Source organism: Tachyglossus aculeatus, chromosome X1, assembly GCF_015852505.1.
Source record: "Tachyglossus aculeatus isolate mTacAcu1 chromosome X1, mTacAcu1.pri, whole genome shotgun sequence".
Classification (NCBI taxonomy): Eukaryota; Metazoa; Chordata; class Mammalia; order Monotremata; family Tachyglossidae; genus Tachyglossus; species Tachyglossus aculeatus.
The window spans coordinates 2,104,298-2,176,386 of NC_052101.1; the positions used below are offsets into that span (position 1 = coordinate 2,104,298).

A 72,089-nucleotide genomic window follows, 5' to 3' on the forward strand; every position below is an offset into this window, starting at 1 on the left:
TTGATGCAGAGGTGGATGGCCAACCACTTGAGGAATGGGGAGACATGGGCTGAATGTTTCTGTAGAAAAATAATCCTGGCATTCATTCAATCATATTTATTGAGCACTTATTGAGCACTGGCAGCAAAGTGAAGTGACTGAGGGAGGTGTAGACAACTCCCTCAAAGTGTTCGGATAGGAAAATAGTACGAAGGCGATGGGTAGATAACTGGAAGGTGCTGTGGGGCCATGGGATGATTTTTTTTTAAGATAGAGGCTATTTGGGAATTTCTGAAAGCAGCCGGGAAGCAGCCATTGGAAAGCTTGCAGTTGAAGATGGCGGTCAAGAAGGGGACAATTGTTTCAATAAGATGTTAAGGGATGGGGTAGGAGGCCCAGCTGGAGGGGAGTGGATTTAAAGAGGAGGTGAGAAATGTCTAGAGCTAGGTGGACAGGTGGAGAGGAGAATTTACGGAGCTTGGGCCTGATGGTTTCGATTGTATCAAGAAAGTAGGTGGCAAAGGTCAATAGAGGCAAGGGATGGTTTTGTACAAAAAAGTTCAAGACATGTCACCCCACTCCTTAAGCAACTCCAGTGGTTGTCCATCCACCTCCACATCAAACATAAACTCCTCAATATTGGCTTTAAAGCATCCAATCCCCTTGTCCCCTCCTACCTCAACTAGCTACTCTCCAACTACAACCCAGCCCACACACTTTAGTCCTCTGTTGCTAGCCCTCTCAATGTACCACGATCGTGCCCGTCTCTCCACCAACCTCTCGTCCATGTCCCACCTCTGGCCTGGAACACCCTCCCTCCTCATATCCGACAGATAATTACTTTCCCCTGCTAAAAAGCCTTATCAAAGGAAAATCTCCTCCAAGAAACCTTCTCTAAGCCCTCCTTTCCTCTTCTCCCACTCTCTTCTGCATCATCCTGACTTGCTCCCTTTATTCATTGCCGCACACAGCTGTACAGCACTTATGTGCATATATGTAACATACAGAGAAGCAGTGTGGCTCAATGGAAAGAGCATGGGCTTGGGAGTCAAAGGTCACGGGTTCTAATCCCGGTTCTGTCACTTGTCAGCTGTGTGACTTTAGGCAAGTCACCTAACTTCTCTGTGCCTCAGTTACCTGGTCTGTAAAATGGGGACTAAGACTGTGAGCCCCACGTGGGACAACCTGATTAGCTTGTATCTACCCCAACGCTTAGAACAGTGCTTGGTGCATAGTAAGTACTTAACAAATACTATCATTATTATTATTATTATTTATATTAATGTCTTTCCATCTAGACTGTACTTTCACTGTGGGCAGGGAACGTATCGGTTTATTGCTGTATTGTACTCTCCCAAGCGCTTAGTCCAGTGCTCTGCACACAGCAAGTGTTCAATAAATTTAATTAACTGACTGGAGGTTTGCGGGGCGGGGTGATAGGGGTTTAAATAGAAAGTTAAATGTCTGAAACAGTTAGTGTGAGCACTGGGCATGGGTGTCAATGAGGCTAGATTGTGAGCCTACCTTCTAGACTGTGAGCCCACTGTTGGGTAGGGATCGTCTCTATATGTTGCCAACTTGTACTTCCCAAGCGCTTAGTACAGTGCTCTGCACACAGTAAGCACTCAATAAATACGATTGATTGATTGATTGATTGATTGGTGGAGAAGTATTGTTGGTGGGTAGAGGAGAGGGCCTCCTTCTCAGGGTCGCACCTGAAGAATTTCCAGTATGAGACCAGTCTTGGCTACAGGAGGGTCAAGCAGAGGCCTACCCATTCCATTCCTAGCTTGGGCAGTGGCTAGCAAGTGGAAGGCAATCTGCTACAAGTCAAAACTCACCTGTACTGGGCAGCAGCGGCCCAGGAGAGAGTCGAGAATGGAGACTCAAGTTTACTGCGCGGAAGGAGGCAATGGTAAACGACTTCTGGATTTTTACCAAGAAAACTCTCTGGATCCACTACCAGAACGATTGCACTTGGAGAGCGGGGCGTTCGGGGAGAGATGTGTCCGTGGTGTCGCTATGGGTTGGAAACGACTCGACAGCATAAGACAAGACAAGAGGAGAGGATGGAGTTATAGCAGGGTAGAATGAGCAAGGCCAGCCTGATGTCTGGAATTCCTCCAGCCGCGCTCCACGTGTGAGCATGAGAACAGAAGAAGCTACTGAGGGTATGACCCAGATCAGACCTAATCCTTGTCCCACATGGCTCATGGTCCAAGAGGGAGGGATAAACAGGTATTTTATTGCCACTTGACAGATGAGAATACTGAGGCCCAGAGAGGATAAGTGATTTGTCCAAGGTCACAAAGAAGGCGCATGGCAGAGTGTGGTGCCTTAGGTTTATTGCCAAGGGAGAGCAGCATTTTGTTGTTGTGGTGGTGGTTTTGTTTTTTATGACATTTGTGAAGTGCTTACTATGTGTAAAGCACAGTTCTTAGTACTGGGGTAGACATTCATTCATTCATTCATTCAATCGTATTTATTGAGCTCTTTCTGTGTGCAGAGCACTGTACTAAGTGCTTGGGAAGTACATGTTTTCAACATATAGAGACGGTCCCTACCCAATAGCGGGCTCACAGTCTAGAAGGGGGAGACAGACAACAAAATAAAACATATTAACAAAATAAAATAAATAGAATACAATAAATATGTACAAATACAATAAATAAATAAATAGAGTAATAAATACGTACAAACGAATATGTATATATACAGGTGCTGTGGGGAGGGGAAGGAGGCAAGGCCAGGCACAAGTTTATCAGGTTAGACACAGTCTCTGTCCAACACAGGGCTCACAGTCTAAGTTGGAGTGAGTAGGATTTAATTCCCATTTTACAGTTGAGGAAACTGAAGCACAGAAAAGGGAAGTGAGTTTCTCAAGGTCTCACAGCAAGCAATGGAAGAGGAGGAATTAGAAGCCAGGTCCTCTGTGGCTTTTTCCACTAGACCACACTGCTTCTGGGTTGTGACATACTTGCCCAACACAAGGCCGAGTTTTGCCAATTCCATTCCTATTTCTGGGGCACAATATAAAAACTCCTCTAGGTGACATGTTGCTCTTTCTGTTAACAAAATATTTGGCTGAAAATATGAGCCCCCGTGATTTGGCAAATGATGAGTTTCCTTCCCTTTTCGTGTTTTCCCAAAACAAAACTGGTGCCTTTCTCTGAAACAGAAACTGAAACTGAATTCTGGCTTCATTAAAGGGAAGTGAAACTCCCTATGAAAACAGTGTGTCAACCCTCTGGTCACGGAGGAATTACTCACTGGCCAAAGATCTCAGGGATTAGCTCACCTTAATGGTATTGTAGAAAAATGATCTGGGCAGCAGAGTGGCATGTGAACTGGAGTGGGGAGAGATAGGATGCAGGAAGGTCAGCAAGGAAGCTGATACTGTAATCAAGGCGGGATAGGATTAATGCTTGGATCAATTTGGTAGCAGCTTAGATGGAGAGAAAAGGGCAGATTTTAACGATGTTCATTCATTCAATCGTATTTATTGAGCACTTACTGTGTGCAGAGCACTGTACTAAGTGCTTGGGAAGTACAAGTTTGCAACATATAGAAACGGTCCCTACCCAACAGCAGGCTCACAGCCTAGACAGGGGAGACAGACAACAAAACAAAACATATTAACAAAATAATATAAATAGAATACAATAAATATGTACAAATAAAATAAATAAATAGAGTAATAAATACGTACAAACAAATATACATATATACAGGTGCTGTGGGGAGGGGAAGGAGGCAAAGTGGGGGGATGGGGATGTGAAGGTTGAACCCACAGAATTTAATGATAGATTGAATATGTGCGTTCAATGAGAGATGAGTCGAGGAAAATGCCAAGGTTCCGGGCTTGTGAGACAGGGTGGTCGGTGGTGCTGTCTACAGTGATGGGAGTTGTAGTTGTACGAAATTGACAAATGGATAGGGGAGCGAGTGCTTTGAGTTCAGTAGAGAGGATGGTGTTGAGGGCACCAATTTGGTCGTCAAGGGAAGGAAGTTTGGGTAGGGAGACTAAATGTGGCATGATAACTAGAGGAGCAGCATGGCTCAGTGGAAAGAACACGGGCTTTGGAGTCAGTGATCATGGGTTCAAATTCCGGCTCCGCCAATTGTCCGCTGTGTGACTTTGTGCAAGTCACTTAATTTCTCTGTGCCTCAGTTACCTCATCTGTAAAATGGGGATTGACTGTGAGCCAACCTGATCACCTTGTAACCTCCCCAGTGCTTAGAACAGTGCTTTGCACATAGTAAACGCTTAATAAATGCCATCATCATCATTGAGGAACTTGGCGGGGGTCAAAAGATTAGAGGTCTCTGTAGGGGGACAGGACAGATTTGTGGGGAAGAGGTGTGTGGGAGAGAAGGCAGGTGAGTGGGAATTCAGAGTTGGTGAGAGCAGTGATTTTACAGTGACTAGAGTTGATGAGATTAAATGTGTGTCTAAGTCAGTGAGTGGACAAGGTAGGTGGAGCAGGAGGTCAGTGAAGTTGCAGAGTGCTAGAAGGCTGGCAGCGGCAGGGTCATCAGGAACATTCATCTGGATATTGAAGTCCCCAAGGATCGATGTAGGGCTGGAAAATGAGAGAAGGAATGTGAAAAAGGGATCAAAATGGTTCAAAAAGTCAGAGGTGAGGCCTGGCAGGTGGAAGATGACCATGGTTAGTCTCTGGGTGGGGGTGACTGGTTTAAAAGTGATAGTCAGTGAGGTATTTATGAGTGGAAATATGACTCAATGCACAATATGTTCAGTTTCATTTTCGAGTTAAAGTGACATTGCCCGAACTTTCATGCAGCAATTTTCATTAAGCCAAATGGTTTTCAACTGTTATTTCTTTACCAGTAAATACAACCTCTTCAACCCTCTCCCCCGACCCCATTTTGTTTTTTGTCTAGCAAGATAGATTTCATCACGAGCAAGTGATTTACTTCTTTTTCCATTTCAAAACTGATATTTCCCCTCTCTAAAAAGGGGCCACTTTGCTCAGCCATCTCTCACGTGGCTTCAGCTATCACCTTTATGCAGACGACGCCCAAATCTCTCTCCCTCTAGCTCACGTCTCTCATCGCCCTTTCAACCTTGCATCTCCTCTTGCCTCCAGAACATCTGCACTTGGATCAATCACTGGAAAATATTGAGCACTTACTCTGTGCAGAGCACTGTACTCAGCACTAGGCAGAGTACAATACAGTAGAGTTGGTAAACACGATCCACCTCTAACTCATCTTGCCTACCCCAAAACTCTTCATCTTTCCCCTTAAAGCAACTCCTCCCAGGGGCTTTCCTACCTCAGGAAATGATACCCCATGCTCTCCATCGCAGAAACCCGGTATTCTTGGGGACATCCTTGATTTTGCTCTATCGCTCACCTCTCACATCCAGTCCACTGCCAAATTCTACCAGTCTCTCCTGGATCCAGCCCTTCCATTCTGACCCAAACTGCTACCTCCGTGGAAGAGACACAGGCCTTACCTTGACTACACTGACTATTGCATCAAACCTCCTCACTTTCCCTGCCTCCACTCTCGCCCTGCTAGGACAGCGCTCTGCTCACAGTAGCGCTCAATAAATACGAATGAATGAGTGAATCAAGCAATCAAACAATGGTATTCATTGAGTATTTACTATATGCAGAGCACTGTACTAAGTACTTCGGAGAGTAAGGTGCAACAGAATTAGCAGACACATTCCCTGCCCATAACGGGTTTACAGCCTACCTACATCTTCCTAAAGGAGCATGCCGCCCACATCCCTCCTCATTTCAAAACTCTCCACTGGCTCCCTATGTCTCTGCATCAAAAGAAAAAAACAAACAGAGAAACAAAAAAACCTCCTCATAATCAGCTTTACTCACCCACTCTTCCCCAACTTGCTGTATTTGGTTTTTCCAATTCAAACTTTAAGCCTTACTCCGCTTTGCACTCTCCAGCCTCTAACCCTTAGATGAAGCTGTTTCTCTGGCCTGGGACTCCATTCTCCACCCCCCCTCCCCTTTTTAAATGATATTCATTCAGCACTTACTATGTGGTACTTGTCTGCTTACTTTGTGGCATTTATTCAACACCTACTGTGTGCTCGGCACTGTTCAAAATGCTGAGGTAGATGCAAGCTAATCAGGTTAGACAGAGTCCAGGACCCACACAGGGCTCAAGGTCTTAATCCCCATTTTACAGATAAGGGAACAGAGGCACAGGGAAGTTAAGTGAAGTGTCCAAGGTCATACAGCAAACAAGTGGCAGTGCCTGAATCGGAACCCAGGTCCTTCTGACTCCCAGGTCTATCAATCAATCAATCAATCGTATTTATTTAGCGCTTACTGTGTGCAGAGCACTGTACTAAGTGCTTGGGAAGTACAAGTTGGCAACATATAGAGACGGTCCCTACCCAACAGTGGGCATGTCTGTACTCCATCTATTATACCACACTGCTTCTCACATCAGAAAGGCCTCCATTCTCCCCACATTCAGATCTCTCCTAAAACCCTACCTCTTTCAACAAGCCACCTTGGGTTCATTTCCCAGCTCCCTGACACATATCATCCCTTCAGCCAACCATATCTCATGAATTTATTTACACCCTCCTTTATCACTCAAGCACACTGCTCAGTGTATTTTGAATTCTCTAGTTTCATTTTTGTTAGTCTCCCCAAGTTGAGCATAAGCTCCTTGAGAGCAGAGACTGTGCCATGTCTTTATTCTGTCCTTCCCAAGTGCCTAGTACTGTTACACCACCCCAAGTGTTTGATAAATACTACTACTACAACTGGCTGCCACATCTGTCTTTAATTGGAGGCGCTTCTCCCACCCCCTATTCCCTGGGCTCTCTTGGGGGAGACTGATGGCAGGGACAGGGACTCTTGTTGTGGGGGAGGTGGGCGGAGGGGGGAAAAGAGAGAGGAAAAGAGAGAGAGGAGGGGGAGCCAGGAACAGGGACTGGGGCTGTTGGGGGGGGAGAAAGGGGGGAAAAGAGAGGAAGAGAGAGAGGAGGGAGAGCCAGGAAGAGAGAGGGGGGAGAGAGAAGAAGAAAGTGGAGGGGGAAGGAAGAGAGAGGAAGACAGAGGAAGAGAGAGGGGGAGATGGGTAGAGAAGGGGGGGAGAGAGAAGAAGAAAGGGGGGAGAGGAAGAGAGACAGGAAGAGAGGGTGAGAGGGGTAGAGAAGGGGAGAGAGGGAAAGAGAGGGAGAGGAAGAGAGGGGGGAGAGAGGAAGAAGGGGGAGAGAGAGGAAGAGGGGGAGGAGGAAGGGGGGGAGAGAGGAAGGGGGAGAGAGGAAGGGGGGAGAGAGAGGGAGAGGAAGGGGAAGATAGTGGGAGAGAGGAAGAGAAAGGGGCAGAGGGGGAGAGAGGAAGAGAAAGGGGGAGAGGAGAGGAAGAGAGGAGGGAGGGAGAGGAAGGAAGGGGGAGATGGGGGAGAAAGGAAGAGTGGGGGAAGAAAGGAAGGGGGGGGAGAGGAAGAGAAGGGGGAGAGAGGAAGAGAAGGGGGAGAGAGGAAGAGAAGGGGGAGAAAGGAAGAGAAGGGGGGAGAGAGAGGAAGAGAAGGGGGAGAGAGGAAGAGAAGGGGGGAGAGAGGAAAACAAGGGGGGAGAGAGGAAGACAAGGGGGGAGAGAGGAAGAGAGAGGAGGGAGAGAGGAAGAGAGAGGGAGAGAGGGAGAGAAGGGGGAGAGAGGAAGACAAGGGGGGAGAGAGGAAGAGAGAGGAGGGAGAGACGGAAGAGGAGGGGCAGAAAGGAAGAGAAGGGAGAGAGAGAAGGGGAGAAGGGGAGGGAGTGGGGGGGGAGCAGGGGCTTGGGGTCACGGGGGCCGAGGGACGGCAGCCCGAGGAGCCCTTTGGACGGACGGCCACAGGCACACACAGGCACACACACACACACACACACACACACACACACCCCGCACCGGGCGGGGCGGCAGGGGAAAGGGGCGGGGCTTGGCAGGGCCGGGCAGGGCCGGACCGGGGGGTGGGCCGCAGGCGGGCAGGGACAGGGGGACAGGGGGGCAGGGGGACGGAGAGCCAGAGGGCCGGGGGGCCCCGACCCCCCATGCTAAGGAGGCCCCCGGCCGCGGGCACCGAGCCGGCGGCGGGCACCGCCACCCAGCCGCCGGGCACCGCCACCCAGCCGGCGCACTTGGGCCCGGGCCGCGGCCGAGGGGAGGAGGAGGAGGAGGAGGAGGAGCGGGAGCCGGAGGAGGAGGAGGAGCGGGAGGCCAACGGGGAGGCCGAGGTGGCGGCCCTGCTGGGCACCGCCGTGTTCCCCAGCCGCCGGGCCGCCCAGCGAGGCCTGCGCCAGGTGCCGAGCGGCCCCGGAGCATCCCCCGCCGCTCGTCTCCGGGGCAACCCGCATCCCGCCGGAAGAAGGCATCCCGCCGCAACCGACCGGTCCCCCGTCCCCCCCCCCCCCCTTCTCGGGCCCGCGCTGCCCGCCTCTCTCTCTCTCTAATGGGCATTAAAATCGGGAGCCCGACATCGTCAGAATGATAATGATGATGATGGTGGTATTTGTTAAGCGCTTACTATGTGCCGAGCACTGTTCTAAGCCCCGGGGTAGATACAGAGTAATAATAATAATGATAATAATGGTGTTTGTAGATACAGAGTAATAATGATAATAATGGCATTTGTTAAGCATTTACTATGTGCCGAGCACTGTTCTAAGCCCTGGGGTAGATACAGAGTAATAATAATAATGGTGTCTGTTAAGCGTTTACTATGTGCCGAGCACTGTTCTAAGCCCTGGGGTAGATACAGAGTAATAATAATAATGGTGTCTGTTAAGCGTTTACTATGTGCCAAGCACTGTTCTAAGCCCCGGGGTAGATACAGAGTAATAATAATAATGGTGTCTGTTAAGCGTTTACTATGTGCCGAGCACTGTTCTAAGCCCCGGGGTAGATACAGAGTAATAATAATAATGGTGTCTGTTAAGCGTTTACTATGTGCCGAGCACTGTTCTAAGCCCCGGGGTAGATACAGAGTAATAATAATAATGTTGTCTGTTAAGCGTTTACTATGTGCCGAGCACTGTTCTAAGCCCCGGGGTAGATACAGAGTAATAATAATAATGGTGTCTGTTAAGCGTTTACTATGTGCCGAGCACTGTTCTAAGCCCCGGGGTAGATACAGAGTAATAATAATAATAATGGTGTCTGTTAAGCGCTTACTATGTGCCAAACACTTTTCTAAGCCCTGGGGTATATGCAGGGTAGTGGTATTGATAATATTGATTATTACAATTGATTAATGTTAATAATATTGCCATAATAATAATAATGGTATTTGTTAAGCGCTAACTGTGGGCCAAGCACTGTTCTAAACCCTGGGGTAGATACAGGATAGTTATGTCAATTTTCATTATCATTAATTAATTAATTTTAATAATGCCATATTAATAATGATAATGGTATTTGTTAAGCGCTTACTATGTGCCAAGCACGGTTCTAAGCCCTGGGGTAGATATAGAGTAATGATAATGATCGTAATGGTATTTGTTAAGCACATACTATGTGCCTAGCAGTGTTCTAAACCCTGGGGTAGATACAGAGTAATGATAATAATAATAAAAATAATAATGGTATTTGTTAAGGGCTTACTATGTGCCAAGCACTTTTCTAAGCCCTGGGGTAGATACAGGGTAGTAATAGTAATCAATCAATCAATCAATTGTATTTATTGAGCACTTACTGTGTGCAGAGCACTGTACTGAGTGCTTGGGAAGTACAAGTTGGCAACATATAGAGACAGTCCCTACCCAACAGTGGGCTCACATATGGTATTTGATATCTTATCAAGCCACTTTGCTTGCAATAATGATAATGGTATTGGTGAAGCGCATACCAACCCAATTGTCTTGCAGTAATTATAATAATGATCATATTTGTTAAGCGCTTACCAACCCTCTTCTAGACTGTCTTCTAGACTGTCTTCTAGACTGTGAGCCCGCTGTTGGGTAGGGACCGTCTCTATATGTTGCCAACTTGTACTTCCCAAGCGCTTAGGACAGTGCTCTGCACACAGTAAGCGCTCAATAAATACGATTGAATGAACCCAATTTGCTTACAATAATAATAATAGCGGTATTTTTTCAGCGCTGTGTGCCAGGCACTGTACTAAGCACCGGGGTGGATACAAGCAAATCAGGTTGGACACAGTCCCCGTCCCATGTGGGGCTCACGGTCTCCATCCCCGTTTTATAGATGAGGTAACTGAGGCACGGAGAAGTGAAGCAACCTGCCCAAGGTGTCTCAGCAGATGCTTGGCGGAGCTGGGGTTAGAGCCCGTGACCTTCTGATTCCCAGGCCCGAGCTATACCCACTGTGCCATGCTACCTCTCCCCAGATCATTTGAAACTCCCCCTTCTCAATGTTTCTCAGGCTGCTCCTCTCTGCAACCTCCCTGGGCCTCATCCTTCTCCCCTGCTCAGTGGGATTGGCATCCTTAGAGGGTAGCGAGATCAGGCATCGGCCACCCCATCTCCATGAGCACGGTTGTGGCTTTCACCCAGGTTCAGAAAAATTTGGATCCGAACCTCAAAATCCTGAGCCTGAAATCCCCTTACACACTCACACCTGGCAGCTAGCAATTCTTTTAAAAAAGTAATAGGCAACAAGATGATATTCTTGAGCCCCTTGAGCGTTGTTTGAGAAGAATCATTTCAGTTGTTTTGTCTGATTTTTCTTGGCAATCATCTGGTTTTTTTTTCCCGCAGTGGATTCTTCATTATCAGTTATTCGGTGTCTTATTTCTTGCATCAAAATAACAACCTTTCAAATCCAGAAATAAATGGTCTGCAAGAGAATGATTTTCAGAATGGCTGTGCCAGTTCAGAGAGATTGCTAATTCCTAAAACTCAGCTCTCCTCCATCCCTTTGCTTCTCCCATACTTATTTTATTTTGTTAGTATGTTTGGTTTTGTTCTCTGTCTCCCCCATTTAGACTGTGAGCCCACTGTTGGGTAGGGACTGTCTCTATATGTTGCCAGCTTGTACTTCCCAAGCGCTTAGTACAGTGCTTTGCACACAATAAGCGCTCAATAAATACAATTGATTCATTGGAGTCCTCCTCTCCTGTCCTTTGCCAAAACGCATCCCTTTCCGACTTCCAAACCGTGCTACCGTATCCCTCCAGGAGGATTCCCTGATTAATCCCAGACCTTCCCATCATTCTGTCCCATCATCTGTGTCGAAACACAGAGATCTGCTTTTTATAAATTATCTCAATTTACTTACGCAATTTTAATGGCATCCGTTAAGAGCTTCTTATAGGTTCATGATAATCAGATCACATCAGACCCAATCTATTTCTAGGCTCCTAGTCCAAGTTGGAGAGAGGGCAGGAAATTTACCTCAGCTTTATTTTACAGTTCAGATTGAATCCCAGAGAAGTTAAATGACTTGCCCAAGGCCACACAGGAGGCCAGGAGCAGAGTTGGGACCAAGACCCGGAGTTGTTGGCTCCCATACCGGTCCTCTTTCTCCTAAGCCTCATTGAACTTGGGCTTATCATTTACACTTATTCTTTCACTTCATTTAGGACTCTTGCCCTCCGACATTGTATTGTAAATTTCTAAAGGGTAGAGATGGAAATCATTTACTTTTAAAGTATATATTCCCTACTTATCTAGTGCGTGTTTTCACCCAGAAGGTGCTGAATAATTACTCTTGATGTTGATGGTGAAACAAGAGTGAGTTGAATCAGTCAATCGGTGGTATTTATTGAGCGCTTAGTAGAGTGCAATCTAAGAGAGTTGGTAGACAGGACACCTGCCCTCAAAGAGCTAACAATCTAGTGGAGTTAACGTTTCGTAGCACACTGATTCATCAATGATCGTCATGTGCTTAATAGAGAGAAGCAGAGTGGCTCAGTGGAAAGAGCACGGGCTTTGGAGTCAGGTCATGGGTTTGAATCCCGGCTCCACCACATGTCTGCTGTGTGACCTTGGGCAAGTCAGTTAACTTCTCTGAGCCTCAGTTACCTCATCTGTAAATGGGGATTAAGACTGTGAGCCCCACATGGGACAACCTGATCACCTTATATCCCCCCCAGCACTTAGAACAGTGCTTTACACATAGTAAGTGCTTAACAAATGCCATTATTATTATTACTATTAATTAGTGAACACAAAGAAGACGTGCTTCAGCTCGACTGTTGTAATTGTTTTGTTCTCCCGTCTTCCTTCGGTCGTTGGCACCGTCAATGTTTGTGTGTAGTCGTCATGTGCCTAAAGCGTACATTACGGCTAAGGGAAATGCTGAGCATGAGTCATTTGCTGATAGTGGGACTTTGTCATTGCAGTGCCTGCCATTAATCCCAGAAGCCGAGGCCGTCCTGGACCTGGTGGACCGCTGCCCGGAGGCTGGCCAGAAGGGCCGTTTTCCTGTCATAGTTATCGAAGGACTGGATGCCACAGGTAAAATCATTATTTGTAAATCATCAACCCTGAGGATTTTACGTTCACAAGCTGGGGAGATGAAAAGGTTATGTGAGAGGAGCAGCGTGGCCTGACAAGTCAGAGGACCTGTGTTCCGATTCCGGCTCCGCCACTTGTCTGCTGTGTGACATGGGGCAGGTCACGTAACTTCTGTGTGCCTCAGTTTCTTCATCTGCAAAAGGGGGCTTGAGACTGTGAACCCCTGTAATACTCTCCTACTCCTACCCAGCCTGCACACTTTGTTCCTCTAATGCTCACCTTCTCACTGTACCTCGATCCCTTCTATCTCACCACTGACCTCTCACCCACATCCTACCTCTGGCCTGGAACACCCTCCCTTCTCATATCAGACAGATAGTTGCTCTCCCCCATTTAAAAGCCTTATTGAAGGCCCATCTCCTCCAAGAAGCCTTCCCTGACTAAACCTTCCTCTCCTCTTCTCCCACTCCCTTCTGCGTCATCCCTTCATTCATCCTCCCTCCAAGCCCCGTAGCACTTATGTATATATCTGTTATTTATTCATTTATTTATGTATGTTACTGTCTGTCCCCCTGCCACCCTCCCCACCCCGGACTGTGAGCTCATTGTGGGCAGGGAATGTGGTTGTACTGAACTCTCCCAACTCCCAAGTGCTTTAGTCAACTGTTTTGCACACAGTAAGCACTCAGTAAGTATGATTGAATGAATGAATAACGAATGCATGTGGGACATGGACTGTTTCCAAACTCTCATTAGCTTGTATCTACCCCAGTTATTAGTACAGTGCCTGCCCCCCCCCCACCCCCATCAAAAAGTGACAGTAAAGAAATCCAAATATTACCTACCTCAAGATGAATACTTTGCCCTCTGTGAATTCCTTATTCACATGTTGCACTTTTTGTGACCTGGGACGGTCTACTTCAGGTGCTGCATCTCTGCAGAAGTCTCCATGCCTTGAAACGTGAACCCGAAGAGATCCCTGGAAATTCAGGGTGATCCTGTCTCCTCTCAAGCCTTAAAGTCCTGGCCCCGAGAGAGGAGAAACTTTCCTTATCTTTTCTGTAGGAAGCCTTACCTCTTCTTGGCTTTTCTCTTCTAGGCTTTCACTGCCAATTGCTAGTGGCATTCTACTAGAAACATCTACTATCACCCCATCTCCCTCCTGCTACTCATTTCCAAACTCTTCCAATCAGTTGTTTACACCTGCATCCTCTCTAATTCTCCTCCAATTCCCTCTTTGACCCCCTGCCATCTGGTTTCTGTCCCATTTCACTTCTTGCCCTCTCTGTGGTCATCCATGATTTCTTTGGCAAAGCAAACAGCCTCTATTCTATCCTAATCCTTCAGAGATGGGCTTAGTAGAGAGAGGACCTTTCCCTGAGCCAGAATAAGCCCAGTAACTTAAGTCACCCATGAGCGTGAAGGAGGAGTTAGGGCAGACTGAAGCATGCAAGTGCCCTGTTCTGTGTGACTGGCCTTCTACGAATAAACAGGTCTCGTGGTTTGTCCCATGTGGCTGTTTCTGAGTGAGCCTCAGGGGTAAACCTGGACAGAACAAGATTACCACAATCCCATTTAAAAACCATAAAGCGGTGGGTCATTGAGTGGAGAGTCCCATTAGAAGGAAAAGGACACAATCTTCCATTCATTCATTTAATTGTATTTATTGAGCGCTTACTGTGTGCAGAGCACTGAATGAAGCGCTTGGGAGAGTACAATACAACAATAAACAGACACAGTCCCTGCCCACAATGAGTTTACAATCTAGGGGGGATAATGGTAGTACATATTAAGTGCTTACTATGTACCAAGCCCTGTTCTAAGTAGGTACAATTTAATCAGGTTGGACGCAGTCCCCGTCCCACATAGGGCACATCTTCTTAATCCCCATTTTACAGGTGAGGTAACTGAAGCCCAGAGAAGTGAAGTGACTTGCCCAGGGTCACACAGCAGACATGTGGCAGAACAGGGATTAGAACCCAGGTCCTTCTGACTCCTAGGCCCGTGCTCTATCCACTAAGCCACGCTGCTTCTCAACACACAGCTGCAGTCTGGACGCCTGGAGTGCCTCAGACCCAGAAAATGGGGCTCCTTCTCCCTCCTTGCTTCCTTTGCCAGCCTCCCTCCTCCAAGAGAGCCTGGGAAGTGGACTGGAAGCTTGGCTTTCCAGTGAGAGACATTCTCTTCTGAAGTGTTCTTTGACACGGGGTTCTTGGCTTCTTGAGGTGTTTTAAGTTACTTCATCTGTAAAATGGGCATTAAGACCGTGAGCCCCACGTAGGGCAATATGATTACCTTGTATCTACCCCAGCTCTTAAAACAGTGCTTGGCATAGGATAAGGGCTTTAAAAATGCCATAAAAATAATAATAATTATTATTATTATGTTAAAGGGGGTGGAAATCAGTTTCTCTCATACTTGAATTTAGGGAATTCACTTGGAAAGTACCCTCATTTTGTCCTTCCCAGTACAGTGGTCCCCATCGCCAGAGGTTTCCAGACCCTGGTCTGCGCCTTGGGCTCTCCCCCTCCCTGGCAATACATACCTCTACTCCTCTCTTCCCCCACCACTTCCCGATATCTCCCTTTCTCCCTTTCTTAGAGAAGCAGCGTGGCTCAGTGGAAAGAGCACAGGCTTGGGAGTCAGAGGTCATGGGTTCTAATCCCAGTTCCGCCACGTGTCTGCTCTGTGACCTCGGGCAAGTCTCCTAATTTCTCTGAGCCTCAGTTACCTCATCTCTAAAATAGGGATGAAGACTGTGAGCCCCACGTGGGACAACCTGATCACCTTGTTTCCTCCCCAAAGCTTAGAACAGTGCTTTGTAGATAGTAAGCGCTTAACAGATGCTCTCATTATTATTATCTAGGGTCTATTTTTGTAACTTTTATTGAATTTTCTCTCTTTGCTACTGTCCCAAAGCAGTGGGTCTCGCTTCCTCTGCCTCCAGGTGGGGAGGAGGAGGGCTGCCAGGATGAGTTGGAGGAGGAGACGGCTCCCCCTTTTAGACTGTGATCCCACTGTTGGGTAGGGACTGTCTCTATATGTTGCCAACTTGTACTTCCCAAGCGCTTAGTACAGTGCTCTGCACACAGTAAGCGCTCAATAAATACGATTGATGATGATGATCCCCGCGGGGGTTCTCCCCCAGCCCCTTCTCCCCAGTTCTGATCTCCACCTTCTGACTTTGTGGCCCTGTGTGGGTGTGGGGAGGTCTGGGGCAGGACGGCCTGTATGTGGAGGCGTGACTTTGGAGGTTCCTGTGATGGCCAGAGTCAATCCCCTCCTGGGTAACTTTTTGAGTGACTTAGGATGAAAACATGTCTCATAAGTCAAAAATAGCTGAAACCTTTTCTCATCTTAACTGTAGCAATTTAGTCTAAAAATAACTTAGTAGGTTCATAACGAGGCTACTATCTGGGGATTAGGAAACTATTTCGCCTCATCGTGAGCATATTTCCATGTGTAGAGTTTGAAATGTTTGCTTCTCCATCAATATTGGAGAATATTTTAGGACACAACACAATGCTTTGGGACAAGAGCGTTCCATTTATTATGCTATTGAGAACTAAAATTCCAACTTGGATGTTACAGGTGTGACCTTGGCCCTTCCATCATCATCATCAATCGTATTTATTGAGCGCTTACTATGTGCAGAGCACTGTGCTAAGCGCTTGGGAAGTACAAATTGGCAACATATAGAGACAGTCCCTACCCAACAGTGGGCTCACAGTCTAAAAGGGGGAGACAGAGAACGAAACCAAACATACTAACAAAATAAATCTGATTAGGTCTCTATTTCTTCGTTAAATCGATGACTGATTGGGTGCAGTTTTACTTCATCAGCAGTTTACTGCAGCCGATAAACTAATTGAGAAGGCCCTGTAGCTCATAATGAAAGATGTAAATTAGTAATAATAATTGGGGTATTTGTTAAGTTTTTATTATGCGCCAAGCGCTCTACTAAACTCTGGGGTAGCTACACTGCAATCGGATTAGACTGGATCCCTGTCCTACCATCCAAAGTGAAGGGAAAACAGGTGTTTCATCCCGATTTTACAGTCAAGGAAACTAAGGCACAGGGAAATGAAGCGACTTTGCCCCCCGTCACACAGCAAACACGTGGCAGAGCTGAGATTAAAACCCAGGTTCTCTGACTCCCAGAGATTAAATAATTGGCTGTTATAAAAATTATCCCTAACTATCCCCCAAACCCACTATCTACAGATGAGGGTGTGGTGTTTTTCCTAAATTCATCAGAGGAACACGTCCAGCCCTGAAAATAAGGAATGAAATGTTATAGAGTTGTCACCAATTTTAGCCATAGGAACTTGCTTCATATTTTTAGCGAGTTAAATATTGAATTACTATTTTATCAATCTCATAGTCACACTTCCTGGCATACATTTTTCAGTCCACTCGTGCCGGAAGAAGACTGTGCCATCCAGCACCTGAGTCCAGACCCTCTCACCATGTCAGAACACCCCTGCTTCACACTTAGATTGAGTTTATTGCTACCTAGTCTGTAATTTACTTTAATGTGATTTTTCCACTGATAGATTGTCTAATCGTGTCTGCTCCCTCTATTATAGTCTCCAAGGTGCTTCGTATGGTGCTCTGCACACAGTAGTTGCTCAATAAATGCTGTTCATTGATTGAGAAGCAGCGTGGTTCAGTGGATAGATCACGGGCCTGGGTTTTAATCTTGGCTCCGCCACTTGTCTGCTGTGTGACCTTGGGCAAGTCACTTACCTTTACTGTGCCTCAGTTCCCTCATCTGTAAAACGGGGATTCATTGCCAGTTCTCTCTTGAACTTAGACTGTGAGACCCGTGTGGGACAGTGGGGCTGACATGATTATCTTGTATTTACTCCAGCTCTCAGAGCAGTACTTAGCTCGTAATAAGCACTCAATAAATAGTATTATAAATAGTATAAATAATAAATATAAATAAATTAGTAGTACTTTTTCCCCTTTCTCACATTTTCTTATTTAGTAGTAGACATTTCCTGATCATCTAAGTTTATGAAATGGCAGAAAGGAGATCGATGGGATTATCCAACATCGTAGCCAGAGAAAATGTCTTGGGACAGGTATTCCTTTTGAACAAAGTCTTGTACTGCCATAGGGCGGGAAAGTGGAGGTCTTCCTGCTGGAGGACATGTGATTTCATCAAGAAAGAGTTTCAGATAACTCTACCGAAATATCTGCTGCGGATTAAAGCGTGAAGATGTGTCTTTGCTATTACCTTTTGAAGGACTAACTCGCATTTGTCCTTTGTCTTAGCCATAAGAATCAAACATTCTCCATTTGATGTGTGACCTGCAGGCAAAACAACAGTCACTCAGTCTGTTTCGGAGGCACTGAACGCAGTTCTCTTGAAGACACCGCCGCCTTGTATGGACAAGTGGAGGAAGGTCTTCGACAAGGAACCGACGATCATCAAAAGAGCGTTTTATTCTCTGGGCAACTATATTGTGGCTTCCGAAATAGCTAGAGCTTCCACACACTCTCCTGTGATTATAGACAGGTGAGTAACGAGGCGTCTTGGATTCTAGGTGTTATTCTAGTGCATCCGGCGCTTAGAACAGTGCTTTGCACATAGTAAGCACTTAATAAATGCCGTCATTATTATTATCAAATGCCAGCGGGTGTTGCCGGAAAGGAGTGGGGCTGGGAGCCTGAAGACCTGGATGCTGGTGGCTCAATCTTTCATCAACTGGAAAGTGGGGATAAATCATCATCAGTTGTATTTATTGAGCGCTTACTATGTGCAGAGCACTGTACTAAGCGCTTGGGAAGTACAAATTGGCAACATATAGAGACAGTCCCTACCCAACAGTGGGCTCACAGTCTAAAAGGAATAAATACCTGCCTGCCTCTTCCTCTTAAAGTGTGAGCCCCGTGTGGGTCAGGGACCGTGTGCGCTTTGATTATCCCATATCTAACACTGTGCTTGATATATAGTGAGCGCTTAATAAACGTCGTCGTTATTATCATCAGTAGGTGGTCCCCAAACTGGAGGTCTCTTGCTGGCCAATGGCCTCAGGAGCCAGAACCCAGGAAAAATCCGGGAAGCGTCCTGAGCTGTCGTGGGGTTTGGGGAACCTGAGAGCACAGTAGGGGTTCCAGCATGGTGCGAGGGGCACCAGACCCCTTCCTGGGCATGGCTGGGACTCCACACGTGCCCAGGTCAGGTGTAGAGGGGCTGGAGTGAACAGCGGAAGAACCTGCGGGAAATGTTGATGTCCACGGAAAGGTCACATTGGTACCTCACAATTGGTCAGCAGTATTGGCTGAGCACCCACTGTGTGCAGAACACTGTACTAAGCGCTTGGAAGAGAGCAATTGAGCTTGTGTACCATTCCCTACTCTGACCTGTATCTTGTCTGCTTTGTTTGTTCACTCTAATTGTGAATATTTTGATGTTTGTCTCCCCCATTAGAGTGTAAGCACCTTGTGGACAGAGAACATCTTAGTTGTTCTGTACTTCTCCAACATCAATCAATCAATCAATTGGATTTATTGAGCACTTACTGTGTGCAGAGCACTGTACTAAGCGCTTGGGAAGTACAAGTTGGCAACATATGCAGTCCCTATCTAGATCATTGCTCTGCAACAAGAAAGTGCTCCATAAATGGTAGTAGTGATGGTGGTGCTATTACTGCTACTACTACTAGCAGGAGAAGCAGCGTGGCTCAGTGGAAAGAGCCCAGGCTTTGGAGTCAGAGGTTATGGGTTCAAATCGCGGCTCCGCCAACTGTCAGCTGTGTGACTTTGGGCAAGTCACTTCACTTCTCTGTGCTTCAGTTCCCTCATCTGTAAAATGGGGATTAAGACTGAGAGCCCCGAGTGGGACAACCTGATCACCTTGTAACCTCCCCAGCGCTTGGAACAGTGCTTTGCACATAGTAAGCGCTTAATAAATGCCATCATTGTTATTATTATTACTACATCAACAGTAGTGGATGTTTGTTATCATCAGTCTTACTTTTTGAGCACTTACTGTTTTCAGGGCACTGTGCTAAGCACCTGGGAGAGTACAGTAAAACAGAATTGGGAGACAAGTTCACTGCCCACAGGGAACTGACAGTCTGACGGCTTCGTGGATAGAACACGGGCCGGGAGTCTGAAGGATCTGAGTTCTAATCCTGCCACCACCACATTTTAGACTGTGAGCCCGTTGTTGGGTAGAGTTTGTCTTTACCTCTTGCCGAACTGTACTTTCCAACCGCTTAGTACAGTGCTTTGCACACAATAAATACGATTCACTCAATATATACGATTGAGTGAATGAATTTGTATCGTATGACTTTGGGCAAGTCACTTCATTTACTAGACCTCAATTCCCTGACCTGTAAAATGGAGATTAAATGGAGTTTGATCCCCATGTGGGACAGGGACTGTCCAACCTGAGTGGCTTGTATCTACCCCAGTGTTTAGACCAGTGCTCGACGCATAGTAAGCACTTAAGTACCATTATCATTATTACTACTGTTAGTCTAGATGGGGAGAGAGACATTAAAATAAATTACGGATGTTGTACCGAGGACAGGGTGAATAGCAAGTGCTTAAAAGGTACAAGTCCAAGTGAAAGGGCAACACAGAAAGGAGACAGAGTAGGGGAAATAAGGGCTTAGTCCTGGAAAGGTCTCTTGGAGGAGATGTAATATGTCTGCTGTGTGACCTTGGGCAAGTCATTTAACTTCTCTGTACTTCAGTTACCTCATCTGTAAAATGGGGATTAAGACTCTGAGCCTCACGTGGGACAGCCTGATTACCTTGTATCTACCCCAGTGCTTAGAACAGTGCTTGGCAAATAGTAAGTGCCTAACAATTATAATTATATTATATTATTATATTAATATAATTATAATTACCAGTGCTTAGACCAGTGCTTTGCACATAGTAAGCACTTAACAAATGTCATTATTAGTATTATTGTTATTAATAAGGCTATGAAGGTGGGGAGAGTTGTGTTCCGCCATACATTAAGGGGAGAGAGTTCCAGCCAGAGGCATGCAATATATTTCCCTTCCTCACTGGTTCCAAATGATAATTTTCCCTTTGACCAGTGTTAAAAGGCAAATGTTAAGAATCCTGATTTAAAAAATGGCATGTATTGAGAGCTGTATTATGTGTTAAGTGCCAAAGTAGGTACAGGATAATCAGAACAGTGATAATAATGATAATAATTGTGGTATTTGTTAAGCGCTTTCTACGTGCCAGGTACCGTACCATGTGCAGGGGTGGATACGAGCAAATTGGGTTAGGCACAGTCCCTGTCCTACTTGGGGCTCCAAGTCTCCATTCCCATTTTGCAGATGAGGTAACTGAAAGCGCAGAGAAGTGAAGTGACTTGCCCATGGCAAGAAGCAGCATGGCTCCGAAGCAGTGTGGCTCAGTGGAAAGAGCACGGGCTTGAGAGTCAGAGGTCATGGGTTCTAATCCTCGCTCCGCTGCTTGACAGCTGTGTGGCTCTGGGCATGTCACTTCACTTCCCTATGCCTCAGTTACCTCATCTGTAAAATGAGGATGAAGACTGTAAGCCCCACGTGGGACAACCTGATTACTTTGTATCCCCTCAGTGCTTAGAACAGTGCTCTGCACATAGCAAGCACTTAACAAATACCATCGTTATTATTATCATTATTATTATTATTAAGGCCACACAGCAGACAAGTGGTGCAACCAGGATTAGCACCCATGACCTTGTGACTCCCAGGGCCGTGCTCTGTCTACTAGACCGTGCTGCTTCCCAGATGCCTGCGCTGCCCACAGGGACTCTCCATTTTAACAGGCCCTTGAATTTAGGAGCATAAAGCTTCATGTTTGGATTTTTACAAATATCACGATTAAACTAGCACACAGACAGTTATCTCAATCTGGGCAGTTGCTCGAATGGGAAGGAAATCAGAAAGTACTGTACCCAGTGAAAAAACTGGGTTTTCTTGGCCCCCCAGTCCTTCTAGGTGCTTCTTTCCTCTGTGAGTTTTCCATCCGGCCCCTCAGTCGGTGTCTTTGTGGAGGCAGGTACTGGCACAGCACAGCTGCGTTCGCCATAGCCACCGAGGTCAGCGGAGGACTCCAGAACCTTCCCCCGGCTCACCATGACGTGTACCAGTGGCCGCGGGACTTGCTGAAGCCCGATCTCGTGCTGTTGCTTACGTTGACTCCCGAGGAGAGGGTTCGGCGAATCCAGGGGCGAGGAATAGAAAAGACAGAGGAAGAAATGGAGCTGGAGGCCAACGCCTTGTTCCGCCAAAAGTAGGCCTTCCGGCGGGTCACTTGGTGGGGCTGTCTCTCCCTCTTTTCCTGTTTGCTTTCAAACACCTGATGCTGTTTTCTGCACGCATTATGGATCTTCTACAGTGCTCTGCCCACAATATGCATCCAGCACAGTGCTATGTCCACAGTGTGGATCCAGCAGAGTGCTCTATACATAATAAATGCCCAGTACAGTGCCCTGCACACAGCAAATGCAAGTGATGCCGTGACCCTTCCTCCTCCTTACCCCAGCATCTCTTCCTTCCCCTCACACCGCCCTACCAAACTCCCCTCTGCCTGAAAAGCCCTGCCTTCTTGCCAGATCCAATGGCTCCTACTCCATCCTACTCCTCCTCGACCTCTCAGTTGCCTTGGACACTGTGGACCATCCCCTTCTCCTCAACACATGATCCAACCTTGACTTCACTGACTCTGTCCTCTCCTGGTTCTCCTCTTATCTCTCTGGCCGTTCGTACTCAGTCTTCTTTGCGGGCTCCTCCTCCCCCTCCCTTCCCCTAACTGTAGGGGTTTCTCAAGGGTCAGTTCTTGGCCCCCTTCCATTCTCCCTTAGAGAACTCATTTGCTCCCATGGCTTCAACTGTCATCTCTATGCGGACGACGCCCAAATCTGTATCTCCTCCCCTGTTCTCTCTCTCCCTCCCTCTAGGCTTGCATCTCCTCCTTGGATGTCCTCCCGCCACCTCAAACTCAACATGCCCAAGACTGAGCTCCTTATCTTCCCTCCCAAATCCTGTCCCCTTCCTGACTTTTCCTTCACTGTGGACGGCACAACCATCCTTCCTGTCTCACAGGCCTGCAACCTTGGTGTCATCCTTGACTCTGTCATCTGTCACCAAAGCCTGCCGGTCTCACCTTCACAACATCACCAAGATCCGCCCTTTCCTCTCCATCCAAACCGCTACCACGTTAGTGCAATAACTCCTCCTATCCCTACTGGATTACTGCAACAGCCTCCTTTCTGACCCCAACCTCCTGTCTCTTCCCACTTCGGTCCATACTTCACTCTCCGGCCTAGATTATCTTTCTACAGAAATTTTCTGGGCACGTCACCCCTCTCCTCAAAAATCGCCAGTGGTTGCCTGTCGACCTCCGTATCAAACAAAAACTCCTCACTGTTGGCTTCAAAGCTCTCCATCACCTTGCCTCTTCTTACCTCACCTCCCTTCTCTCCTTCTACATCCCAGCCCGCACACTCCACTCCTCTGGTGCCACTATCCTTCTCACTGTGCCTTGTTCTCTCCTGTCTCACCAACAACAACTGGCCCATGTCCTATATCTGGCCCGGAATGCCCTCCCTCCTCAAATCCGCCAAATAATCACTCTTCCCCCCTTCAAAGCCCTACTGAAGGCACACCTCCTCCAAGAGGCCTTCCCTTTTCCTCAGCTCCCCCTCCCTTCCTTCGCATCACCTTGACTCGCTCCCTTTGCTCTTCCCCTGGTGCTCCCCAGCCCCACAGCACTTTTGTATATATGTATATATCTATAATTCTATTTATTTATATTGATGCCTGTTTACTTGTTTTGATGTCTGTCTCCCTCCCTTCTAGACTGTAAGCCCATTGTGGTCAGGGATTATCTCTATTGCTGTATTGTACTTTCCAAGCGCTTAGTACAGTGCTCTGCACACAGTAAGTGCTCAATAAATATGATTGAATGAATGAATGAAAGAAGGACCTATGAGCATGATGGACTGTGCCTTTGAGACTACCGGAGTGATGATTCAGCTTGAATGTTTTGGAAAAGGGCTAACACCCCTGAACTCTGCCAGTGACCCCAAAGAGAGAGCAGAATCCCTGACAGCCTTGTTGTAAATTTAAAACAAAAACCCAGTAATTTCTAGGGAAAGAGCAAACACTAGGGCTAACTGCAGCAATCCGCCCAAATTCCCCAGTGTGCATTTTCTTAGTCCTGGTCGTCGTCTGAGCATCTGTTTTCTGGTAATGAGCACCGCACTGGGAAAGAATTTCTCTTTTGTGGGAATATAAACACTGATTAAAAATAGCCAAATCTACTATAAAACAAAGTGAGTCATTTTTTTTTACTCCTAAACTAAGCTAATTTCCTCTGTAAGAAGCTGCGAGTTGAGAACATTATATGACTGCTGTCTGCTGAGGTGATTAATTTATCTTTTCATTTGTTTTTAATTGGCAAATTTTCTCCAGCTGCAGTTGATTCCACTGCTAAGGATTTGAACGTCTCATATGTGTTCACATTCGCTTAAGGGAACTTGTAGACATGGTTAAGTTTAAACTATAATTAAATAGAAATAGAAATAAAGGCTGTTGAAGTTCAGATAATGCACAGTTAATTTTCGTAGTGGAACATATTCTGTTCAATAATTACCAAAATGGTAATCAAATCAGTGCATAATAACTCAGTTGGCTGTGGGGCCATCTTTCTCAGGCTGACGGTTGGAATTTTGTTGCCCCATAAAAATATGAAGGTAATTATTTCCAAAAGCAGCCTTCCTTATTAGAAACTAACCTTGGGGAAGAAGCATCTTAATGATTAGCTTGGAATCCAGAGTGTTCTTGGTAAATTGCCGAAATGGCCAGAAACCACCATTCACAAGCTTTTTAGTGGGAATGCAGGCTGATATGCTTAAGGATAGAGTGGCCAGTTGCCCCATGTCATCCTACACCTTCAAACGTTTCCTCTGCCTTCCTGCCTTTTGTCTTCCCAATTTCAACTGTACAACACCTGTTTTCGTCTGTTGCTCATTCTCATCACATGCCAAAATTAAAAAGAAAAAAAAAAACAATTGGTGTAGGAAAGAGTGAGAAGTGAGCTGGGATTTAGATTAGTCAAAATGGCAGTCATGGATGGCTCCATGGAGAGCCAGTCAAGTGGTCGATCCAGATGAAGGGATTGAGGACGTTCTAATCAAATTTACTGAAATACAGATTGGGCAAGGTGGTGAACACTTAGTAATGGAAGACTAAGGAACAGTACATGTTCTTGCTTGACTAAGCTAGGAAGTACTCATGATTAATCACGATTAAAACAAGAACGTCCAAGAGATCATATTTATGAGCAATATCCACTTGGTTACCTCACCTGCATTGGTGTAGGGTTTGGCATTGATCTGAGAGAATCGGTGTCGTTTCTTTGCTTTCAGAAATATAATAATAATAATGATGGTATTAAGCACTTACTATGTGCCGAGCACTGTTCTAAGCGCTGGGATAGATCCAGGGTGATCAGGTTGCCCCACATGGGACTCACAGTCTTCATCCCCATTTGACAGATGAGGTAACTGAGGCCTGGAGAAGTTAAGTGACTTGCCCAAAGTCTAGAAATAGCCATGTCTAGATTTATTCTGAAATTATTTTCTAAAGCTGCATTCAGTTGAATGCCCTCCTAAGGTTGGTGAGATGAAAATGTATGAGAATAACAGCCGTGGACGCGCAGCGAGTATGTTTCACGAGCACTGACTTTCAACGGGAAGAGGGAAGAAGCAGATTCCTTGTGAATCAGCAAACACAATGAGAAGTGGATAGTGGATAGCCCAGTCCAGTTTTCTTGGAAAGCACCTGAAGATCCCTGAAACATCTGTTGTATCTTGGCTCTAGTTGGTATTTTAAGCCTCCACCATTTTCTCTTTTTTCTTTATTATAGGGTGGAAATGTCTTACCAGAGGATGGAACACCCTGGATGCCAGATAGTCGATGCCAGCCCCTCCAGGGAAAAAGTTCTGGAAAACGTTCTACACTTAATTAAGGGCCACTATGAGTCAATGTAGTGTTCTTGGCATGTCCCCAGTTGGAATGGATTTGCTTCGTGCTGATAATTAGTCTGGCCAGACTGCTTTTCTACGTTGGTTTGTTGGGCATTAATTGCAGCAGAAAATGAATAAAAGAAAGCACTTTTTGTAATCATTCCCACTACAGAGGTCATTATGTTTTGTTAATAATATCTACTAGAGTGTACTGTTTCGGATTGTATAATCCTATCTTTCTGTCCCAGAGGAAGGAACTATTTGTACATCAATCAATCAATCAATCAATCGTATTTATTGAGCGCTTACTGTGTGCAGAGCACTGTACTAAGCGCTTGGGAAGTACAATCTGGCAACATATAGAGACAGTCCCTACCCAACAGTGGGCTCACAGTCTAGAAGGGGGAGACAGAGAACAAAACCAAACATGCTAACAAAATAAAATAAATAGAATAGATAGGTACAAGTAAAATAAATAAATAGAGTAATAAATATGTACAAACATATATACATATATACAGGTGTGGTGGGGAAGGGAAGGAGGTAAGATGTGGGGGATGGAGAGGGGGATGAGGGGGAGAGGAAGGAAGGGGCTCAGTCTGGGAAGGTCTCCTGGAGGAGGTGAGCTCTCAGTAGGGCCTTGAAGGGAAGTAGGGCCTTGAAGGGACATGAACTTATTACCTTTAAACCCCACTGAGATTGTCGACTCCTTGAAGGCAGAAATTGGGCCTACTCAGTCTGTGGTACCTTCCCAAGCTCTTGACACAGTAGGTGCTCAATAAATACAATTATCTGATGACTGTAAAGAAGAAATGTGTGCTACATTTGGGGTTCCTTTCAGGATTGGTCCGGAAGCTCGATTTTTCTCTACTCGACATCCTTATGTCTGCCTACCGGGCGATCTGAGGCCCGGCCAGTAGCTGACCAGCATGCCCGGAGCTCAGCTGACTAAAAATCCCTTACTCTCCCAGTGACCTCCATGTTTTCCAGGGGGGGCTGAAGACCAAGGCCACCTCGAGGCTACGATCAGTGTCCTGGGGCTCTTTTGGTTTGGATGCTTAGTACCCGGAAGGATCCGGACCTCTTGGAGGACATATGTTGGAGAATTTGGTTCATGATATTAGGCCCTTTGTCATTACTATTCTACTGGGTCTTGACCCAATGGAGAAAAATGAAACAGGACTCTTTTCTTCTTACCTTTGTTGAATTCAACAGCTTTTCCGATGACCCCACTTTAGAGAGAGAACACCATGCAATGAGAAACAAACTAACCCTTTTCAAAGCTTACTTGGATTTGTGTTTTTAGTCTAACCCCATTCCTGGCTTTTCTTCTGAATACCTAGAATGGAAGGCAAGGGCATTCCATCCTGCTGGACGTTTGGCAGTGCTCAGTTTAGTTGCTTCAGCATTGTATCTGTTCTGCTGTTTCTGTGTTTTCCTCCCCATAGTGGCTGTGCCTCCCACATTAAAAGTCCAGACAGGAAGCTAAACAAAATCCTGGTAGGGTACTTCTGTTGCATAAACTTTATTTAATAATAATTACGGGGTTTGTTAAGCACTTACTACGTTTCAAGCACTGTTTTTAGCGCTGGGTAGATACAAGCTAATCAGGTTGGAAACCATCCCTGTCCCAGATTCATTCATTCATTCATTCAATCATGTTTATTGAGTGCTTACTGTTTGCAGAGCGCTATACTAAGCACTTGGGAAGTACAAGTCAGCAACATATAGAGACAGTCCCTACCCAATAATGGGCTCACAGTCTAGAAGGCGGAGACAGACAACAAAACAAAACATGTAGACAGGCTCATGATCTGAATCCCCATTTCACAGATGAGGTAACTGAGGCACACAGAAGGTAAGTGACATACCCAAGGTCACACAGCAGACATATGTCAGAGTCAGGATTAGAACCCATGTCCTTCTCACTCCCAGGCCTGTGCTTTATCCACTAGGCCACGCCACTTCTCATCTGTCTAAATGTGCTTTGGTTTTGAGAGTGTGATGTGTATCAGTGGCTCTTCTAATGACTGAGAATGGTGTAATTATACCTCACATAATTAGTCACATCACCCTCCTTCAGCACTGAATGCCTCACAGATGGAAGGAAAAAATAAAATAGTCTCCCTTCCGTCGACCTCTTCGACAAACAATATTTCCAGAAGGCACGGTCAAATTAAATAACCAACTGAACTGTAACCCAAACAAAAGCCTTACTCATGAGGATGAGTAGGTAATGCCAACAGAGATGGGGCATCTTCAGCTCCCTCACAAGAGTGATCAAAAACTGATTCTTTTGTAGAAATCCTGCAAAGCAGGTGACTTAGGGCAGGAGATTGTTTTTCAAGGCCTAGGAAGTCATACTGTATTTTGATTTTGTTTCCTGTCCTTAAGCATTTTGAAAAACTTCAGAAATGATTCTGTCAGAATTATTCAGCATGTATGCTGATTTGCATATTCATATCAAGTGAGTTATTGTGCACATTTCCTAACTTTGTAGTGGTTTTCTTGCAAGGGGCTATTTCAGTCCAGGCTGTTGTTAAACCAGCTATAGGCTCGACCAGGTAAGACTCTCTCTAAAATCCAGTGACAATATTGGGGTGCGATGAGCATAATGGGTTCCTGCTGAAAGTCAGGGGTGATCGTGGAGAAAAGGAGATTTTAGGAGCAGCATCATTTCAGAAAACCCCAGAATCTTAGAGTCAAGAAGACAGCTGAGCACCTACAATCTCAGTAGCCTATTCTCTGATTTGAAACATAATTTTCGACAATATTGCCTGTGTGCCAGCTTGAAAATTTTGGTACCTTTGTCCAATAGTGTCCTATTTGCCAGCAGTTTGTGAAAATAAAATCCACCTCTCTGTGCCTCTCTGTCATCTAGACTTTTCCCTTAAAATGTTCTTAATGGTCGTGTGTCGGTTTTGGAAGCTGAAAGATGAATAAGATTAAAAGGACCGTTTTCATTCTTGCCCCTCTGCCTTCACTGTTCTGCTCTCACCACCATCACCCCAGAACTTCCCCGCCTGCCCCCTCCCCCAAACCCATTCCTTGAAATGTCAGAGTGTGGGAAAGAACTCACAGAACTCGGACAGTCCCCCCAAAATAGGACACCCAAGTCGTCTTTGATCATTCGAAGTACTAGTTCTCCTGGGATTCTGTGGCATGTGGAATTTGGTCCACTTTCCCTAAGCCAAGTATGTCAAGTACAGGGGGATCTTTTTACAAATCTGCCATGGTGGTGGCCTTCTCAACATTGTAACCATTGAGCAGGCCTCATTCTGCCATCATTTGAGTCCTTCCCAGGCTAGAACAGGGACTCCTGGGAATCACGGTAAAGTGGGAAAAGAAGAGCTTCTCGTCTAAATGGTTAGGGCTCAGAGGAAACACTTCAGGTTCAGGGAGAAGTGGAGGGCTCGCACTGTTGTCCCTGGTTTTGAGCAGTGTCCGATGAAAGTCTCAGAAGTAAGGGAGTGGGATCCAGGGGAGAGGTAAGGGACGCGACCCTTGCTATCGCCATGTCAAACAAAGCATTATCCCTCAGCTGTAATCATGGATCCCCATTTTTAATAAGCAAATAAGAATAAGCAAATAAGAATTTATTGCAATCAATGGAGAGTCTCATCAGTGTCCAGATGGCCAGCTAACTGAGGATTTAACTGGAGTCTCAACAGGAGTCCGTTCTGAACTGGAGAAGGCATCGAAGCTTGGGGACGGAGGAAGAGAGAGAGGAATTGGGGAGTTCCCATCCCTGGAATCAGTTTTATCCACATCCCGTCTCCCATCTGCTGAACCCACTCCCCTTCTCCCATCCCATCTGCTTCCATCCTGACTGTCTGAGTGACTCCTGGCTTTCTCCAAGCCCTGAGTGACAAAGAACGGTTCAGAGCCAGAAGTGTTCTGCACACCATAAACAATAAATGCCATTGATTAATGGATTAAAATGCAAAAAAAGTTATTATTCAGATAGACTTGCTTCCTGCCTGAAAATCACTCCTAGCTTAAAAAAATAACAAAAACAAAATTAATGTTAGGGTGGATTCAGAGGAAGGATACTACTCGTTCTAGTAGCAGTCATAGTATTATTTATTGGGCACTCCAGGGTGGCAGTGCTCTGGACAATGGGATTTGGAGAGACAAAAGAAACCAATGACATTCCCTGCCCACAAGGAGTTAACACTCTAAAGAAATGTGAAACGATAAAACCCACAAAAAGACAACACAGAAAGGTAAGGACAATAATGAAGATCACTCAAGACAGAAGGCTGAGCTAAGGACCCATTGATTGGACACACATGCTATTTTTTATGTTCTTAAATTCTTAAATCCGAACGATACCTTCGATTTCATTCAGAGATCACATCATTGTTTAAATCTACGTAGATGTCTTCCTTGAAAAGGGGACTGTCCTGACTAGCCCTCATTTCCCCACTCTATTCGCCATCCCCTGGATGTCACCAAACTCTTGGGTCCATATCCCTTAAACAGTTTAATAGTTACCCTACTCCTACCCCACAACACTAATGTATGTATCCTAATACTCATTTCACCTTTCTTTAACTCATTTTAATGTCTGTCTCCCCTTCTAGATTATAAACTACTCGCTGACAGGGATGGTATCTCCCAACTCTATTGTATTGTACTCTCCCAAGTGCTTAACAGTCTTCTGCACCCTGTAAGTGCCCAATAAACGTCATCGATCGATTAATTAACTGATTTCACATTAACCTTGACTCTTTTAAAATAAAACGTCAGACTTTATTTTTGAAGAAATCTGCAATAACTTGTATTTAACTGGACCTTTGAAAATTGGTTTAGCTGGGGGCTTTTTGTTTGTTTTGTTTTTGTTTTTTCAAAATGCATTATCGATTCAAAGAAGGAAATAGCACCACTAGGGTGCATAAAAGTGTTACAATTTTGCATGACGAAGGCGTGGATCTTTAAGAAAAAGAATGCGTCCCTAGCATGCATGCATTCATTCATTCATTCATTCATATTTATTGAGCACTTACTGTGTGCAGAACACTGTACTAAGCGCTTGGGAAGTAGCATTGACCTTACATTCAACCAAAGAATATTGAGAGATGAGAGAGAGATGAGAGAGTGATGAGAAGCAGCGTGGCTCAGTGGAAAGAGCACGGGCTTTGGAGTCAGAGGTCATGGGTTCAAATTCCGACCGCCAATTGTCAGCTGTGTGACTTTGGGCAAGTCACTTCAATTCTCTGGGCCTCAGTTACCTCATCTGTAAAATGGGGATTAAGACTGTAAGCCCCCGTGGGACAACCTGATCACCTTGTAACCTTCCCAGTGCTTAGAACAGTGCATTGCACATAGTAAGTGCTTAATAAATGCCATTCTTATTATTATTATTATTATTATTAGATATGACAACAGTTTTATGTTTAATCATCAAAACACCTAATTGCTTCATTCAACTCAACACTTGTTAAGGACCATTTTCTTGTCTCCTTTGTTAATATGTATGTAGTACTAGGAAACCAGTTCCTTATTCATTTGCTTTCAAAAGAAGGAAAAATCCCCAAATGAAAAATATAATAATAATAATAGCATTTATTAAGCACTTACTATGTGCAAAGCACTGTTGTAAGCGCTGGGGAGGTTACCTGGTGATCAGGTTGTTCCACATGGGGCTCGCAGTCTTAATTCCCATTTTACAGATGAGGGAACTGAGGCACAGAGAAGTTAAGTGACTTGACCAAAGTCACACAGCTGACAATTGGTGGAGCTGGGATTTGAACCCATGACCTGTGACTCCAAAGCCCATGCTCTTTCCACTGAGCCACGCTGTAGCTTTATCTAGCACGACTGATACGTAACTCCAGATAATGGGAAACTGAGAGTCGGAATTCCTGTGATCACTGACAATATAAAAATTCCAAAGTGGGGAAATAAAATCACAAATGTCTAAGGATTTTAGCAACATGCTGTAACTTAATAGCTGGGTTCTTTCTTATGTAATTCAGGGTGCGTCAAGTTTTCCCCTAATCACACTGTGTTGTAGGAAACTATCAAGTTTCACTTCTGGCTGAACCTGACATGCATTCAATCTCATTAAAACTCATCCTAATGCATTGTGGCTTTATGCTGAGGGATGCAAGATTCCCTTCGCTAAATTTGACTTGTACTCATCGATTCAAAAATTAACATTTCTTGGAGTCTCTCGCTGATAGCATTTCTTTCACCTAGTCTGTGGTATGTGGCCAAATGCAGCCTGATTAGTTTGACCATTTGACATATTTGAGCTTGATTCCGCTCTCCGGGGAGAAAGCGATCGCTAGTCCACATCCAGCAAGAAGCCCTCAGCCTCCCTTACCTCCCAGATTTTTCCAAAAAGAGATTCCATTTGGTTTTTCTAGGACCTAAAGAACCAAAGCAGGAGGGGGGGGTCAGATAGTGAACTTTTGAAATTCAACCATTCAAAATTACCCTTATTTTTAGCCTCATCTTTAATGCTTAAAGAAGGCAGTGGAATTCCACCCTATGAGTGCTCGTGGGACTGGTAGATAAGTTGTGACTGCATGATCCACAGACTGAATTAACTGGCCGTGAGAACAGAGAAAATCATGCATGTAGGGGATCATAGACCATTTTTACAATAATTGCTCATATGATCAAGTACAGCTTCTTCAGAAGAAGGGTCTCTGCTCTGTTTTGGGATAAGAAATTTGCTACATAGCCCATTTCAGACATTCGGAATGGCCAAGTCAAGTTGCAGTTAGCTTGATTAAAGGAACATTGAAGGATATTTGGAGGATATTAGAAGGATATTTGGAGGAAAAGCAATCGTGTGAAAGTGCACTATGAGAAACAGTTGATGTAATGTGGCATACCCTACCAATCTTCTTTTTTTAAAACAGCATTTGTTAAGTGTTCGCTATGTGCCAGGCACTGTACTGAATGCTGGGGTAGAGGCAAGATAATCTGGTTGGGCACAGTCTCTGTCCCAGAGAGGGCTCACAGTCTAACCCTGTGTTTTGCAGGGGAGGTAACTGAGACACAGAGAAGTTGTGACTTACCCAAGTTCACCCAGCAGATGAGTGGCGGAGCTAGGATTAGAACCCGGGTCCTCTGGTTCCCAGGCCCATGCTCTTTCCACGGGGCTAAGCTGCTTTCCTCAGTGTTATGCAAGGCATGTGTTCAGAGAATATTCAAAGAATGAATTTATTCTGCGCTCATGCCTGTTTACCAACAGTTTGATGATATCTAGCACACTTTCTTCTTCCGTCAGACTGAAGCCCTCCAGAAGCCTATAATGGGAAGCTAAGAAACACGCGTGAGGGGTTGCATGGCTCAGTGGAAACAGCCCGGGCTTTGGAGTCAGAGGTCATGGATTCAAATCCTGTTCCGCCAATTGTCAGCTGTGTGACTATGGCCGAGTCACTTAACTTCTCTGTGCTTCAGTTACCCCATCTGGAAAATGGGGATGAAGACTGTGAGCCTCCCGTGGGGCAACCTGATCACCTTGTAACCGCCTCAGTGCTTAGAACAGTGCTTTGCACATAGTAAGTGCCTAATAAATGCCATCATTATTATTAAGCACTTAGTACAGTGCTCTGCACACAGTAAGCACTCAATAAATACGATTGAATGAATAAATGAATGAGTTGGAGAGACCCAGGGTTTTACTGTAAAACATCGAACTAATTACTTTAACTCATTACCGAAGAATCTCTCTGACCCACATCTACAGACCTGGGCTTATCCAGGTAAGTGTAAAGGCACCAGGGCATCAGCCAACCTCAGCCAACTTCAAGGATTGGGTCCCTTCCAATCATCATAAAACCTGTGGTATTTGTTAATCAATCAATCAATTATTGGGCGCTTACTGTGTGCAAAGCACTGTACTTAGCACTTGGGAAGTACAAGTTGGCAACATATAGAGACAGTCCCTACCCAACAGTGGGCTCACAGTCTAAAAGCGCTTGTTAAGCGCTTACCAAGTGCTGGGGTAGGTACAAAATAATCTGGTGGGAGACAGGCCCTGTCCCACATGGGACTCACATCTAAGAGGAGCTGAGACCAATTATTTTATCCCTATTTTACAGATGAGGAAACTGAGGCAGAGAGAAGTCAAGTGTCTTGTCCCAGGTCACACAGCAAGCAGATAATAATAATACTTCTAACTATGGTATTTGTTAAATCCTTACTATGTGCCAAGCACCATTCTAAGCTCTGGGGTACATACACGTTGTCCCACATGGGGCTCATAGTCTTACTCTCCATTTTACTGATGAGGTAACTGAGGCACGGAGAAGTTAAGTGGCTTGCTCAAGGTCACACAGCAAACAAGTGGCGGAGCTGGGATTAGAACCCACATCCTCCGACTCCGAAGTCCATGATCTTTCCACTAAGCCACGATGCTTCTCTAATGGTAGAGCCAAGATTAGTATCCTCTTAACCTCAGTAACAAAGCCATTTCTTGGGGCATTATAAGGATGTTTTCTTACAATGCCTGTTGCAGAGTGGCCCATGTTGACATGTCTGCATCTTGAACCATGAGTGGGGTGACATAATAATGATAACTGTAGTATTTGTTTAGTGCTTAATATGTGCCAGGCACTGTAGTAAACTCTGGGGTCGATACAAACAAATCGGTTTGGTCACAGTCCCAGGCCCACATGAGGCTCACACTCTGAATCCCCATCTTTAGGATGAAGTAACTGAGGCCCAGAGAAATGAGGTGATATGCCCAAGGTCACACAGCAGACAAATGGCAGTCAGGATTAAAATCCAGGGCCTCCGACTCTCAGGCCCGGGTTCTATTCACTGGGCCGCACTCCTTCTCACTGAAACCTCCTCTAGACTGTAAGCTCGTTGTGGGCAAGGATTGTGTCTGTTTTGTTATATTGTACTCTCCCAAGCACTTAGTACAGTGCTCTGCACACAGTAAATCCTCAATAGATACAACTGAATGAATGAAAGTGAATTTATATTCCTAGAATCAGACATAAAATCCCCCTCCAGTGAGCAGCAGCTCCAGTGAGGCTGAGGAAGCATGATCAGTGGGTGTATGTGTCGTCAGACAGCCAGGTGGGAATATGGTCATTGATAGTACAGTGCTAAGCGCTTAGTACAGTGCTCTGCACAGAGTAAGTGCTCAATAAATACGATTGATTGAGTCATCCACCTTTCATTCCTGGATTTAGTCAATGCCCCTTTCTGGGCCGACAATGACATGGTAGCTATACTGGTGGATGGGTGGTTAGCCGGGTTGGAAGGAGATAAGAGGAAAGCAGTCAACCAGGCCTCCCTACAGGCAGTTTGGATAACAGAAACACCTCATTTGCCTTGGCTCTCTCAGCTCATCACCTTGCCCGAGAACATCCCCTGACCTATTGAGTCCATTGAAATAATTCCTCTACCAAACTGTGTTCTATAATCTCTAGTCCCTAGGGACCCCCTCTCTCTTTAACACATCAACTATCTCTCTATGCTCGATTTAAACTTCTTCAGCTCCTCCTGTGTCTGATGAGGTAAGACTTAGTAAGGCGATATTTTGGCTCCTATCCCAGGGTTGTAGATTTAGGCACTTCCCGATGATAATTTGCTCCTAATTTCTTTTAATGAATGTATGGCCATTAGAGGATGTTTCCCATACCAAAATGTACCCTACCAAATGGACCATGCTCTTCACTCAATCTAAATGTAAATGCCGCCAAAGGGGGAAGCTGGATGAGGAAGGGAGGAAGCTCCCAGATGCCCAATCGGACCAATGGTCATCAAGTTGAAAATTCTGCATTTCCCCTCACGTGCTGGGGGAAACAGTGGGAGAATCTCCCAGGACTCCCATGCAATGAAATTGCTTGTGGGGCTCCCTCCACATTGAGGTTGATGCCCCTTCTAAATTGGCAGTCCCTCCCAGCATGAGGCAAAAAGGGGGAGAAAGAAAATGAAAAAAAAAACCAACCCACAAATCAAGGGGCCGTTCCCCAGATGATCATCATAGCCACATCACAGGAGCCAGTCCGCCTGAAGCAGAGACAATGGAGAGGATTATAACACCAGGCATCTGTGCTGGGCACAGGGAAATGCTGTGGCAGCAGCTGGAGTTTTCTCTGGATACATCTGCTGGGTCACAGCCAGGCCCCACAGATGGGAACTGGATAGAGCACCTCCTCTCCAGAAAGACAGTCAGTTCCCAAACAGGTGAAAATGGAAAGGGAAGGGGAGTAATAATAAGAATTATTGTACCCGTTAAGCATGAACTTAATGTCAAGCACTGCACTAAGCAACGGAGTAGATACAGCATAAAAAGGTCCCTCCCAATAATAAAAATAATAATGGTATTTAATGACTGTGGTATTTGTTAAGCACTTACTATATGTCAAGCACTGCACTAAGCACCAGAGTAGATACAGCATAAAAAGGTCCCACCCAATAATAAAAATAATAATGGTATTTAATGACTGTGGTATTTGTTAAGCACTTACTATATGTCAAGCACTGCATTAAGCACCGGAGTAGATACAGCATAAAAAGGTCCCTCCCAATAATAAAAATAATAATGGTATTTAATGACTGTGGTATTTGTTAAGCACTTACTATATGCCAGCCACAGTACTAAGCGCTGGGGTGGATACAAGCGAATTGGGTTAGATACAGTCCCTGTCTCATTTCTGTCTCAATCTCCATTTTACAAGTGAGGTAACTGAGGCCCAGAGAAGTTAAAGTGACTTGCTCACGGTCACACAGGAGACAAACAGTAGAGCTGGGATTAGAACCCATGACCTTCGGACTCCCAGTCCTGTGCTATGTCCACCAGTCCACACTGCTACAAGAGGAAGAGAGTGGAGAAGTGAATTCTTTCAGAAATCAGCTGGATTAGCTGGCCACGTGTGGAGGGAAACTGGACTTTGTGTTGAGGACGGTTGTCGGTGCCGGAAAGGGTAAACTCTGAGTGTTCTCCCTCAGGAGGGCATACTGACTTATCTGGGAAGGGTTTTTGCTGAATGTGTATTTTGTGTCCCCGATTGCTTTTGAAAATCACCTAATAAATCAATTATTCTATTTCCTGAGCACTTAACTGTTTGCAGAGAGCTGTGCTGAGTACTTGGAGACTACAGTAGGTCGTACAGAAAAACAGCATGACCTGGTTGAAAGAGCACAGACTGGGTGTCAGGAGACCTGGGTTCTAATCCTGGCTCTGCCACTAGCCTGCTGTGTGATCTTGGGCAGGCCACAACCTCACTTTCCTCATTGGTAAATTGAGGACTATATGACTGTTCTCCCACCCCTTTAGGCTCGGGGCCCCACGTGGGAAAAGGACTGCATCTGAAATGAATTGTGCTGTAGCTACCCCAGCTCTTGGGTCTTTGCTCGGCCCATTGTAAATAATAACAAATACCACTCTCGTCGACCTTGTACCAACAGAGTCAGTGGGACAATCTCTTTTCTCAATCTAGCAGGGAAGACAGACCCTAAAATATTTTAAGCGTGGATAATCCCATGTTTCTGCCCATCCAAAATTCCATCAATTTTCTTTACTAACTTCAATCCACATTTTGAGCCCTAAAGCTCATTTTCTGCCAGCTCGCAAAGACCCCTACAGAAGAGCCCTCCTGCTACTGCTGCTGGTGCTTGTTAAATCTCCAGCCCTGCCTTAGCCAAGTACAAACCAGAGCAATTCACCACATGGAAGTCTGGATTTATTTCCCCAACCCACTTTATTTGTAAACAGTACTCTACCCAATGCAGAGGAACATAACCGGACTCCTAAATTGGCATGCTCGTATAACATTTTCCAGAGTCTTTGGGGATAGGATTAGGCTTTTGGATAGGTTCAGCCTGCTGTAAACTGGCCTCCAAAGAGTCAAATTATAGTAAACATGAGTGTGAAATTTAGTACCGCTGCGGGGTCGAGCCCCCGGTCTACAACAAAGTGAAATTGGCTAATGGACATGGAATCTGGGGGTTAAACTCGTGATGAAGTGTTCCTCTGTTTCAGACCAGGAAACAGAAGTGATGCCCATATGGCAAATTTCTCTCTGCTGCATTTTCACATTCAGCATTAGAAAGTCAAGGATCTAATTGCTATTCATAATTTACAAGGTGAGGTCTGTTACGATTGCTTTCAAAAAGTCTGGCCTTGAATAAAATGTTCTAGGGCTTGTGCAGAGGAGTGGAGGATCTTGATTTGATAAAGAGCAAAGCTTTCAAATGTCAGGAGCAGGCAACGTGGGCGAACCCTACATTCCACACTGATTAGCCTCCTCACTGACCACCCTGCCTCCAGCCTTCTCCCCTCTCTTGTTCATATACCTATCTCTTGTTCTCTGCTTGAATGGATCATTTTTTTCTGAAACATTAATCTGTGTAAGTCTCCTCAACAAAATCAGTGTTAAAATCAATCTGTCAGTGAGTCACAGTCAATCAGTCACTCTTAGCAGAGCACTGTACTAAGTGCTTAGGAGAGTACAGTAGAGTGAGTAGAGAGTTTACAGTCTCTTGGGGGAGAAAAATAAAACCACTAAAATAAATTACAGATAAGATGAATGTGAAGATATGTGCTTAAGGGCTACAGCGTGGAAAGGGACTGAGTGCCTGCCTGTATAGGTTGCATAGAAGTACTGAAGTGGTGGTAGAAAGGAAATGTGGTGGACATAATAGAGGATAATCAGGGAAGGGCATTCTTGGCAGAAGAGAAGGGGCAAACAAGAGGTTAGTGGCAAGAGAAACAGAAGCAAAGCATAGTGAGTAGGTTGGCAGGAGAAGAACAAAGTGTGTGAGCTGGGGTGTAGTGGGAGAGGAGTGAGGATGACTGGGAGAGAGACCCTATTGACTGCCAAAGCTGGTGGTTAGGAATTTCTGCCTGATGTGGAGAGGAGTGGACACTCATGGGAGGACTGGAGGGAATTGGGAAACATGCACAGAACTCTCTCCCCTTTCAAGTCTGCCAGAGCACAGCTCAAAGTCTTCCTGAAATTCCACCTGCTCCAGGAAGCTTTCCCTGATTCCTTTTCTTCTCCCTCAGTCAAATACTCACAACTACCAGCTCCGTATTCGTGTGCTCATATCCACTTTTGTACATAGCACTTTATGGACTCTACTACTTACACAGCCATCTATTTACCTATCTATATTTTCTTTCTCTTTTTCATACAAAAGGTAAGTCATTCTGTGCCTCCACCTCCTGTGAGACTGCAAGGTCTCTGAGGCCAGGGACCTTATCTTTTATCATCATCAATCATCAATCGTATTTATTGAGCGCTTACTGTGTGCAGAGCACTGTACTAAGCGCTTCTATTGCATCTCCTAGCCAGTTAGCCCAATGCTCTGAAAACTGTAGGTGCCCAATAAATCCTGCTGATTGATCAATTTACAGTGGTAAGGAGAGGTGTTTAATAATAGTAAGTATTATTATGGTATTTTCTAAGTGCTTCCCATATTTCAAAGGACTCTGCTAAAGCTCTGGGGTTTACTGTCGGTATGCACAAGATGGAGTCAGTCATGCCAAGTCTGCTGGCGGACAACAGACCTAGTCACTGTTCCACATGGGACTCACAATATAAGGAATGGGAGAACATGTATTTTACTCCCATTTTACAGATGAGGAAACTGTGACATAGTAGCTCTCAGACCAGAGGCTGAGCTGGGATTACAACGCTGGCCTCTTGACTCCCAGCCCCATGCTCTTTCCATTGGGCCACATTGTGGTTTGCTATAGATTGATGTAGCTTCCAGTATGCTCCATAACTAGATTCTCTGCATATTATTTACCTCTTCTTTTCCCTATAATTTTGCATGCAAAGGTTCACACTGTTACCAATCTGGGAAGAACGGTAAGTGGGGAAAAAACCAAACAGTCAAATAAAATCCTCTTAATACTGTTCATGTTCCATGTTAGAGAAGCAGCCTGGCTCAGTGGAAAGAGCCCGGGCTTTGGAGTCAGAGGTCATGGGTTCAAACCCTGGCTCCATCAATTGTCAGCTGTGTGACTTTAGGCAAGTCACTTAACTTCTCTGTGCCTCAATACCTCATTTGTAAAATGGGGATTAAGACTGTGAGCCCCCCGTGGGACAACCTGATCACTTTGTAACCTCCCCAGCGCTTAGAACAGTGCTTTGCACATAGTAAGTGCTTAATAAATGCCATTATTATTATTATTATTATTATTATTATTATTATTATTATTATTCCATGAAAAATTAACTGTTCTGTGATTTCCCCTGACTTACATGGGACTTTATGATTTCCAACTGATCACCAGCTTCAAAGCCATTTCCAACATGCAATATTTGTAAATAAAGTGGTACTATATGAAATAATAATCATACATTCATGCTTGAAATGCTTGAAGAAAAGCCCCAATTTATCTACTTTTCTTCATAATTCTCTTATCACTAAATTGTGTTGGGTACATTATTTAAAATAATTGGCTATGGAACTAATTTGGATTGTCCTATGAAATTTAAAAAAAAAATCAAGAATGACAGGAAAGTATGATTTTGACTGATGATGTAGCTGGGTTAAACAACAGCAGCCTCCTGAGTAAAGCTTCCAATTTTGGAAGAAAAAGGCTTCCAAACAATGGGAAAATTTAACTAAAGATGTTGAAATTGAAACTTGTTCAATCGATCAATAAATCAATGGTATTTATTAAGCATTGAGTGCAGAGCATTGTACTAAACACTTGGGAGAGTGCAATTGCAACAGAGTTGGTAGACCCAATTCCTGCCATCATGGAGCTTACAGTCTAGTGGAGGAGCTTACCAGACAAGAGCATATTCCGTAGTCATTTTCAATATAGAGATGAGATGATTCAGAGAGGCAGTACCTATGTTTTCAGCAGGAAGAGTTGAAGAGTTGTATGCTTGGCCAGATGTATGATGGGGCGAGATAAATCAATCGATATTGTTCAGGCCCTTACTTGCTGCACAGAACTGTACTAAGAGCTTGGGAGTGTATAACAGTTGGTAAACCCAATCCTGTTCTCTGGGAGCCTACAGTCTGACGGATGCATGATGAGAAGAGTTATTTAATGGGCAGGCTGTATAGTGGGGCAAGCTGTATGGTGGGATAAACTGTTTTATTGGAGAGCTAGCCACATCTGGCATGCTTTAATAAAGGTTTATCGCTTGTAGCAGTTCATTCCCTGCAAGGAATTCCCAGAGCAGTGCCCATCTTTGGAGAAGGAGCACACTAAAAAAGCTTCTCTGGCCCATTTGAAGGTCTGGAGCCTGCACTTGTAGTCTTCTTGGAGAGGAGGCTTGGCTTGGGGAAGGTTGCAATTAGTTCAGGTAGCATCACACGCGGACACGCACACACACACATACACAGTGTGGCAAGAGCTCTCTCAGCCCTGACAAAGAGTTCTTTGGTGAATTTTGTTATTCCAGCAGTTTTATTCGTCATCTTTTACTTGGTTATTTAGCCAGGCGAGGAGGGGGAGTGTTCCATCTCCGAGCAACGTAACGGTGATGGAGATCCAGGTTGAAGGCTCTCTCTGGCCCGATAGTGCAGGTGCAGGTTGCAGAGTCCAAATGCAATAAGATGCCATTAATTTGACATTAGGCGAACTGGAAAAAAAGTGGACTTCGAATGAACAGTGCTTACATTATCCAATATTTTTGTTTAAAGACATCAGAACCTTTAGTAGCCTGAGGAATCACAGTTGTAGCTTAATTAGGTTTCATTATAGTCCAGGAAGAAATCCCTGCTATTAAAGAAAAAGAGAACTCTTTTTCTGGCTTGAACTGCCTAGCCAGGCAGTCCATGTTCATCTAGTTCACCAGGTAATTGCTCAGCCCTCAACTTCCCTCTGCCAAGATGGGTGGAATTTGGAGAGGCCAGGAAAGACCGGAAATGATCTGAGCTGTCTTGCCTCATTTTGTTTATCACATCCTGTGCATGGGCTACATTTTTCCTTTGTTTTCTGTTTGTTTTGTTCCCGAGAATATCATCTCCAAACCAAACATGGAGTGTGGGATCAAAAGACGTACATTCCCCCCTTTAGGGGTAGGGTAATGGAAGGGTGGAACTGGGAGATTCTGGCCTCTAGAGAGAGGCCCTGTAGCCTGGTGGAAAGAGCTTGCTAGAGGGAGTCAGGAGACAGCTGTGTTACTTGACTGATGTGTGGCCTTAGACAAGTGCCTGGCACATAGTAAGTTCTTAATAGTAAGTTCTTAATAGACAACACAATTATTACAGAGATCTCGGGGGGCTCTTCTCATTGAGGGGACCCCCAGACCATAGACTGGATGCTCGTTGTGAGTGGGGAACATGTCTGGTTCTATCACCCATTCCCAAGTGCTTAGTACAGTGCTCTGCATGAGGTTAGAACTCAATAAATATGACTGAATGAATGCGTGATCAGTGGCATTTATCAGGGGCTGACTATGGCCAGAGTGCTGTTCTAAGCACTTGGGAGAGTCACGTTCCCTGCCTATGATGAGCTGATAAGAGCGGGAAGGACAGGTGTTGATAGAACTAAAAAAAAAAACTGACAGTCTAGTGAGTGCCATGGGATATGATTGAATGAATGAATGAGTCAGGGACCTGGGTACCAATCCCAGCTCCAGGAGGCAAGTCTACATTCATTCATTCATTCAATCGTATTTGTTGAGCACTTATTGTGTGCAGAGCACTGTACTAAGCGCTTGGGAAGTACAAGTTGGCAACATATAGAGACAGTCCCTACCCAACAATGGGCTCACAGTCTAGAAGGGGGAGACAGACAACAAAACAAAACATGTGGACAGGTGTCAAGTCATCAGAATAAATAGAAGAAGAGCTAGATGCACATCATTAACAAAATGAATAGAATAGTAAATATGTACAAGTAAAATAAATAGAGTAATAAATCTGTACAAACATATATACAGGTGCTGTGGGGAGGGGAAGGAGGTAGGGCTGGGGGGTGGGGAGGGGGAGAGGAAAGAGGGGGCTCAGTCTGGGAAGGCCTCCTGGAGGAGGTGAGCTCTCAGTAGGGCTTTGAAGGGAGGAAGAGAGCTAGCTTGGCGGATGTGCGGAGGGAGGGCATTCCAGGCCAGGGGGGAACGTGGGCTGGGGGTCGATGGTGGGACGGGCAAGAACGAGGCACATTGAGGAGGTTAGCGGCAAAGGAGCGGAGGGTGCGGGCTGGGCTGGAGAAGGAAAAAAGAGAAGTGAAGTAGGAGGGGGCGAAGTGATGGAGAGCCTTGAAGCCGAGAGTGAGGAGTTTTTGCCTGATGTGTAGGTTGACTGGTAGGCACTGGAAATTTTTGAGGAGGGGAGTAACATGCCCAAAGCGTTTCTGCACAGAGATGATCCGGGCAGCAGCGTGAAGTATAGAATGAAGTGGGGAGAGACAGGAGGATGTTTTGTTTTGTTGTCTGTCTCCCCCTTCTAGACTATGAGCCCATTGTTGGGTAGGGACCGTCTCTACATGTTGCCAACTTGTGCTTCCCAAGTGCTTAGTACAGTGCTTTCCACACAGTAAGCGCTCAATAAATATGATTGAGTGAATGAATGAAAATAGGAACCATCTCTATATGTTGCCGACTTGTACTTCCCAAGCGCTTAGTACAGTGCTCTGCACACAGTAAGCACTCAATAAATGATTGAATGAATGAATGAACATTATGGTGTCCTCCTCTTTCAGCAGCTGTTTGGATATCCCTCTTTCACCCGCTTTCCTCACAAGTCCCGAAGGCGGGCTATGCAGTCTCCATGAGCATCACCTAGATCAGGCAGACTGCTATGTTCCAGCCTTTAGAGCATATGCAGCAACTGGGAGTTGCAGTCTTTCAGACTGTGAGCCCACTGTTGGGTAGGGACTGTCTCTATATGTTGCCAATTTGTACTTCCCAAGCGCTTAGTACAGTGCTCTGCACACAGTAAGTGCTCAATAAATACGATTGATGATGATGATGATGGGAGGCTCTGTGCAGTCTTCAGAGCAGCTGGCTGCATTGCCGAAGGAGGAAGAAGATCAGTTTAGGAAACCCCTCCCTCACCCGTCTTCACACCTCAATGCTTGGGGTTTAACGCTCTTCTGTTCTTCACCTCACCAGCAAATAGCATTTCATAAATGAAGCAGCATAGCACAGTGGTTAGGGCATGGGCCTGACAGTCAGAAGGTCATGGGTTCTAATCCCAGCTCCACCACTTGTCTGCTGTTCTTCCTCACTCTCTGTGCCTCAGTTACCTCATCTGTAAAATGAGGATTGAGACTGTGAACCTCACATGGGACAGGGACTGTTTCCAACTTGATTGCTTGTATCCACCCCAGCACTTAGCACATAGTGAGGATTAACAGATACCAATATTATTATCATTATAACAAACTGATGAGAATTATTTTCTAGGAGAGCCTAATTATGTTCCCATCTAATAATAATGGAAATATAATCAATTGTTAGTGTGGTATTTCAAGGCCACTATGTAGTTTACCTATTTTACCCCATCTTACCTCCTTCCCTTCCCCACAGCACCTGTATATATGTATATATGTTTGTACATATTTATTACTCTATTTATTGATTGATTTTACTTGTACATTCTATTCTATTTATTTTATTTTGTTAGTATGTTTGGTTTTGTTCTCTGTCTCCCCCTTCTAGACTGTGAGCCCACTGTTGGGTACAGACTGTCTCTATATGTTGTCAACTTGTACTTCTCAAGCGCTTAGTACAGTGCTCTGCACACAGTAAGTGCTCAATAAATATGATTGATGATTGATTGATTGATATTTATTAGAATAAGATTTTTTTTTTTAGGTATTTGATCAGTGCTTACCATGTGCCAGAAACTGTTCTAAACCCTGGAGTAGATATAAACTAATCAGTTTGGACACAGTCCCTATCCCACATGGGGCTCACAGTCTTAAATCCCCATTTTACAGGTGAGGGAATTGAGGCACAGAGAAGTGAGTAACTTGTCCAAGGCCACATAGCAGACAAGTGGTGGAGCCAGGATTAGAACCCATGACCTTCTGCCTTCCAGCCCCACGCTCTGTCCACTAGGCCATGCTGCTTCTCCCACTAGGGCACCAGTGCTCCTAGACCACATCTATTTGTTTGAGAAATGGCCTTTTTATTCACCAGAGCTGCCAAAACATCTGCAGTAGCAGTAGTAGTAGTAGTATTTGGTAAGTGCTTAATACATAGAGTGCTCTGAACTAAGATCTGTACTATAATGGCAGGATACCCACCCAGCTGCTGCATTGAGAGCTGAAATTGGGAAACCAAAAGGCAGGAGGGCAGAGGAAGCATTATAAGACCATTGTAAAAAGAAGGAAAAGAAATAGAAAAAATAGCCTAGACAAGGTTACAATCCAACTGAAAACTGGGAGTCACCTGATGTGGGTAGACCAGAGTTGCTCATTGCCATCAAGAAAGGAGGGACTTTTTTTTAAGATATGTTACATACAGGATGAAAGACAAGAAGGCAAAAGAGAAAACAGCACCAGGAACTGCAAACATTGCGCACAATGCAAGAGGGAATAGCCTTTTTGTGGGTACAGTGTGGCCAGAACTGGAGTGCTGCAGTGACTCAGCTGCACACATATATCTATAGGTAAGTTTCACCTTCAGTGGTGACTTTTATTTTTAATGGCATTTTTAAGGGCTTACTATGTGCCAGACACTGTACTAAATTTGAAGGTAGATAGACCGTAATCAGGATGGCTACAGTACGTGACCAACTCGGGGTTCACAGTCGAAATCCCCATTTTACAATCAGTCAACTGATCATATTTATTGAAAGCTTACTGTGTGCAGGGCACTGTACTAAGTGCTTGGGAGAGTACAACATGATAATTCATTCAATTGCCCATTCATTCGTATTTATGTGTTTTCTGTGTGCAGAGCACTATACTAAACGTTTATGATGGACACGTTCCCTGCCCATAACGAGCGTACAGTCTAGAGGGGGAGACAGACATTTATATAAATAAATTATGGATATCTACAAAAATACTGTGGGGCCGGTAGGGGGAATGAATAAAGAGAGCAAGTCAGGGAAACTCAGAAGGGAGCTGAAGAAAAAGGAGAAGAAGGCTTAGTCAGGGAAGTCCTCTTGGAAGAGATGTGCCTTCAATAAGGTTTTGAAGGTGGGAGAGTAGATTAGCAAGGTGAGGTAAGAGGGGCCAAGGTGATCGACTGCTTTAAATCAGGAGTTTCTGTTGAATGCAGAGGTGGATGGTCAACCACTGGAGATTCTTAAAGAGTAGGGAAACATGGACTAGATGATTATGTAGAAAAAAGCTCTGGGCAGTAGAGTGGGCTATAGACTGGAGAGGGGAGAGATGAGATGCTGGGAGGTCAGTAAGAAGGCTGATACAGTAATCAGCGCAGGATAGGGTGAGTGACTGTATTAACGTGGTAGCAGTTTGGATGGAGAGGAAGGGTAGGGTTTTAGTGATAATGTTGAACCTAAGGGATTTAGTGATGGATTGACTATGAGGGTTGAAATGAGAGGAGTCAAGGATAATGCCAAGGTTAAGGGCTTGTGAGACAGGAAGGGTGGTGGTGCTATCTACAGTGATGGGAAAGTCAGGGGGAGGACAGGGTTTGGGTGGGAAAATAAGGAGTTCAGGTTTTATAGGTGAGGTAACTGAGGCACAGAGGATTTAAATAACTTACCCAAAGTCACATGGCAGACAGGTGGGAGAGCAGGCATTGAGAAGCAGCATGGCTCAGTGGAAAGAGCCCGGGCTTTGGAGTGCTTAACAAATACCATTTTAATACTAAGCACCCCCTTTCCTCTGTTCCCATTCCCTCTGCATTACCCCGACTTGCTCCCTCTGTTCATCCTTCGTCCCAGCCCCACAGCACTGTAAGTACATATCTGTAATTAATTTTTTTGTATTACTGTCTCTCCTCCTCTAGACTGTAAGCTCCTTATGGGCAGGGAATATGTTTGTTTATTTTTGACTTGTACTCTCCCAAGCGCTTAGTACAGTGTTCCACACATAGAGTTCAATAAATATAATTGAATGAATGAATGAATGAATGTTGACTTTCTGCGGGCACAAAAGTTGGAATAACTCATCAGTGCCTCTCTTGCTCTCTCTCTTTGATATTTAAGTACTTTCTCTGTGTCATTCATCCATTAAATCATATTTATTGAGCACTTACTGTGTGCAGAGCACTGTACTAAGCGCTTGGGAAGTACAAGTTGGCAACATATAGAGACGGTCCCTACCCAACAATGGGCTCACGGTCTAGAAGGGGGAGACAGGCAACAAAACAAAACATGTAGACAGGTGTCGATACCATCAGAATAAATAGAATTATGGCTATCTATACTTCATTAATAAAATAGAGTAATAAATATATACAAATAAAATAGAGTAATAAATTCGTACAAATATATACAAGTGCTGTGGGGAGGGGAAGGAAGTAGGGTGGGGGGGGATGGGGAAGAGGAGAGGAAAAATGGGGCTCAGTCTGGGAAAGCCTCTTGGAGGAGGTGAGCTCTCAGTAGGGCTTTGAAGGAAGGAAGAGAGCTAGCTTGGCGGATGTGTAAAGGGAGGGCATTCCAGGCTAGGGGGAGGACATGGGCCAGGGGTCGATGGCAGGACAGGTGAGAACGAGGTACAATGAGGTTAGTGGCAGAGGAGCGGAGGGTGCAGGCTGGGCTGTTGAATCCTTTTAATAGTTCCTCAGTTGAATCCTTTTAATAGTTAATAATTCTGTTGGCTAACCACTTTCCATATCTACCAGATCCCACCCCTAGAGAGCTGCATATAATAACTGTAGTATTTGTTAAGCACTTACTATGTGCCAAGCACTGTTCTAATTGCTGGGGAAGATACAAGGCAATCAGTTTGGACACAGTCCCTGCCCCACATAGGGCTCACGGTCTCAATCCTCATTTTACAGATGAGGTAACTGAGGCACAGACAAGTTAAATGACTTGCCCAAGGTCACACAGCAGGTAAGTGGCAAAGCCCAGATCCTCTGACTCCCAAGCCCAGGTCTTTCCACTAATCCATGTTGCTTCTGAGGTGAGTGCTTTACTCTACAATGGGATACTGCATCTGCTGCTGAGAAGAGAACCAAAAAAATTTTCCATGGCCACAGTCTGCATACTCCACTACCCTTTCCTCGGCCTTCTTGCTTCTTTCTCCTCCATTCCCATATTCACTCTCACCCTTCTCCCAGGCCCTCCCAAACTGGTTGCTATACTACGTGCTGGAATAGATACAAGTTAATCAGGTCAGACACAGACCCTGTCCCAAATGGGGCTCGCAGTCTTAGGAACTGTAACTTTATTCACCTGTAACGTTAGTTCTCTGGTGGCATTTTGCAGATGTATTTAAATTCCCAGGCAAACTTTCATTTTTCCCCCTTTACTCCAGGATCCTCTTTCTAGAATTATCTTGTAGGAGAATGACTGAGGTATGCTTGGTGATTGAGAGAAGACCAGCTTTGGGTAATTTAGGAACAGAAAGACAGGCTAAAAGCTCTCTGATTTAATTACAGGATGTAAAATCTGGGGATTCAGAGCACACAACTGACAGACGATGGAAACCTTGACCTGTTTATCCTTGTTTTCATCTCCAGAAATAATTTTGACAGATCCCAGGGGAAAATTCTGATGCGATCATAGTAAACGGGCCACTTTTGTTTAAATGCTGCAGTAAATTGTGAGGGAATTTGGGAGGAAACTCATCAGAATAACCTGTTCACTTTTCCTGTGTTTCTCAGTACAGTTCCCCTCTCACCAGAATAATTAGAGAGGCAACATTGGAGAACTAGACCGATTCTCTTTTTCAGCATATTTTCCCAGATGAGTAATCTAACATGTTGTGTCCATAGCATTTTGGGCCATACGCAGAGTAGGGAAGTTGTCAAGATATGAAGATTGAGACTTAGCTCCTTTTGTATTCAGAGCCATGAAGAATGGAACCTGGACCTGATCAACCAACCAAGATGGGTTTTCAAACAGGAAGAGGAGCATCTTCTACATCACCATGGATTTTTTTTTCCTGAGAATACTTACAAGATCTTAAAAAAGGCAATCAATCAACCAATTAATCGATGGTACTTATTCAGCACTTGCTGTGTGCAGGGCAACTTACTATGTGCTAGGAGAATACAACAGAGTTGGTAGATGTGTTCCCTGCCCACAAGGAGCTTATAGTCTAGAAGGGGAGACGGACATTTAAATAAGTTGCAGATATGAAGGTGGGGTGAAAATTAAGTGCCTAAAAGGCATAGATCTAAGAGCATAAACAACGTTCTTAGAACAGTGCCCAGCGCTTAGAACAGTGCTTTGCACATAGTAAGCACTTAATAAATGCCATCATAACGCAGAAAAGTTTAAACTCATCGTGGACAGGGAATGTGTGTTTGTTATATTTTACCCTCCCAAGCACTTAGTACTTAGAGAAGCAGCATGGCTCAGTGGAAAGAGCCTGGGCTTTGGAGTCAGAGGTCATGGGTTCAAACCCTGGCTCCGCCAATTGTCAGCTGTGTGACTTTGGGCTAGTCACTTAACTTCTCTGTGCCTCAGTTACCTTATCTGTAAAATGGGGATTAAGACTGTGAGCCCCCTGTGGGACAACTTGATCACCTTGTAACCTCCCCAGCGCTTAGAACACTGCTTTGCACATAGTAAGCACTTAATAAATGCCATTATTATTATTATTGTTATTATTACTTAGGGCTCAATAAATATGATTGACTGACTGACTGACTGAACGTGTCTGTCAACCTTGATGTACTCTCCCAAGCACTTATTACAGTGCTCTGCACATAGAATGCACTCAGTAAATACCCCTGGTGATGAAGAGAGGAAGTAAGGGCTTGGAGAGTACGTTAGAGTTGTTAGGATTCCTGTCCCTTTGGAGCTTATACTGTAATTACGGTCCCCGAGAGGGTAGCAACCAGGGTTGCCAACTGCTGACAGTGAGTTTTCCTTGGAAGCAGTCCGTCTGCTGATGATAGCAAACTCCTCATTCAGATGCCCAGTGCTTTATAGGAAGGAGTGAAGGTGGTGAGGGCACTCCCAGTATTCCTCCTGCTGTTATCCCAGGGTGGCAGCTGCCAATGTTTATGAGTGCCCAAATATTTCCATGAGCTCTACAGTCTTGACCAATTGTGGCTCATTTTTGTGGGTTGTCCGTGAATTCATGGACGAATGGCAGCCCTGAAGCCAAGGAAGCAGCTTTGGGGAATCTCACTGGATCATATCTTGCAAGAAATAGAATTACTCTGGACCGATTGCTAGGAAGTGTTGCCAACCCATGGCTCCCAGACTTGCAGTTTGGCTTCAGGGTACAATGAGGCATGGTGAAACTGATCTAGTGAGTGGGTCTTAAATGAAGAGCAGGAGACAGTGTGAAGGCTTCTCTGTGGTGTTCAGAAACTTTACAGACTTACCTAAAATGACCAGGAGGTTTAGATTTTGGCAACTCCAGATTGAGTTTGGCTGCCTTGAAAACTAGTTGAGAAGGACGTGAGGATAGGAAAAAAAAAAAAGGAAGAAAGTGGGAGAAGGAGGAAAGGAGGGAAAAATGGGTTTAGATATCAGGCTCAAGACTGATTTCAGAGAAAAAGAGAGCAAAATTTAGAAGGAGCCAGGGTCACCATAATGTTGAGAAGTCATAAATTCGAGCACGATAAACTTTTCTCTGACAAAGCCAGAGGGACTGGGTGAGAGAGTGTGATTGGTGCTGGTCAAACCATCACTGCCACTGGAGAGGTAAGTCCAGCATATGTCCTGCTGATGGTGAAATATTCCCTCTGTTCACCTTTTCCAAAGCCCTAGATATACTAAGTGCTGAATCTCAAGGTAATGGCTGAATCAATTAGTCAGTGGTATTTTTGGAGTGCTTCCTGAATGCAGAACACTGAACCAAGTGTTTTGTAGAGTAGAGTACAGTTGGTACATATGATCCCTGCTGTCAAGTAGAATAGAATCTAATGAAGGAGGTACAACATAGTGTCCAAGTGCACCCATTTAGGGCCCTGCCAGAGGGTCGAGGAAAGGTATCTTAGATGTTTCCTGCCTTGCCAAAGTCTAGTAATAATAATAATATTATTTGTGGTGCTTGTTAATTGTTTATTGTATGCGAGGCACTGAACTAAGTGCTGGGGCGGATACAAGCAAATAAGATGGACACAGTCCCTGTCCCACATGTAGCTCACAGTCTCATTCCCCATTTTACAGATGAGGTAACTGAGACTCACAGAAGTGAAGTGCGTTGTCCACAGTCACACAACTGACAAGCGGAGGAGCCGGGATTAGAACCCAGGTCTTTCTGACCCCCAGGCCAGTGCTCTATCCACTATGCCATGCTGCTCCTCACCGATGCCAGGATGTCCCCAAAACAGGCTCCCATTTTGGGACAATCCCACCTCTGTGACCAGAATCCAACCTTTCTTGAAATGACCCACATTAATCTGTTCAGCAGACATAGATAAGATCTCACTGTCACACAAACACACACATGTGCATGCACAAGTGAGCACACACACACACACACACACACACACTAGAACATTCTACAGGACTCACTGCATTCATTCATTCATTCAGTCAGTCATATTTATTGAACACTTGGAAAGTACAATTCAGCAACAGATAAAGGCAATCACTGCCCACAACAGACACACAGTGTAGAAGGGGGGAGAAAGATCAGCGGGCGTCACTAGCAACAATACAAATAGAATTATAAATGTGTACACATCATTAATGAAAATAAATAGAATTATAAGTATGTACATCTATACACAAGCGCTGTGAGGCCGAGAGGTGGGTAGTGTGGCTCAGTGGAAAGAGCCCGGGCTTTGGAGTCAGAGGTCATGGGTTCAAATCCCGGCTCTGCCACTTGTCAGCTGTGTGACTTTGGGCAAGTCATTTCACTTCTCTGGGCCTCAGTTTCCTCATCTGGAAAACGGGGATTAAGACTGTGAGCCCCCAGTGGGACAACCTGATCACCTTGGACCTCCCCAGTGGTTAGAACAGTGCTTTGCACATAGTAAGTGCTTAACAAATACCATCGTTATTAGAGTAAAGGGAGTGAGTCGGGGCAATGGTGAGGGGTGGAGGAGCAAAGGAAAAGGGGGGTTTAGTCTAGGAAGGGCTCCTGGAAGAGGTGAGCCTTCAGTAGGGCTTTGAAGGGGGGAAGTGTGCTAGTTTGGAAGATTTGAGGAGGGAGGACATTCCAGGCCAGAGGTAGGACATGCGACATGCTCACTGAAACACCCTAAAGGATGTATAATTATTTGGTCGTATTTTGACCTGTTGACTGCCTACTTGATGAGAAGCAGCATGGCGTAGTGGATAGAGTCACTTCACTTCTCTGTGCCTCAGTTACCTCATCTGTAAGTGGGGGAATGAGACTGTGAGCCCTCCATGGGACAGGGACTGTGTCCAGCCCAATTTGGTTATATCCATTCCTGCTCTTAGTGCAGTGCCTGGCACATAATAAGCACTAAACAAATACCATGATTATTATGCTCTCTGGTGTGCTAATAAATGAACTTGACTGAGCAAAGGACAGTGCGCGGTGTAACTTTTATATATTGGGTGTGAGAGAGAGTGAGTGTGTGTGTGTGTGTGTGTGCGCATGTGTGTAGACATATAGGGCTGGTAGACCCCTCATTGACAATCTCCACCAACCCATGGCATCATCACGGTGGATCTGAGCCCCTCCGGGAGCCCCTGTGAATGGGAAGGGTCCACGGAGGCTGGGCTTTCCACGCAGACACTTAAAATGCCACGTTTCCCCACAGACTCTTCGATATAGGGTAGCATCAATTCTATCTCTTGATCAACCGATCAATCAATCCAGTATTTATTGAGTGTATACTCAACGCAGGCCTGGAGTCCTCATGATTAATTCATGTATAACAGCTTGGGGACAAAGCTAGTGGGAACTATATTTTTCTGCAAGCAGAAAAAATATTGAGATCATTACATTTCATAGGGATTTTAATATCATGCGTTGTTTTAATTACTGCATTGAAGTGTGAATTTATAATACAAATATAGCGGAATTTTTTCAGTGCCATACTTTTATCCAAGTAGCTATTACAAACTGCGCTACTTTAGACCCATTCCCACACAAGCCTCTAAGTTAACGATATGAAAATAAGGCATAATGAATACTCAGTTGTACATAATGTGGTTAAAATTCAATGGCGGGAGATGCTTGAGTGGTTTACTAATGTTACTAAAAATTCAAACGGAACCATAACCTGCCCTGAGTGTAAGCACCCTGGAGCATTTCATCAGTTCAACTTCAACAGAAATAGTCTTGCCTGATTTCCTTTGCTGATGGGTGTCAGTCTGAAGCCCTGAGCTGTCTAAATTAGATTGGATTGGTGAGAGGAGACTGACCTTATCATCATCAATGATATTTATTGAGTGCTTACTGTGTGCACAGCACTGAGCTAAGCACTTGGGACAGTACACTACAACTGAGTTGGTAGAAACATCCCCTGACCACAATGAGTTTACAGTCTTGAGAAGCAGCGTGGCTCGGTGGAAAGAGCCCGGGCTTGGGAGTCAGAGGTCATGGGTTCGAATCCCAGCTCTTCCACGTCTGCTGTGTGACCTTGAGCAAGTCACTTCACTTCTCTGAGCCTCAGTTACCTTATCTGTAAAATGGAGATAAAGATTGTGAGCCACACTGGGACAACCTGATCACCTTGTATCCTCCCCAGCGCTTAGAACAGTGCTTTGCACATAGTGAGCATTTAACAAATGCCATCATTATTATTATTATTATTTATTAGAGGGATTGCATTCATTCAATTGTATTTACTGAGCGCTTACTGCATGCGGAGCACTGTACTAAATGCTTGGGAGAGTACAATGCAACAATAATTCATTCATTCATTCAATCGTATCTATTGAGTGTTTACTGTGTGCCGAGCACTGTACTAAATGCTTGGGAGAGTACAGTGCAACAATAATTCATTCATTCATTCAATCGTATTTATTGTGTTTACTGTGTGCAGAGCACCGTACTAACCCCTGTGAAGTACTACTCAGCAACAAATAGAGACAATCCCTGCCCACAATGGACTCACAGTCTAGAAGGGGGGAAATGCAGAGATCATTAAGGCTCTCATCAGCTCTCCCCCTAACTACACTCTTCTCCCATTACACCCCAGCTTGTCCTCTTAATAATAATAATGATGGTATTTGTTAAGCGCTTACCATTCCTTCATTCATTCACTCATTCAATCGAATTTTTTGAGCACTTACTGTGTTCAGAGCATTGTACTAAGCGCTTGGAAAGTACATGTGTCAAGCACTGCTCCAAGTGCTGGGGTAAACACAAGGCAATCAAACACATTCCCTGTCCGCAACAAGCTTATAGCATATTCTCCACTATTCCATAGAGGAAGACATAGGAGCCTCGAGCCGAGGTAAAGGCGATCTGGAAGCGGACACTGAGTGATGGACATTGGGTGTTCATTGCTTCTGGATCAAAGCATCCCTTATCGTCACGGGCATCATCCACAGTGCATGTCCCCTGATACTTTGCAGGCCTCCTTAAACAAATTGCTTTAATTCCTGTGGTCCTTCAGCCCCAGACCCTACATGTCTGCTTCTCCATTCTTTCTTTTTCTGTCTGTCCCTCAATTACTTTTCTCTGAGAGCAGAATGGCCAAGTGAGTCCTTAGTGAGGCTTAGTCCTAAGTGAGGCTTAGGAGTCAGAAGGACCTGAGTTCTAATTCCGGCCATGCCTCTTGTCCGCTGTATGACCTTGGACAAGTCACTTTGCTTCTCTGTGCCTCATTTGGATAATGGGGATTGAGACAGTGAGCCCCATGTGGGACAGAGACTATGTCCAAAATGATCTGCATCTATTTCCCCAGTGCTTAGAACAGTGTCTGACACAAAGTGTGTGCTTTGAACAGTTAGACACATAGTAACTGCGTGCTTAGAACAGAGTTTGACACATAGATAGTGCTTAACAAATACGATTATTATTATTGTTATTATTTAATATCACCTTTATCTTGTGCTGTATATTGGGTCTAGTCCAAGGAATCTTTGCCCCCTACTCTGGTTCTTGGATTCAGAGTTCTGAAGGAAGGAAAATGTTCCTGTTGAACCAGAATCACACTTAGCCTTAGTTTAGATGAGTCAATCAATCAATAACATTTATTGAGAGCCTATAGTGCACAGAGCACTGTTATAAGTGCTCAGAACGGATGGCCCAATGGAATTAGTAGACATATTCACCACCCTCAAGGAATTTACCATCTAGTGGGGGAGACCAGCTACTAAAATAAATTATTGATAGAAGGAAGTAATGGAGTATAAGAATATGTGCATAAGTTCTAGAGAGGGTTGTGAGGACTTAAGTTCTTGGCTGGCATGGAAGTGCTGAAAAGGCAGTTGTTGATATAAAGTGGAGAAATTGGTGATCAACCAGGGAAGGCCTTCTGGAGGACCTGTGATTCATTCATTCATTTATTCATTCAATCCAGAAGAAGTTGAGGAGAGAAGTGGTTTGCCGTATGTGAAAAGGAGAGAAAGTTCCAGGCGGAGGGGAAGGTGTGATCAACGGGTTGGAGTTGGGAGAGATGAGGATGAAGAATAGTGAGTATTTGTTCTGACAATTTTGACACCCGTTTACACGTTTTGTTTTGTTGTCTGTCTCCCCCTTCTAGACTGTGAGCCCGTTGTTGGGTTGGGACCGTCTCTACATGTTGCCGACTTGCCCTTCCCAAGTGCTTAGTACAGCTCTCTGCACACAGTGAGCGCTCAATAAATACGACTGAATGAATGAACGAATGAATGAGTAGGTTGAATGAGGGAAACAAAGAGTGTGGGCTGGTGTATAGTGGGTGAGGAGTGAGGATAATAAGTGGAGGGTGAGATCTGATTGAGTCTTTTAAAGCCAATGGTCAGGAGTTTCTGCTTGATGCAGAGTGGAATGGGTAACCACTAGACTGTGAGCCCACTGTTGGGTAGGGACTGTCTCTATATGTTGCCAACTTGTACTTCCCAAGCGCTTAGTACAGTGCTCTGCACACAGTAAGCGCTCAATAAATACGATTGATTGATTGATTGATTGATTGGAGGTTTCTGAGGAGTAGGAGTATGTGTGCGGAAGAATGCTTTATAAAAATGATCTGGGAAGCAGAATGAAGAATGGACTGGAGAGGAATTAGAACGAAGATCTCCAAGAAGTGGGAAAACAGTGGCACAAATTAATGAAAGGAAAGTCACCTTTGAGTTCTTTTCTTTGTTTCAATATCATTTTTTGAAATGGTCATGATGATTAGCTCTCCTCCAGGAGAATCATGTTGTCACATGTGCGAAACAATCAGGTAATTCCTTCATTCATTCAATTGTATTTATTGAGCGCTTACTGTGTGCAGAGCACTGTGCTAAGTGCCTGGGAAGTACAAGTTGGCAACATACAGAGACGGTCCCTACCCGACAATGGGCTCAGTCTAGAAGGAGGGTGGCCAGATTATATTTGTCCATTGTAGGGTGAGAGGGAATCAGGAGCTATTTATGAGAGAAGGAATGTGGCTTAATTCATTCAATCATATTTGTTGAGCGCTTACGGTATGCAGAACACTGTACTAAACACTGACTGGGAGTCAGAGGACCTGGGTTCTAATCCCCTCTCCACCACTTACCTGCTCTTTGATCTTGGAAAAGTCATTTAAATTCTCCTTGTCTGTTTCCTCATCTGTGAAACAGGGATTAAATAACCGTTCTCCCTCCTGCTTAGGCTGAGAGCTCCATGATGGGTGGAGATGTTGTCTGACCTGATCGCATCTGCCTAGTGCTTAGCACAGAGGTTTGCACATAGTAAACACTGAACAAATGCCACAATTTTTACTGTTGTTATCATTAGGTTTTATAATAAATGAGAAGCAGTGTGGCCTAGAGCATGGTCCAGGAAGTCCGAAGAACCTGAGTTCTAATACTGTCTCGACCACTTGTCAGCTGTTCGACCTTGGGCAAGTCACTCCACTTCTCTGTGCCTCAGTTACCTCAACTGTAAAATGGGGGTTAGGACCGTGAGCCCCATGGGGGACAAGGACTGCGTCCAACCTGATTTTCAAGAGTCTATCTCAACATTCAGTCCAGTGCCCGGCACAGAGTAAGTGCTAAACAAATGTGACCCAAAATAAGAAGTGTCATAACCACAGATATGATTTGCTCACAGAGACTGTATAAATATAAAATCTTCAGTGTGCTTGTGCCCCGAATAACTCAGTGACTCAATGTATGTATCAAGAAATATAAGCTGAAACTTCTTATTCATGTAACCTTTGGAGGAGCACTTCCTTGCCTTCCCTCCTCCTACTCCACTGCTTCCCAGCGCAATTGGCAGAGATCCTATTGTACGGGCTCTTCTTGGTTTCACTGTATGCTCTTGGAGAAATTACCCTTCAAGCTGAGTTTTGCTCCAAGCCTCCTTAAAATATCAGAGATTTTTCAGCGCACACTGAAACTTAATAACAGTAATGAACAGATGGCTTTTATCTTGGTTTTTGCCAAGTCCAAGTATTATGGCTAAAAACCTTCATAATTACCCCATCATTTTATCTACGATGGCTTAGTCAGAGGATTTCAGGAGCTTTGTTGTCTAAGAGGTAATCTAGTGGGGGAATATTTTGAAGCTGTCTGGCAGCAATTTCCCCTCAAAAGAGGCATTGTTCCTATTGGGGTTCATCCACCATTCCACCCAATTATCCTTGACATCTTGCAGTTCGCACTGTGAACCTCTAAGGTAAAAAAAAAAAAAAAAACAAACTCCCAAAAAACAAAAAACAAAAAACAGTTTGGTCTTTGTCCTCTTTCTCTCTTCACTGTTTTTGGTCACTTATTTTGCAAAAAAAGAAACCCTTCCGCCTGATTTCTGAGTTCTATGGGTAACTGAGTCCTTTCTAGTTTAGGAGCAGAGGAGACCTAGTTCTAATCTTGGCTCTGCCACTCACCTGCTGTGTGACCTTGAGTAAATCACCTAACTTCTCCAGGCCTCAGTCTCCTAATCTCTAAAATTCTCTTCTTTTCTTGTTTCCTTGTCAGGTTTGCACATTTTTCCCTATGAAATGCTATTCAGGAAAAGTCCTTCAAAATGATAAGACATTTGGATGGTTTTTAATGGCTACTGCTCCATCGGCTCACAGATTAAATTATGAGGTCTTTCGAAATTGAGATCAGGGGCGGTGCCAGAGAAGGAGAAGGTGGGACTTTCTGAGAAGTCCATAGGAGGAAGGGACTCACAAGGGGAGTGGGCTGGAAAGTTGAACACACGTGCTTTCCTCTGAACCCAAACAATGTGTGGGTAATAATGATAATAATGATTGTGGTATTAATAATAATAATAATAATGGCATTTATTAAGCGCTTACTATGTGCAAAACACTGTTCTAAGTGTGGGGAGGTTACAAAGTGATCAGGTTGTCCCACCGGGGGCTCACAGTCTTAATCCCCATTTTACAGATGAGGTAACTGAGGCCCAGAGAAGTTAAGTGACTTGCCCAAAGTCACACAGCTGACAATTGGTGGAGCCGGGATTTGAACCCATGACCTCTGACTCCAAAGCCCGCGCTCTTTCCACTGAACCAAGCTGCTTCTCTATTTGTTAAGCACTTACTATGTACCAGGTACAGTACTAAGCTCTGGGGTGGATAGAAGCAAATCAGGTGGACACAGTCCCTGTCCCACCTGGGGGCTCACAGTCTCAATCCCCATTTTACAGGTGAGGTAACTGAGGCACAGGGGAGTGAAGTGACTTGCCCGAGGTCACACAGCAGACAAGTGGCAGAGACGGGATAAGAATCCACATCCTTCTGACTCCCGGGCCTGCGTTCACTCCACTCTGCCATGACGCTTCTGAGCTGGCGTCCACAGCACGGGGAGAAAGGACCCCAGTCTAGGCCACCGCAAATGGGGGTCTCCCAGCTCCTCGAGAGAGTTCATGCCACATGAGGTCAGTCTCCCTATTTGTCAGCCCAGGATCTGGGGAGGCAGCTGGAGCACAGCAAACAGGAAAACATCCATGATTCCTCACCAGACCCTGGACCTGCGGCCCCACCTCTGGGGTGGACCGAAGAGACGCGTGTTTATTTACTTTTTACTTAAAAAACCTTTCAAAAAATAAACTCCCCTGGGGCCAGCAGTGGTCTGAGGCAAGGGTGAGCCCCAGACCAGGGAGCAATGTGGCCACTGACCGGCCTAGTGTGTAGGGGGTGGGCACTGTGTATATATGTTTGTACATATTTATTACTCTATTTATTTATTTATTTATTTTACTTGTACATATCTATTCTATTTATTTTATTTTGTTAGTATGTTTGGTTTTGTTCTCTGCCTCCTCCTTTTAGACTGTGAGCCCACTGTTGGGTAGGGACTGTCTCTGTATGTTGCCAATTTGTACTTCCCAAGCGCTTAGTCCACTGCTCTGCACATAGTAAGCACTCAATAAATACGATTGATGATGATGATGGTGATGATGATGATGATGACTGGGCTGGCGTTCAGATTGCATCACATGATTCTACTTCATGGATTTGGATTTGATGGGCTATCCAGACACATTAGTCAACCAACCAAATGCATTTTTGCAAATCACATCCTTTCATGAACACCCTGGCAGGCAGTAAGCACTCAATAATTGCTACCATTATGACGATGAATATTAAAACACAGTTTTGGACTTGGCAAAACTAGCTTTTTGAATTCAGTACACCTCAGGGCTTTATAGAACTAGCTATCCAAAACTTTTACAACATGAACAACCACCGGGTAATCCTCTTGAAAATTTTACTTGAAATAACGCCTTCCCAGGGAATCTCCTGAAGGTCATAAATCTTATTAGTGAGAGCCAATTCATTCAATTGTATCGTATTTATTGAGTGCCTACTGTGTGCAGAGCAATGCCAAGAGTAGACTGCTGAGCTCGTTGTGGGCCGGGAATGTGTCTGTTATATTGTTATAGCGTAGCCTCCCAAATCCTTAGTACAGTGCTCTGCACTCAGTAAGCACTCAGTAAATATGATAGACTGACTTTGGGGGAATTTCCATTCTGTCTACCATCTCCCTTCTGTGTCACCTATGCACTTGGATCTGTACGTGTATCTGGAAAAGCAGCGTGGCTCAGTGGAAAGAGCACAGGCTTTGGAGTCAGAGGTCATGGGTTCAAATCCCAGCTCCGCCAGTTGTCAGCTGTGTAACTTTGGGCAAGTCACTGAACTTCTCTGTGCCTCAGTTCCCTCATTTGTAAAATGGGGATTAAGACTGTGAGCCCCCTGTGGGACAACCTGATCACCTTGTAAACTCCTCAGTGCTTAGAACAGTGCTTTGCACATAGTAAGTGCTTAATAAATGCCATCATTATTATTATTATTGCCCTTTAAGCACTTGATATTCACCCCATCCTCAGCCCCACAGCATTTATGTACATATCTAGAATGTATTTTAATGCCCAGCTACCCCAAGACTAGAAGCACCTTTTGGGCAGGGAGCGTGTCTGCAGACTTTGTTACTCCCCCCAAGCACTCAGTACAGTGCTCTGCATGCAGTAAGCACTCAATAAATATCATTGATCGATTGGTTGACCTGAAGTGACCAGATTCCCCCCTCCCACCACCCACCCACTCCTTACCCCCTCCTTTCCAACTAAGTGGATGAGAATGCTCTGTTTGACACCTCGATGGGTGGATTGGCCAATTCACAAAGGAGGTGGGGATCTAGATTGTGAATTACTTGAGGAAAAGGGTGGAGTCTTCCATCACACTCTTCCAAATTCACAGAGCAATGCTTGGCACACAGTATGTGCTCAGAAAATCTTACCAGTCTGTTGATTGATTGAGGGGGAATAAAAGGGTCCAGGGTTGAACAGCTATAGGGGAGCCTTTCTCCATATTACTTGCTGCCCCATATTCCAGAGAGAACAAGTCACAGGCTGTGTGGACTGGATCTAACAGCTTGGCCTGTCTTGGCTTCTTGTGGATGCCGAAAGAAATCTGGATGTGTTAATTAATCAATCAAGGATATTTGAGTTCTTGCAGTCTATAGAGCACTTAGGGAGTACAATATAACAGTTAGTAGATATGTTCCCTGCCCACAAGGAGTTTACAGTCTAAAGGGGGAGACAGACATCAAAATAGATTCCAGATATGTACATAAGTACTGTGAGACTGAAGGTGGGTGGGGAATATCAAGCACTTCAAGGTTATGTATCGAAGGGCATAGTGGATGCAGAAGGGAGGGTGTGTAGGAGAAAATTCTTAGGCCATTGCAAGACGTGACTATTAGCGTTAGTTTGAGGACAAAACCAAAGGGCTCCCTCTGCCACTGAAAGCACCTATGGCCTGTCTGTATTGATGCATTTCTGTGTGTCTACAAGTACCTAGGGAAGGTACTTTCCCAAGTGGAGAAGTTACACAGCAGCTGGGTGGCAACAGCAGTGAAAAGACCTACCTACCTAGCAGCAGGCAGAAATGGGGGGACTGATTAAGATCAGGGACTTCAGGGAGACTGTGACACCAATAATAATAGTGATAATAAAGATAATTAAGGTACTCATTAGGCGCTTACTATGTGCCAAGCACTGTTCTAAGTGCTGAGGTAGATGCAAGTTAATCAGATTGGACACATTTCCTTTCCCATATGGGGATTACACTCTTAATCTTAATTACAATCTTAATGAGAAGCAGCGTGGCTCAGTGGAAAGAGCCCGGGCTTGGGAGTCAGAGGTCATGGGTTCTAATCCCGGCTCTGCCACTTATCAGCCGTGTGACTTTGGGCAAGTCATTTCACTTCTCTGTGCCTCAGTTCCCTCATTTGTAAAATGGGGAGTAAGACTGCGAGCCCCACATGAGACAACCTGATCACCTTGTATCCCCCCAGTGCTTAGAACAGTGCTTTGCACATAGTAAGTGCTTAACAAATATCATTATTATTATTAATAATCCCCATTTTACAGATGAGATAACCGAGGCAGAGAGAAGTTAAGTGACTTGCCCAAAGTCACACAGCAGACAAGTGGTGGAGGCGGGATTAGACCCCAGGTCCTCCACACCGGGAGGTGCCAGGGAAAAATTAAAACCATGTGAGGTTTTGTGGGTAAGAAATGCCACAGTGCCACCAAGGGCACTCTATCACTCAGTATAGTCCATTATCTGATTTGGTGCAAGGATTTGAGAGGCAGTATGGCCTAGTGGATAGAGCACAGGCTTGGGAGTCAGAAGGTCATGGTTTCTAGTCCCGGCTCTGCCACTTGTCTGCTGTTTGATCTTGTCTGTAAAATGGGGGTTATGACTGTGAGCCCCATGTGGGACGAGGACTGTGTCCAATCTGATTATCTTGTATCTACCCCAGCCCTTAGAATGGTGCCCGGAACATAGTAAGAGCTTAACAAATACCATCAGTATTATTGTTATTATTATTATTATGTTCTGGCTGAAAAGTCCTCCTTCCATCAGCTTTGAATTTTACATTGACGGTATCGGGTAAGTACACAGACTCAAATGGAATTGCCATTGGAATGATAGGGTAAGTACATGCCACACATTAAATACAATTAAAGCCGAGGGTGCTCATACTAAGAATCCCCCTTGGCTTTGAGTGATCATTCAAAGAGCAATTTCCCATTCTGGTTGTTTCATTTCTAGAGTCACAATCATATTATCCCATCAAGGTGGTTTTGAATCAGTACAGACCATTCTTTTATGTGAAAAACTACTTAACGATGTGATATACAGGGCAGTAGTTCATACCAACTCATTTTCTTGCTGTCATCTCTCAACATGGCCAGTTAGCCTGAGGGTTCTGTGCCTGAATACTCTCGTTTGAGCCAAGTTTATGGGGAATGAACTCCCCAGAACTGGTAGCTCTTACGGTTTTCCACTGAGAGGCACTCTGACTCCACAGAGTCGCATCCCGTCCTCTATCACCAGGGAAAACGGAATTCGAACATCAGAAGTGGAATTTCTGAGGTGTGGGGTGCGATAGGCTTCTTAATGTGATTTATCTTCACTTTGAAAACGTCATCTGTACGTGTCTTCCCAATTAAATGCTGGCGTTCGGATTCTACGGGCGGAGTCTGTTTGATTTTTTAGCCGCTGTTGTTGGCTGGGTTCTCCAAATCAAAAGCCACGGAGAACCAGTTACTTCACAGGATGTCCAGTGTGGCCGTGCCTTCCACATCACTTAGAAGATTAAAAATAAATTGAAGTACATGTCACTTCAAAGGGGGCACGGAAAGGACATCTGCGTTATTTGATGCATTAATGAGAAAGTTCTGCTGCGCCTTGATATGAGAAGGAAGGAAAGTGATAGGATGCGTAACCTTGTGGGTTGAAAACATTTCAGGTGATTTTTCTTTTAATGGGAGAGACTTTTTTTTTCAAATCGTGTTCCTCCTTCTCTTTTTGACAGACGATTGGTAAATTGAGCCTAACGGAGAGAGTTTGCCAAAAAAAGGGCCAAAGCCATCTAGCTCCAAATATCTAAGGCTCAGTTTCAGTGAAATAAGCAGGAACAGCTCTCTTGCCTGAGGCCAATCTTATGAGGCAAGGCCATCTGTGCAGCTAGAAACTAAGAATGGAGGGCACCGCATGATGCTATAGGCATTAAGCTTGGGCTCACAAGCCAACACCTATCCATCTCCACTGATCTTTTGTTTCAAAGACTCATCCCCCACAGGCCCCTCAGTTTTTCCTGAATCAAACACAGTAGCATCCCACTATCAATTGCCTTCCTTCCAATGGAGGGGGAGGGCCTCATCCTTCTCGTTTTTCATGCCCTGTCACAGGGCCGGAGCAGTACGTAGAGTGGGAAGCAGAGGAAAGCCAGCCTCCGAGAGAGACTCAAAGACAGATGCCCTCATGAAAAATTAAAATAAGAAGTTTCCCGGCTGGGCTCCCTGTCCCCCGGTCAGTCCAGCTGGCCTGGGAAAGGCTCCTTTGGTGCAGAAGAAAGGGGGACTTCCAGCGGGCTAATGCACTGTGGTTTTCACACACGGGGTCTGTTCTCCGGAGACTCAGTTGCAAATGCAGTTTAGGCTAAATTGATGAAGTATCAGTTCATCTAAGTCTGACAGCTTGGGGAGCCGCAGCTGCAATGAGCTGCCGCAGTCTCAAAGCAATAGGACCAAAAGGGAGGAAAAAAAATCAAGTAAAACTAGAGCATTTATCTTATACGTTGCACTTTCCCAAAGTTAATCTGCCATTATCCCTGGCCTCCAAAGAGGGGTGAGATGCACTCAGACTTGGTTTCCCTGCTTCATTTCTTATCGTCTTGCAAATACCCCAAATGCACAAGAACATTCTTCTTTCTTTGGAAATGACGTGAGAGTCACCATTCCTTATGGAAACAAGTCCTGCGTCTGCTAATGCAAATCACCTTTCTTTGATTAGCACTTTGAGGTAGACTGTGAGCCTTCTAGACCGTGAGCCCATTGTTGGGTAGGGACTGTCTCTATATGTTGCCGACTTGTACTTCCCAAGCGCTTAATCCAGTGCTCTGCACACAGTAAGTGCTCAATAAATAAGATTGAATGAATTCGCAGAATTCCAGGGAATGGGAGATATATACCAGGTCGACTGTTACTAGAGTGATGGTTTCTGCAGGTGACTCCAACGTTGTGAAAGCAGTTGAATCCATCGGTACAACATTTCTTGCTCCTTCAGAGTTGCGGAGAATACCCTCTTATTTTCTGACTTGCTGTGTGATCTTGGGCAAATTCAGTAACCTCTCAGGGCCTTAGATTCGTCTTCTGTAAACTGGGAAAAAAAAATAGATTGTGGTCCCTTTGTGGGACAAGGACTATGCCAGATCTGATAGCCTTGGCACATAGTAAGCGCATTACAAATACCATCATTATTATTATAGCCTTGTGTCCAAGCCACAGTTTAGCACATCATAAGTGGTTAATAAATGCTGTCGTAGTGCTAAAGTTGACACCCACGAAGTCATTTCTATTCCTCTTGGCCAGGGTCGGTGACAAAAGTGATGTATCAATCAATCAATGTATGATCAGACAGATGTATAGAAAACTCACAACATTGGCCCATGTTGATGCTGCAATACCTTAATTGATCAAAAAATAGTATTTATAATAATAGTAATGCTATTAATAATAATGATGGTATTTGTTAAGTGCTTACTATGTGCCAGACACTGTACTAAGTGCTGGGGTGGATACAAGCAAATCCAGTTGCACACGGTCCCTGTTCCTTGTGGGGCTCACAGTTTCAATCCCCAATTTACAGATGGGGCAACTGAGGGCCACAGAAGTAAAGTTACTTGCCCAAGGTCACACAGCAGTGAAGTGGTGGAGCCGGGGTTAGAACCCATGACCTTCTGACTCCCAGCCTGTGTTCTATCCATGACACCATGCTGCTCACTCTGTGCAGAGCACTGTACTAATTGTCTGGGATCTGTTATTGGGCAAGAACTTTACCATTACTTTGCAGGCCACAGGATATCTTCCTGGAAAGCCAGCAACCTTCATCTTAGAGAAGCAGCGTGGCTCAGTGGAAAGAGCCCGGGCTTTGGAGTCAGAGGTCATGGGTTCGAATCCTGGCTCCACTCTGTGACCTTGGGCAAGTCACTTAACTTCTCAGAGCCTCAGATACCTCATCTGTAAAATGGGGATGATGACTGTGAGCCCCACGTGGGACAACCTGATCACCTTGTATTCCCCCCAGCACTTAGAACAGTGCTTTGCACATAGTAAGCACTTAATAAGTGCCATCATTATTATCTTGGTGGGGACTGAACACCAACTCAGTCAGTTGTAGGGGTTTCTTCTTGTCTGTAAGAGGGATGGTTTCCAAGCTGGTGGGATTCGGTCTCTGGAGGATCAGCAGGCCCCGGACAGTGCTCTGTAACTGTTGACCGAGAAGCATCGTGGCTTAGTGGAAAGAGCACGGGCTTGGGAGTCAGAGAATAATAAAATAATAATAATAATAATAATAATAATAAATTTGTTAAGCGCTTACTATGTGCCAAGCACTGTTCTAAGCACTGGGGGAAGATAAGGTGATCAGGTTGTCCCACGTGGGGCTCACAATCCTAATCCCCATTTTAGAGATGAGGTAACTGAGGCACAGAGAAGTGAAGTGACTTGCCCAAAGTCACACAGCTGACAATTGGCGGAGCCGAGATTTGAACCCATGACTTCTGACTCCAAAGCCCGGGCTCTTTCCATGGAGCCATGGGTTCTAATCCCAGCTCTGCCACTTGTCTGCTGTGTGACCTTGGGCAAGCCACTTAACATCTCTGTGCCTGAGTTACCTCATCTGTAAAATGGGAATTAAGATTGTGAGACCCATGTGGTACAAGCTGATTACCTTGTATCTACCCCAACACTTAGAACAGTGCGTGGCACAAGGTAAGTGCTTAAAAATACCATTATCATTATTATTATTATTATTATTGTTATTATTACTGACCTACAGAGCAGGACAGTGGGTTCAAGGTAGGAGATGGAGGGAACCACTTGGTTCCTGGCCCTATCTCCAGCTGTGGTCAGCCCCACCTCTTGTTCCACCGTTCCCAGGGACTCCTTTTGGGTTCTGACACAGAAGTCATCCAGTTTCAAGAACATTTTTGGTTCACCCGCAAAACACGACCTGTGTGTAATGAATTCCTTTTCCTTAGTCTATTAGATTTAGGGAAGCCATTGGTCCAATTTAATCCCAAACAGTTTGGCTTCCTGCGGATCTATCTGGTGCCCCATGATGATTTGGGACCGGATGCCTTTTTGTCCATTTTTAAACTTTTGGCACCGAGCCTCCCTCTGACGTGACTCTACCTTTAAAGTTCTGTGCCCCAGACTCAGTCATTCAGGGGTATTTATTGAGTGTTTTCTGTATGCAGTGCACTGTACTAAGCACTTGGGTGAGTCCAACACAATAGAGTTGGGACACATGATCTCTGCTTTTCAGATTATGGCAGCATTCACACAGACCTGACACCATGTTCTGGAACAAGTTGGGCTAGAGGAGAGGGCTCAGGGGGCTTGAGAATGGTGTAAATTCAACCAACCTCCGCAAAATGCCACCTGTGATGTCATCACACCACGCTCTGATGATAATAATAATAGCATTTGTTAAACATTTACTATGTTTCAAGCACTGGACTAAGCACTGGGGTAATAATAATGATGGTATTTGTTAAGCACTTACTGTGTGCCAAACACCCTTCTAGGCGCTGGTGTAGATACACGGTTATCAAGTTATCCCATCTGGGGCTCACGGTCTTAATCCCCATTTTACAGAAGAGGGAACTGAGGCACAGAGAAGTGAAGTGACTTGCCCAAAGTCGCACAGCTGACAAGTTGCGAAGCTGGGGTTAAAACCCATGACCTCTGACTCCCAAGCCTGGGCTCTTTCCACTGAGCTACACTGTTTCTGAGACGCAGGCCTTCGGTATTAGCTAATCAGGCCCCACTTGGAGTTCACAGTCTAAGTAGGGGGGAGAACAGGTATTGAATCCCCATTTTGCAGTTGAGGAAACTGTGGCACAGATAAGTTGTGACTTCCCCAAGGTCACACGGCAGACAAATGGCAGAGCTAGCAGGTCTGTCCTCTTTCTGCCAGGCCATACTGCTTCTTCCTAGGCAACACTGCTGATGTTGCCTCAGTCTCTCCGTCCAGCGTTTGCAAAGACAAGATTGCACAACCGTTTTCACTGACCTCACAGAAGCATTACGGGGGGGGGGGTCCTTTAAACTGTAAGTTTTCTGTGGGAAGAGAGCGTTTCTATCGACTCTCTTGTAGTATACTTTGTACAGTGCTCTGATCCCAGTAAATCCTCCTTGAATGATTGACTGATCAGTAGATCTCAACTCTGGAAGTTACTTAGTAAATTTAGCCGCATGGAAAATTTCATCAAGATTCTGAATTTGCTTCATAGCAACATCACTGGTCGGGTCAGCGGAGGGGGTATCCAATCCCTTCCTAATTGCCAGCGGGGCAAAGTAGTCCCGGTCCAGTTCAATTTATTCTACACAGACACACTGTGAGAGAGCCGAGTGCAGGTTCAGTCGAATGTACACCCCTTCTGGCAGAACATGCAGCGTGGCTCAGTGGAAAGAGCCCGGGTTTGGGAGTCAGAGGTCATGGGTTCTAATCCCGGCCCTGTCACTTGACAGCTGTGTGACTTTGGGCAAGTCATTTCACTTCTCTGGGCCTCAGTTACCTCATCTGTAAAATGGGGATTAAGACTGTGAGCCCCATGTAGGATAACCTGATCACCTTGTATCCCCCTCCCAGTGCTTAGAACAGTGCTTCACACATAGTAAGTACTTAACAAATGCCATCTTTATCTATTTATTTATGTGTCACTGAGTTGTTCTGGTCTTCCCAAGTACCCAGTCATAAGCACTGGGTGGAAGCAGCATGGTGGAGTGGCGAAAGCACTAGCCCAGGAGTCAGAAGGTCCTGGATTCTAATTCTGGCTCCACCACTTGTCCACTGTGTGACCTTGGGCAAGTCACTTCACTTTTCTGTACCTCAGTTCCCTCATCTAAAAATGATGATTTGAGACCTTGAGCCCCACATAGGACTGGGACTGTGACCAACCCGACTTGCTTGTATCAATTCCAGGCTTGGTACAGTGCTTGGCACATAGTAAGCACTTAACTGTGAGCCCGTTGTTGGTTAGGGACTGTCTCTGTATGTTGCTGACTTGTACTTCGCAAGCGCTTAGTACAGTGCTCTGCACACAGTAAACGCTCAATAAAAAAAGCAGCGTGGCTCATTGGAAAGAGCACAGGCTTTGGAGTCAGAGGTCATGGGTTCAAATCCCAACTCCACCAATTGTCAGCTGTGTGACTTTGGGCAAGTCACTTAACTTCTCTGGGCCTCAGTTCCCTCATCTGTAAAATGGGGATGAAGACTGTGAGCCCCCTGTGGGACAACCTGATCACCTTGTAACCTCCCCAGCACTTAGAACAGTGCTTTGCACATAGTAAGTGCTTAATAAATGCCATTATTAAAAACGATTGAATGAATGAATGAATGAACAAACACCATAACTAATATTATTATTATTACCCAGTATGTGAGCAATAAATGTTAACACTACCACTGCTGTTACTACTCCCCCTCCTCCTCTTACTACTATTATTACTGTGTGTCCAAGTACTGTTAAAACTTTTAAGCTTTTGGGAAACGCTTCTACCTCAGCAGCCTTTTAGCAGCATCCCAAATCCTAGAGACAATATGCAAATGACTGCACCCTCTAAGCAGATACCCAGAAAAGACCAGCACATGATTGGAAATCCGTTCACTGAATCAGCCCAGTGCTATGGGCTGGCAATCAGCCTGAAGAAAATACAGGGTGAAGTAGCAGCTTGCAATAGGGAATAGGGAATAGGGAATCAAAAATCCATTTTGATTTTTAGACTTCTAAACTGTGAGCTCGTTGTTGGGTAGGGACCGTCTCTATATATTGCCGACTTGTACTTCCCAGGCACTTAGTACAGTGCTCTGCACACAGTAACCACTCAATAAATACGATTCAGTGAATTTTGGCAACAGTTGAAAGCTGCCACAGAATTCTATTGCATAGCTAGCACACTGACCATCCAGAGAGCGATGAGGAAACAGGAAATAGAACGAAGAAGGCCCGTGCATCCCGTATGACACTGTCAGACAGGATGTGATCCAGCAGGGTACCTGGTTCCAGACCAAACTGAATAATAATAATAAAATAATAATGGCATTTGTTAAGAGCTTACTATGTGCAAAGCACTGTTCTAAGCGCTGGGGGGGATACAAGGTGATCAGGTTGTCCCGCGTGGAGCTCACAGGTATCATCCCCATTTTACAGATGAGGTAACTGAGGCTCCGAGAAGTTAAGCGACTTGCCCAAGGTCACACAGCAGACACATGGTGGAGCCGGGATTTGAACCCATGACCTCTGAAGGCCTAAGGAGCTGGAGTGTTGTCCAATCTTCTCTCTGGAGTGTTTTCTGATCTGCTCCACCCAGGCACCATGTCCAGAGAACCCCTTCAACAGTTCTATCGGTGTCCCTAACGGATTCCACACACCACTAAACTGCAGGGCAGGGTCTCGAATACCAAAGCCTCAGAATGAAGTCAATCGCTCAGCATCAAAGCCATACTTAAGTTTATGCTGCTCCATGGCGGAGACGTATGAGGAGAATGAACTAAAACAGCTGCCGTATGGCGGACTGGATTTGGGAGGCCAGAAGCAAGGAGGGCCTAGAGTATTTTAAGGAAACGGGAAACAAAGCTTCAGACAACGGCGTATCCCATCTGAAAGCTGGCAATCAGTTGCCGCAGACAGACCAGAACGGTGCACCGTGATCGGGAAAGGAGTAACTCCGCTGGAGGAGAATCTTCAAAAGGAACGTGAAATAAGGAGACAGAACTGAAACAGCAGCTCGTGGTTTGAGCAGCAAACATTATTGAAAAGCAATTGTATGTGTGTGTGTGGAATTTATTCATTTACAGTACTGCCTCTCTCCCCCACTCTAGACTGTAAGGTCATTGTGGGCAGGGAATGTGTCTAATTACTGTTATAGTGTTCTCTCCCAAGTGCTTAGTACAGTGCTGTGCACACAGTAAGCGCTCAATAAAGATGATTGAATGAATGTGTGTTTGTGTGTCCAATGTGGCCAGGACTGTGGATTCTGCCTTGACCTTTTAGACTGTGATCCCACTGTTGGGTAGGGACTGTCTGTATATATTGCCAATTTGTACTTCCCAAGCGCTTAGTACAGTGCTCTGCACATAGTAAGCGCTCAATAAATACGATTGATTGATTGACTGATTGACCTTTTCAAGTACACATATACACACACTCATTGGTGAACTTCACTGTCAGTGGCGTCTTCTTTCAATATTCATTCAATCGTATTTATTGAGCGCTTACTGTGTGCACAGCGCTGTACTAAGCGCTTGGGAAGTACTAATCGGCAACATGTAGAGACGGTCCCTACCCAACAACGGGATCACAGTCTAGAAGGGGGAGACAGACAACCAAACGAAACATGTAGACAGATGTCAAAACCGTCAGAATAAAATAGAATTATAGCTATATGCACCTCATTAACAAAATAAATAAAGTAGTAAATATGTACAAGTAAAATAAATAGAGTAATAAATCTGTACAAATATATACAAGTGCTGTGGCGAGAGGAAGGAAGTAGGGTGGGGGGGGATGGGGAGGAGGAGAGGAAAAAAGAAATAGTAAATGAAAATATATTCACACACACATGCATACATATATGTGTATATACATAGTCATACATGTTATATTTATATATGTGTACATACATACACAAACACATACGTACCTGGGCATATATGAGAACTCCCTAGAGCTGTCCAAATTAGAATGGGAGCTATTGGTTAAGAGAACAGGCCTCTACATTTGAACCCCTTCACATTTTGAGATCCTCAGAGGAAAAGTACTTCGAACAGTCCTTACATCTATTATTAAATCTATATTTTTACCTCAGGGTCAGGTCATCACTTACAACTTCATTTCTCCTCAGTCCAGTTTATTTTTTTCTCATTTACCTTTCTAAAATAATTAAGAGTTATCTCACGATCACCCCCAATTAAGAATCTTTCACATTTGAAATTTAAACAAAGCTGCATAATTACTTCTTCATTGATTCACTATAGGTCAGCAGATTTTCAACATTAAAAAAAAAGATATTGATGGAGAAAGACATTTTTGTTTAAAACACAATTTACCAACATTCCATCCAGTCTATAGGTCTCTATTATAGGAGAGACTGATCAAATCAGAAATGGAGTTAAAGAAAGAGGCAGGATCCATAAGAAGGTACAAACCCGACAGGTTACTGCTTTGTGGTAGTAGAAGTAGTAGTATAACCCAATCAATGATATTTATTGAGCGCTTACTGTGTTCAGAGCCCTGAACTAAGCACTTGGGAGAGTACAGTGGATTTGTTAGACATGGTTTCTGTCCTTTAGGAGTCTACATCTAATAGCTCTATGAATATTTAATGAATGCCTTGTTGGTGCAATGCCTTAAATTAAAACACTTTAGAGAGTAGTGGTAATGATATGTATTAAGCACTGACTGTGTTGCAGAACACTGTACTAAATGCTGGGAGAAAATACACAGGAATTAAACACAGTTCCTTTTCCTCATGGAATCGCATGTCCTACCCAAAAGAAGCTTACACTCAAATGGAGGACACACACACACACACACACACACACACACACACACACACGAAAAAAAATCAAACTAAATAAATGCACATATAAAACAAAGTGCTGAGGATAGGTATTCATTCATTCATTCATTCAATCGCATTTATTGAGCGCTTACTGTGTGCAGAGCACCTTAAGTATAAGAGATGGTGGTTACGTTACTGTGATCTGGGCTGCTGGGGTATAATAAGGAAAGGTTTGTTGGAGGGGTAGAAATTCAAGAGGGATTTAAGCATGTGGAAATCTATGATCTGGGAAGTTGGGGATGAGGGAGACTCTCAGGCCAAGGGAACAGGGCTGAGTGAGGGGATGGAGATGGGAGAATCGAGACTGGAGTTGTGAGGTTGGCTTTGGAGGAATGAAGACAGCAAGCTGAGGAGTAGCGGGTGAAGAAACTGACATATAAGATCTGGAACCTATCTCTTTGCAAGACATCCATGCCAGAAATACAAGAGTTCAGTGCTTGAAGAAGCTGCAAGAAACCATGAAGCCTCTAGTAGTTAGAAAGGTCAGATTTCCTGAATCCAACCTGCAATAGTGTTGACATCCTTTGAAAGTGGATGCACAACGGGTGTGGAATAAG

At 44.8% G+C, this 72,089-nt stretch overlaps 1 protein-coding gene across 1 annotated transcript; it reads left to right on the forward strand.

Moving 5' to 3' along the window:
* Nucleotides 1–8,023: 8,023 nt before the first annotated feature.
* On the forward strand, nucleotides 8,024–25,558 carry CMPK2 (cytidine/uridine monophosphate kinase 2). Its single transcript, XM_038740303.1, has 6 exons — nucleotides 8,024–8,114; nucleotides 8,169–8,272; nucleotides 12,274–12,388; nucleotides 17,714–17,915; nucleotides 21,419–21,652; nucleotides 25,292–25,558. The coding sequence occupies exons 1-6, from the start codon at nucleotides 8,024–8,026 to the stop codon at nucleotides 25,413–25,415; spliced, it is 870 nt and encodes a 289-aa protein (XP_038596231.1). The 3' UTR covers nucleotides 25,416–25,558.
* The last annotated feature ends 46,531 nt before the right edge of the window (nucleotides 25,559–72,089 follow it).

Coding starts and splice junctions, on each gene's coding strand:
- CMPK2 (XM_038740303.1), top strand. CDS start 8,024: ATGCTAAGGAGGCCCCCGGCCGCGGGCACCGAGCCGGCGGCGGGCACC. Junction 17,916..21,418: donor TCTCCTGTGATTATAGACAG/GTGAGTAACGAG, acceptor TTGTGGAGGCAG/GTACTGGCACAGCACAGCTG. Junction 21,653..25,291: donor AACGCCTTGTTCCGCCAAAA/GTAGGCCTTCCG, acceptor TCTTTATTATAG/GGTGGAAATGTCTTACCAGA.